General features: G+C 44.4%; 1 protein-coding gene and 3 long non-coding RNA genes across 10 annotated transcripts; 2 read left to right on the top strand and 2 right to left on the bottom strand.

Annotated features, from left to right (window-relative positions):
- Positions 1–5,108: 5,108 nt before the first annotated feature.
- LOC144370838 (uncharacterized) lies at positions 5,109–9,532 on the bottom strand. Its single transcript, XR_013430831.1, has 2 exons — positions 9,303–9,532; positions 5,109–6,904 (listed from the first exon to the last, which is right to left on the bottom strand). It is a non-coding gene; the product is annotated as an uncharacterized LOC144370838 (long non-coding RNA).
- A 4,077-nt stretch (positions 9,533–13,609) lies between these two features.
- Positions 13,610–24,014, top strand: Ccne1 (cyclin E1). Of its 3 annotated transcripts, none has more exons than XM_005330644.5 (12): positions 13,610–13,874; positions 14,354–14,410; positions 14,519–14,606; positions 14,825–14,893; positions 18,357–18,502; positions 18,621–18,756; positions 21,462–21,608; positions 22,182–22,277; positions 22,442–22,576; positions 22,684–22,795; positions 22,893–23,050; positions 23,356–24,014. In XM_005330644.5, the coding sequence occupies exons 2-12, from the start codon at positions 14,388–14,390 to the stop codon at positions 23,476–23,478; spliced, it is 1,233 nt and encodes a 410-aa protein (XP_005330701.1). In that variant the 5' UTR covers positions 13,610–13,874; positions 14,354–14,387; the 3' UTR covers positions 23,479–24,014. The 3 variants fall into 3 exon arrangements, with proteins under 3 accessions (XP_005330701.1, XP_021585750.2, XP_077888358.1); XM_021730075.3 differs by lacking the exon at positions 13,610–13,874 and adding an exon at positions 14,002–14,149 and having other exon boundaries at positions 14,834–14,893; XM_078032232.1 differs by lacking the exon at positions 13,610–13,874 and adding an exon at positions 14,004–14,149.
- Positions 24,015–30,574: 6,560 nt separating this feature from the next.
- On the bottom strand, positions 30,575–66,271 carry LOC110598688 (uncharacterized). 5 transcript variants are annotated; one of them, XR_013430828.1, is made up of 7 exons: positions 64,118–66,269; positions 37,829–38,002; positions 36,555–37,292; positions 33,978–34,069; positions 31,703–32,993; positions 30,823–30,926; positions 30,575–30,732 (listed from the first exon to the last, which is right to left on the bottom strand). It is a non-coding gene; the product is annotated as an uncharacterized LOC110598688 (long non-coding RNA). The 5 variants fall into 5 exon arrangements; XR_013430826.1 differs by having other exon boundaries at positions 31,703–34,069; positions 64,118–66,271; XR_013430829.1 differs by lacking the exon at positions 36,555–37,292 and having other exon boundaries at positions 31,703–31,765; positions 32,175–34,069.
- LOC144370837 (uncharacterized) lies at positions 63,872–66,206 on the top strand. The gene is made up of 2 exons (XR_013430830.1): positions 63,872–64,324; positions 65,572–66,206. It is a non-coding gene; the product is annotated as an uncharacterized LOC144370837 (long non-coding RNA).
- Positions 66,272–70,906: the final 4,635 nt, after the last annotated feature.

Raw genomic sequence — 70,906 nt, 5'->3', positions numbered from 1 at the left:
GCAGTAGATGAAGAGGACCATGGGAGAGAGAGAAGAGAAAGAAAGAAAGAGAGATGAGGAGAAAGAAAAGATGAGGTTAAAGTCTGTACAGACAGGATAATGAGGTTGGGGTCCCTTCAGGCAAACTAAAAGTTCAGTTTAAAAGAGAGCAGCATGCGTCTGGGGTTGAGTGCTTGCATGGCAGGTACAAGATTTTGGGTTCAATTCCCAGCAGCAGAAAGGAAGGAAGGAAGGAATAAATGAAGGAACGAATGAATAAACGAACGAAGGGAAGGACGGAGGCTGGGAGGGAGGGCAGGTCAGAAGGCTCAGCTCTCTCCACCGCTACCTGCAGGTTCTTTTCCTTGGGGTTATTGGTATTTCAATGCGAATTAGGTCTTGAGATGCCCAGTGTGAAATGAGCTATTTCTTGTCTCTCTAGAATGGCCTCTGCTGCCTAAAATCAGAGTCCTGGGGTGGACAGGGACCTTGATATGGAGAGAAACACTCACCCTCTCCCACCCCTGTACCAGCCTCTGGGACTATGACAACTGTCCCAAAGGTGGGTCAAATGGGGACAGTCCTGAAGTTCATTCCCTGAACCGTTATTTACTGGCCCCTTTGGTTGAAGGCACAGTGCCAAGCACTGGGCTGTGGCAGGAACTGAACTCTGCTCTCATGGAGCTGCCAGGGTGGTGGGTGCAGGCTGTTGAGACAAAGCCACAAAGTGAACAAGCAGAGACAATGACAGCCGGGCTAAAACTCATGAAGAAAATAAAACTAGTGATATGAGAAGGTGACTGGGGCGACGTTTCAGAGGGTAATCAGGGAGAGGTACATGGAGGAGGCAACTGAACTGAGAGCCAAAGAGGCCCAGGCAGGAGGGAGGCTTGCAGTTCTGCCTTCCCAGTGCAGGTGGGGCCCACCCAAGGCAAGACCTGGCAACAGACACTGCCCAGGTTCCATCGCTGGGCCTGACACCATCTAAGCAACTGTAAGGTGGACGGGGAAAAGCATGGGTACCTGATGGGCAAACTGGGGCCAGAGAGTATGATCCCCAGAGTGGGCCCAGCTCAGCAGGCCCACCCCCAACAAAGGGTGTCCTTAACTACCCGAGGAGTCTGAGGCCCTCCTGGAGGGCGAGGCTGGAGCAGGCGTTGAAGAGAAGTATGCCAGTTAGACAAGCTGGGAAGGGGCATTCTGGGCCAAGGCACGGGGCAACGTGAGGTGGTTTGGGGAGGCTGGAGCATAGTCCCAGAAGAAAAAAGGAGCAGAGGCTAGAGGTCCTGGAGGAAGAACAAGGCCAGATCGTAAAAAAGAGTAGACTTCATCCAGGGGGCAATGGGGACCCATCAAAGGCTTTGTGCAGGCCATAATCCTCTTATGTTTTAGGAAGCATCACTCCAAGGAAGATGGACAGTGGGGGGTTGGGAGGGTGGCAAGAAAGGATGACCTCTAGACATTAAAGACAGAACGAGAGAGAGAGAGAGAGAGAGAGAGAGAGAGAGAGAGAAAGAGAGAGAGAGAATCTGCAGATCCCTAAACATGGGATCGCAAGGAAGGAAAGAACCAGGAAGGTCCATCTCCAAGGGTTTTGTGGTTTTGCCTGATCAGTGTCCAGGATCTCCCTTGAGAAGCACCTCTTCCCTGACTCTTGGTGAGCATGTGATTTAATCCTGACCAAGCAGAACTGGCTACTCCTAGGGTTAGCATTAAGACAGAGGTAGACACAGGATCCAAGCTGGACTAACGGACATAAAGTCCAGGGCTTCTGTAGGGATAGCAGAGCTGACCATCCATGCCACCACCTGAAGAGGGCCTGTAAGACAGCAGGACCAAGTGCTGGACACGGTCCTGGTGACTGGGGCCCTGGGCCCAGCTATACCTGAAAACCCCAGATGTTCAATATAATGTGCCAGTAAATCCCTTTTTTCTTTAGGCCAGTTTGAGATTCTGTTACTGATCATGAAAACAATTCTGACAAAATCCATAAAGGGGTGAGCAGGATTTGAGTTCTGTCCTTTATGAGAACACTTGTTATCTAGGACTAAAGTTGCAAGTCAGGTCACCTAGACAGAGAGCACTAGGTCAGTGTCTAAGGAAAGTACAGGAGATACGGCCACGACATTCAGAAGAGGGAACAAGAAGGAGGACTCCCTGGAGGAGGTGGGCCTTGAATCTAATGGTGACGGATAAAGATGGACAGATGCACAAGCCAGGAAAGAAAACAGAAAGAAGAAAGAAAGTAGCTAGAGTCTCCAGAGTCAGCTGGCTCCCCAGAAGCATAGGGTAGGTGCAGGGGTGGGCTGGGAGATTGGGGTCCCTGGGCAGAGGGTGGCCACATCCCTGCCAGGATAAACACTTGCTTATTCTAGCTTCACCTGGTCAGGAGCAGAGAACACCCAAGTTCTGAAGCCCTGGAGGAGGATCCAAGATTCAACCCAGAGTCTCTTTGAAGGACCCAAGTCTGCTAGCCACGGGCAGTCTGCCTTCTCTCTATTATAAACCCATCTGTCCCTGTGTCCACCCCACGTGCTGCAACTTGACCTAGCCGCCATCTTGCCTGGCTTGGACCACTGGCCTCCCTGCTTCTAATCTCCCTTGTACCCCACAATCCAAGCTTCCAACAGCAGAGTGACCTTTAAACATGTAAAGCACATGAGTCACTTTCCAACTTAAAAGCCTCCAAGGGCATCTAAAAGCAACAGGCCAAAATTCAAACTCCCTAGGACAGCCCATGAGACCCCACCTGCCCTCTCTCTCTCTTTCTCTCGCCTTCCCTCCCTACTGTCCCTTACTCACTTCAACTCCAGCCTGCCTGCTGTTCCTCTAGTCACTAAAGTAATTCCCACCGCTGGGCCTCTGCATACCCTATTCCCCGCGCCTGGGATATTTCCCCCATAACTCTTCTTGCTGGATTTTTCTCGTGCCTCAGGTTGCAGGTCAGATGTATCCTCTTGTGAAAGGCCTTCCTGAGCCACCTTATCTGAGGCAGTCCGCCCTGGCTTTGTTGACTCTCCATCACGTGGCCCAGCTACTTTCTTGAGGTTTCTTATGACAATAGGAAACATCCCTTTTTCATGGGTTGATTGATCCACTTATGATTTGACGGCTCTCCCGCCCTAGGGACAGGTCTCTGCCTATCTTGGTCCCATTTCTCTCTGGTAGGGGAACAGTCTGAAGGATGTGACAGGAGTTCAGTGAATGAATGAATGAATGAATGAAAAAATGAATGAATGAGCTGATGGAGGTTGGCCAGCCTGGGCCCGGACAGCAGGGTGGGAGGAGCCTGTGGCCCCAGCTCGCTGATGGTGAGGCAGGTTGGTGAGCTTCTGCTGTCTTCCACTTCACGTTCGCACCGTATGGCTGGTGGCAAGATACTCTAACTTGGAGCTTCTTGCTTTTGTGTGTTAATAACATAAAGATGGAACACGGCTTACCACATATTTTGTGTTTGCTAACTCTCTATATGTATATAAAACAGACTTCAGTGTGACTAGCCAACCCACTTGTGAAGTGGAAGGAAAACAGAGCAATTAGAGAGAGAGAGAGAGAGAGAGAGAGAGAGAGAGAGAGTGTGCTGGCTGAGAACTGGCCAAATCTCTGCTCAGGTACAGAGTGTGCTTCCTGGGGAGTAAGCTCCAGACAGGAGGTCATATCCCAGAAGGCAATGGACCTTCTGCCTCGGCTCCCCCAGAAGAGAGTCCAGCTCCTCACAGTTGGAGGGTGGCTCTGGGGCTCCATCAGCCTCAGTCATCTCCCCTCCCACCTCAGGCTGGGACCAGACCCACCTGAGAGCCGTCACCTGCTCTGAGTCTTCTCCCAGGAATGCTCTCTCCACCCACCCCCACCTTGGACCCTGCCCACTCACCCCTCCTGGACTTCGTTCACTTATTTTCCACTCTGAATGTTTGAAATATGGAGTGCCTCCCATATGCTCATGGGCAGCTTCCTTCTGACAGGAAAAGGGCCCCAAACAAGTAAACAAATGTCTAATTACAAAATGTCTCAAGTGCTACGAAGAATAAAAATATGGAGCTTAATTAAAAGAATGAAGCATTTATTCCACCATATGAGCTGTACTTCAAGGCAACCAAAGAGCCTGGAAAATTTCTTTTCCAGAAGACTTTAGTGAATAAAGAGTAGTGTGTCCAGGTGGGGGTGGGAACAGGGGCAGGGAATAGTGTGTCCAGAGGAGAGGAGTGTTTCATGACTAACACGGTTCAGAATCACAAGGACACAGAAACGATAAGAAGCAGAGGACTCTTAGTCCATTTTATGATTGTGTCTAAGTTCTCTACAGACTATGCACCTCGTCCCTTGACTGCATCGGGGTCACCTCCCTTGACTGCTTCAGGGTGACCTTACCCATACACTGTCCCCCCGCCCCCCGGATATGCTTCTAATTTGGAATAAATGAAGGAAACAGAAAATGCACAGTATTTAGAAAATTGTAATCAAATAACTGATTGGAGAAACAATTATCAATGGATAAAACGGTGATGTGTGAAGCTGATGGGGAACTTCACCACGGAGGAGTGAGGCTGTTGCCACCTGACCCCACCAGCCAATCACCATGAGAGCGAGACAGCCAGGCACTAGAGGTGATGATAGAAGAACATGGAGCATCACCCATGGACACGAATCTAACAGAGCTTCCAGAACTTATTCCCCATCTACAGGAAACACAGGGAAGAGAGGAAGGAGTTAAAAAATGACTCCACAAAGAACCCTCAGACAAATCCAGAATGTGAAATGATTCTACAGGAATCTGACCTGGTTTCTACAGCAAAGATGGAAAGGAAGGGGCTCCTACAGGGTGAAAAAGACCAAAGGATACAATAACCAGATGTAGTGTGTGGATACCGTTTGGACTGTGATTCACGCCAACAGCTAAAAAGACCTATTTGAGACCACTGGGAAATTCAATGTTAGTCTGAATATTAAATGACACTAAGAACTATCGTTCATTTTGTTTCGGTGTCTTACTGGTGTTAGGGTGATGTGAGAAAACATTTTTAGCAACGCATGCTCTAGTATGTTAAAGTGAAATGACATCATGTTTGGAATTTGCCTTAAAATATTTCAGCCAAAAGAAAAAAAAAAGCAACAACTCTGGCTCAATGAAGTAGATATGACAAAATGTTTTAATTATTAAATAAACAGGATCAGGACATGAAGATTCATTGTACTATCATCTTTCTACTAGATGTGTATAGGTTTGAATTTTTTTTTTTATCTCATTAAAAGAATCCTAAATGAAACAGGGTGCTGGGAGAAAATTGGTTAAGAGGTGAGATAGAAAATAACAGTCCTGAGACAGAGATGACTAAATTTAGAGAGCGTGGCTGGGAAAGGCCCGCATAGGGAGAGGATATTGACACTGAAGGAGCCAGTCTCTGAGAAAGCTGGAGAAGGAACAAGGGGATGCGGGTGAAGAACAGGTGCAAACACGTCAAAGCAGCAAAAGGCCTGGCGTGTCAGGGAAAGGGGAAGCGAGCCAGAGAGGATGGAACAGAAGGAGCCGAGGGACAGAGGCCCAGGATGAGACGGGCTGGGGCAGGGGCCAAGCCAGGCAGGGCCTTGGACTCCCCACCGAGAGATATGACGTTATTCCATAATCAGTGGGAAGCTGTCCTTTGCCTTTAAGACGGGGCAGATCTGATGCAATTGACTTCTAAAAGAGATGGCTCTATTCAGTGACAAAGGCATTTTAGCAGGGAAGAGGCAGTGCCAGTGGGAGACCCATTCAGGAGAGAGTATGGCATCCAGGCACTGGACAGTGGCTTGGTCTGGGATGGCAGCAGAGAAAGAGGCAAGGAACAGATTGGAAACATTTGGGGGCCCACTGAACACATGAGGGTTTGCTGATCTATGTATTGTAGAGGACAAGGAAAGGGGAAACCATGGATAAATTCCAGGTTTGGGGTTTGAGAGAACAAATGGTGGTGCCATCTCCTGAGATAAGGGAGAAGCAGGTAGTGAATCCAGAGTTCACCCTGGAGCATTTATATTGCAATTGCTTGGCAGGCAAACAAGTGGGATGTCCTATAGGCAGGGCAGAGGTGTGGACTGGGAGTGGCAGGAGCTCCGGGGAGGAAGTTTATGGAGAAGGCTCCCAGTGAGGGGTTTCATCATTTAAATAGACTAGGAGGAGCAAAGACACAGAGAAGAAGCAACCAGGCAGCGGGAAGGAACCAGGAGGGTGTCTTGTCACTGGAACCACAAGCAGCAATGTTCTTTAAAAAAAGGGGGGGGGGAGGCCACGAACCCCAAGCCTGGAAAAAGCCCTTTGGAGTTGGCAAGATGAAGGGCATTGGTGCGGGTCTTAGTCCATCCAGGCTGCTATCACAAAATGCCACAAACTGAATGGCTTATAAACATTAGAAAATGTCATTCTCACAGTTTTTGAGCTGGAACAGTCTACGTTCAAGGTGCTGGAAGGTCTGAGGGGCTGAGCGCTGTCTCAGGCCTCTTTCCTAAGGGCACTAATCACCTCCCAAAGGTCTTCCCTCCTCACATCATCACCTTTGGGGTTTCAAAAACAAATTTTGGGGGGGACACACTCAGCATAGCAGTGACTTTGACAAAGTCAGTTCCAGTGATCACTTCCTGCTCCATTCTGCATCTTGAAGGACCAGGGCCCCTGCTGCTAGGTGCTTCCCTCCTCTGTACTTCTCTGGCTGCTCTGTTCTGACAGGTAGGCTCCTTTGCCCCTGCACCTAGGGAGCGTGATGAGGGCAGCAGGCCTGCCAGCTTTCACGCTTAAAACGGAATTCATCGTGCTTAATGAGCACTGACTGTGTGCAAGGCAGCTGTGGGCTCAGTTCAATGGCACATTCATAACCAGCTCCCCTCTGTTATCCAGCATCAAGAAGGTTGTGAAGACATTTGCAGAAATAAAAGCCATCTGACGCCACTCCCCCTAAAAAAAAAAAAGAGGGTCATGAAGGCAGGAAATGTGATCAACTGTCCCCAAACACAGGAACTGAGCTCACTGATCTTCCCCACCAAAAACTCATCAGAGCAAATCTAGGAAGGAACTCCTTCTGAGAACCAAGGGACAGATCCCCAAAATACAGCCACGCTTTACCCTAGACCAGGAACACTGAACTCACCAATGCTTCCCAGCCTCACACCAGCCTCTTTTTTCTCCTTCTGGCCAGCGGAGATAGATGAGAGGCCCAGAGGTGAATGGATTCCCCAAAGTCACAGAAGACCTATGTGTTCTATGGCCCTTCTCTTCAACACGGCGGGGTTGTTGCTGGGTACATTCCACCCAGGGCCTCTTCCTGAAGGACTCCCTCCCGAAAGTCCTCCCTTCAGACCTGTGATCCCTCCTCTAGCTTTCCCACACCCCTGGCCACTACTGATCTTTTTCCTTACGCCAAACCCATTTTTATACCTCAATTTGAGGTAATATCACATCACACCGTGAGTAGCTAGCTTCTCAATTCTCCTTTAAATATTTAGCTTGATCAAGGAAAAAGCCTATTCGAAGCTAAGAAGTCTTTAAGACCTCTCTGTTTGCTTATCTTTAAAAAAAATCATAAAATATATGGAACATAAAATTTATTATCACCATTTGGTGTTTTTTTGTTATTCTCTGTGTGTGGGGTGGGTGGTACTAACCCAGGGGTCTAATCCAGGATTTTGCCCATGCTAGGTAAGCACTCTGCATTGAGCTACATCCCCAAACCTTTTGTAAAATTTTTATCTTAAGGGTCTTATTAAGTTGCCTAGGCTGGCCTTGAACTTGAGATTCTCCTAACTCAGCCTCCTGAGTATCTGGAATTACAGGTGTGTGCCACCATACCAGGCTCTCTCCACCATATTTAAGTTGTACATTTAGGATGTTCATGATGTTCACCATTTCTATTTATCCAAAGAACTCTTTATCTTGCACAATTGAAACTTGGTAGTCGTTAAATGGTGACTCCCTGCTCTGCCCTCCCCTGCTCCAGGAAACTTACTCAATTTTCTGTCTCCATGAATCTGACTACTGCAGATTCCTTGTATAAGTGGGATCATATAGTCAACTTTTTTTTTTTTTTTTAAACAGGAAGATACCAGGCCTCAGGCTCATGGCTGGGGCAGGCAGCACTCTCTGCCTCACGTTGTTCTGTCTTTAGATATAAACATCTTGATACTTTCCTTCTCCTTGTGGCTAGTAATGCTGGGTTTCCATTTAGGGTAGGGATAGGAGATTTTCCTTTTCAAACAAATGGATAGAAATGGAAAATATAATTTGTAGTGCAAGGTCGAAGGTGGAGAGGCCCTCAGAGCGGATGAGGAGGGGGGGGGTGGTGGTAGGAGGCAGGGAAGCCCCGGCCCTGAGTATGGAATCTCCTTTGTGTCCCTAATATCAGCAAAAGAATGTGCCCTGGGCTCAGCTTCACGTACCCAGACTCCTTGGCTTCCTATCACCACCACCTGGAAAAGGTTTTCTGTAGTTCTCACCCTTGCCCCCTATCCGTTCATCCATCCATTTATTTACTTTGCAAATCTGGCTTTCCAGAACCTGGGCTGGGCTCTGGGAATGCTCAGGCTGCTAGGCCTTGGATACTTCCAATCTGACCCCTTCTCTTGTTTCTTCTGTTCTGACTCTCTCTCATCCAGGACCCTACTTTGCAGGCACTGAGTCAGCCCCGAATTCCCAAGTGGAGTTTCGAGGTCACATTACCACAGTGGCCAAGTTGTTACCTAGTACAGACAAGGGACGAAGCTGCTTCACCCACAGGGCAGCCTCCTGCTGTGGCTGTGCATAGATGTGGGCTCAACTTTGCCAAATTATACTACTGTTCAGTGAGCCAGAAACTCTCCTGTGTACAGGAATTTAAATTTTTGCTAATTCTCCGAGGGCTGCTAGTGTCTGAAACTTCTGCCCAGTAGCATTTTAGGTAAATCCTGCTTGTTTAGTGTTCAATTTGCCCCCAACTAGTATAAAATGTTCCTCAAATTCCCTGTAGGGCAGGACCAGACAGGTCCACCCGATCCACTGGTGCTTAACCCCTGGGAAGCCACATGGTACTCCTCAGGATGCCAGGTCAATTCATAAGTGGATTACTATGTGACTGACACACATGAGTGACTGAGGGCTGCTTCCAGGGAAGTCAGGATTCCTGGGGCATTGAAACAAGGAACCTAATGTTCACTCCCACACCTAGGCTTGGCAACCCTACAACCATGTGTCAGTGGCTTTACAGATCTTGTAGCCAAGGGCCCACGTGGGCCTGGGGGGCCACTAAGAGGCTAACGGGTGAGTACGAATGGGCCTGCCCCAGGCTAGACAAAGTTTGACAGTTTCTCAACTTTTGACTCACCCATGACATCCAGGATTCTTGGTTGCAAATTATGAGAAAAATCCAATCTCATCTGAATAAGCCAGTACATGAAAATAATTCAATGGTTCCAGTATCCAGAAAGTTTCTAGTAATCCAGTCTTAGGCATGATTGGATACAGGGCCTCAATAGATCAGAAGCCTGCCTCCCAGCACCTCTGGCTCTGCTCTCCAGGAAGAACTTCCCTCTAAAGCAGGTCAACTTATGTGGCAAGATGGCCTCATGGCTCCAGGCCCACTTCCAGTCAGCCTAGCAACTCCTGAGGATTGTCATTGGCCTGGCTTGGACCATATGCCTGTGCTTAAACCAATCATATAGCCAGGAATGTGGGGCTCTGATTGGCCAAGTCCCTCTCTCCCATCAAAGTGCAGAGGGTGTTGCTTAGAGAAAAATGTTGATCCCTGACCAGAAGGGAGATGCCAGAGCCTTCTCCCTCCAAGCCCCTCCTCTGTTTTGCAGCTGTGCCTGTCTTCAGAAACCCAAAAGGAGGAGATTTAAATTAGAGCTGGGGATATGGTGGTCGAACAAAAAACAAAGCACTCTTGTGCCTTTGCCCATACTGAGGGAGCAGCTTGTTGCTGCAGATCTGGCCCCATCAATACCCCTGACCTGGTCACACACACCCCTACTTCTAGAAATGTCTTCAAATTAGTCTCTGTTCCAGGCAACCATGAGTTTAGCACAGAATTCATAAATGTCAGCTGCCATTGTTGCTCTATTAAATTCTAAATTTAGAGACCAATTTTAATTTTCACTGGCATTTTTTATTGATTACAGCATTCAGAATAAAGAAAGGTTGACTGAGATTGCTCCCCAGTATGAGAGGAATTTAGGCCTGAGCTATAACCATTCATTGGTCTGCAGTCTTCCTGCCCCGGAGCCCATACATAGCAGTGAGCATGATATAAGCAGTAACCAAGCCCGGGAGAGCACGAATTTGGGCCCTTCGCTCTGGCTGGCCTGTCAGGCTTGTGCAGACAGATTTCCTGGGCTGAGGGAGGACAGGAGCCAAGCCTCTGGGGCTTTCCCACACTCGGGTTCCCCAGAACTGGGCTGCAGCTACTCTGTTTAACAACCTGATCCTGTTTATCCTGCCTGGTCCCCACATGATGGCTCGCACTGGCCCCTCTTTTAGTTTTCCCATGTGTAGCCTCACAAGGTGCCCCTCCTTTGTCTCATTCAGGCTGCCCAAGAGCCAAACCTCTCAGCCCCACTATTAGACACAGTCTTCACCTTTTATGCTCAGCCTTCTCTGCAGCGGAGCTTTTAACTTTCTGTTAAGATGCCCTTGAAGAGCTGGTAAAAGTTATGCAAGTATGCCCAATAACGTGCATACAGGCCCATCGATAGGACTGCATTGTCTGCAGGCAGCTTTCTGGGTCCCTGAAGCACCATGTTAAGGAATCCTATCTGGGAAGAACTTCCCCTTTGAAGTATTCATGCTCTTACTTCTCCAGGACCTTTATATTCAGTCCTTACTTCTTTCCTTATTCCTCCACCATCATCAGGGCTTGGGTCACATATGACGCTAAGTGAAGCCCCCCCACAACTTCCTATGTGAATGGCAATGAACACATATTGAGCATTTAAGTATGTGCCAGATACTGTTGCAAGTGCATTGTGGGTATTAATACATTTACTTTTCACTGTACTAATTAATCTGCATTATCTCACTTAATCTTCATAGTGACTAGGAAGTAACCACCACTCAGATGAAAACATAAAACAGGTTTAGTGCCCAGAAGTTTCCCGTGTGTACCCCCATGTTATTACCACTTTGCTTCAGAAGCAACTACTGTTCCAATGACCAGTCACCCTAATTTTTCTTTTTTTGTTGTTTCTATTTCCTCTCTCTTTCCCATGGTTATGGGACTTGAACCCAGGGCCTTGTGCATGTTAAACATGTGTTCTACCACTGAAACACATTTCCAGCCCAATTTTCCTTTTCATAAACTTCAAATAAACGTAAACTTCATACACACGTGCCTAGCTTCTTGTGCTCAACATTATATGAGATTCATTTGTGTTTCAGTGATTTGTATCTTTTATTGTTGTATAGTATTCCACTAAATGAATACAACAAAATTTATTTATCCACTTTATTATTGATAGAAATGTCAGCTCAGATCTGGGGTATCTGGAACTCTCACTCTTTTCTGATGAGAGTATACATTGCTACAGCTATTAAAGAAGACTCCCTTTTCAATAAGTTACAATAACTCATTTATTGTGGGCCAGGCACTGTGCTTAATTCATCTCACTTAATCCTCATAGTGACTAGGAAGTAGATAGTTGTCATCTGTGAGACGGGAATCAAGGTATCAATGTAATATAATTATTGTGAAGTTTAACTGAGATGACACTTTGAAGGGCTTAATCTAAAGCTGTCATTTTGAAAATGCTACCAATACCTGTTATTGTTACTACCAAGGAGCACAGGGTTGGCAGTTCAGGATCTTGGGTTTCATGCCTATATAAGATGTCTTAAGCAAGTCATCTTTGCAGCCTTGGCCTTAAGCCAATATCCTATTCAGGACCTCTGGGGATGACACAAGCTTCTCTTCAATAAACCCTAGGCAATGACTGTCTTATTCAATGAAGACAGTCATGGAAGGAGACAAGACCAAGACTGTAAATGAGGAGGAGGCTTGGAGGTTTTCAAAGCCCTGTTACATACTTTCTCTAGAAGTTGAGTACAGAAGGTACTTGCAAATGATGATCAATTAATACCTGCTTCTCACTAGCTTGTAAGCTCCACGGAGCATGGTCAGTGTTTTCAGTCACTCATTCACAAATACCAGTGTAGCCAGTTGTGGTGGACTGTTCCATAATCCTGGTGGTTCAGGAGGCTAAGGCAGTAGAATCCCAAGTTCCATACCAGACTCAGCAACTCAGCAAGGACCTAAGCAACTTAAAGACACTCTGTCTCAAAATAAAATACAAAAAGGGTTGGGAATGTGGCTCAGTGGTTAAGCACCCCTGGCTTCACTCGCTGGTACCAAAATAAAAAATACGATCAAAAGTGTTCCCTTTCCTCCTCAGATGTCAAGATCTGAGGAATACAGCAGTGAACTAGACAGGTGAGGCAAGGAGCGAGAGACAAGGAAATAAAGCAAGAAACATGGTGGCAAGTGCTGTGAAGAGGTCAGTGGAGAGGAACTCCAGGGGAGAGTCGTGTTTTAGATGAAGGGGTCACCAAGGACTTTGAAGTTCACAGGATGAGCTACTCAAATGGGTCAAAAAGGAACTGACAAGCTCCAAGGCCCAGAGGTGAGAAACAGAAGGTGGGGGGAGAGAGGGCAGGGTTCAAGACCAGGTCTGAGGCCAGTGAGGCGAGTATCCATGGAGCCTTGTACCCCAGAATGATGCATGTGTATTTGATCTTAAGGTTGATGAGAAACAACTGGGAGGTTTTAAGCGAGAGATGGTTGCACGGGGATCCTAGTGTCAGAAGGGTCTTTTGATGCTTAAGGTGGAGGGGGGGTGGGTTGCGGAAGAGAGACGTGTAAAGGAAGCAGAATGTGAATAGTTTGAATGATGAATGAATGCACTAATAAGATGAATGGACACGCGGCCAGGAATAACACGTGGCCCACAGGAGATCACAGACTCAGCGGCCTGAAGCCCAGGCACCAGGCACTGTGACCTTGGGGACATCCACGCCCCGCACTCAAGGCCCGGAACTCTGCGTCTCAGGGGCGGGGAGGACGTGCTAGGAGGGCAGTGCGCGCGCGCGCGCGCGAGGCAGACGGACGACGGGTTCTCCGCTCCGGGGTTCTCTCGTGCATCAGTCCGGCCAGGACCACCCAGCCGGGTCCCGAACCCTCGCAGGCAGCGGTGTTTACATTCCACCCGCGCCGGCCACGCGGCTCTCAGCAGCCGCAGCACCGGTGGGCTCCGCCCCTCGGCCCGCCCCTCCGTGCAGCTCCCGCCAGACTTCTCCCGCGTCAGGCCCCGGCACGGCCCCGCCTCCGACCGTGCGCGCTGGCCGGCCCGCTCGCTCTCCCGCGTCCCACCCCGCGCACACAGCCTTGTGGTCCCGCCCACCACGTCCCGCGTCCTGTCCCTCCGGCGCGCAGGCCCTGTCATTTAACCCCGCCCCTGCGCGGGTTCCGCCGTAGGACCCGCCCCAGAGACTCCGCCCCTGGTATGGCCCCGCCCCCGATCTGGCCCCGCCCCCAGCGGCCCTGAGCGCCTCGCTGGCCTGCGCCGAGGCGGGGGCGGTCCTGAGGGCGGTGGCTGGGCGGGCCCTGGCCCTGGGGCTGCCGCTGAGGGGCTCCGAGCCCGGGCGGGGCGGGGCAGAGGTAGCTGGGAGGCGCGAGGGCGGGCCGGGGCCGGTTCCGCGCGCAGGGATTTTTAAATGTCCCGCTCTAAGCCGGGCGCAGGAGCAGCCGGCTCGGCAGCCAAAGCGGTGTAGGGGGCAGGCGCGGATCCCGCCACCGCCGCGCGCTCGGCCCGCCGCCGCCTGCCGCCTCCCGCCTCCCGGCTTCCCGCTCGCCTCCGGCCTCCTGCCTCGGCTCGTGCGCGCCTGCCTACCGCGGGGACCGCTTCGGGTAAGGCCCCGCTGCGGACTGCGGAGACTGGCTCTTCGGGCGGAGACTCCCAGAGCACCCGGGTCGGGCCGGGTCGGGCCGGGAGTGGGGGTGGGGCGAGGCCGGGTCGCCGGGTCTTCTGGTCCCGGAGGCGTCAGCGCGGGGTGCCCCGGGTAGGGTGGCTCAGAGACGGGTAGGAGAGGTGTTGAAGGAAAGACTGAGGCAGCCCGGGCCCAAAGGGAGAAGATGGGACTGAAAGGTTTCGGGGGTCGTCTGGACCCCCATCTCCACTACGGGTTCGGACCCGAAATCTCGGGCTGCTGGCGGCGCCGCGGGTGACAGGCCACCCCGGGCCCATCGGCCATTTTCCCGACCGGCCCGGGAGGCTCCCGCCGCCGTCCGCGAGGGAGGGGGGAGGGGTACCCGGGGCAGGCCCGCGGGACCTGGCCCCCTCCGCCCGCCGGTGGTCTTCACCCCGCTGCCCGCTTCGTGCCCCCCAGGTCTGAAGTCGTAGCCAAAGCCAGAGCCTGCGCCATGCCAAGGGAAAGGAAGGAGAGGTGAGTGGCCTGGCTGCAGCGAAGGGTAGGGTGTGCAGCCGTGGGGGAGGGGCTGTTTAAGATTTGGGGAGAACTCATCTCAATTTCTTTGCCACCATGGCTTTGCAGAGATGGGAACGAACGGGACCCTATGAAAGAAGAAGGTGGCACTGACTTCTCTGTTCGCTCCAGGAAAAGGAAGGCAAATGTGGCCGTTGTGAGTACAAAGGGGACAGATTGGAGATTATAACCCCCCCCCATCTTACCTGGGTACCAGACATGGGTCTGCACACATACCTATTGATGGGACTTGGTGCGTGGGGGGGGGGTGTCACTGCCAGAAATGGTACTCATAATCAACCCCCCTCCCCTTCTCTCTTTTTTTGTCTTGGGTTGTTCTGTGTTTCTTGGGGATTGTGGATTGTTTTATGTTAGTTTTTGCAGGATCCAGATGAAGAAATTGCCAAAATTGACAAGACTGTGAGAGACCAGTGTGGCAGTCAGGTAAGTGGCCTCCCATTAGGCCTCATGGAGGGCCTCCAGCTCTCCTGGGTCCATCTGGGTTTTAGACTTTCTTGTCTCCTGTTGAAGATACTGGTTTAGAGTTGGTTTCTCTAATTAGAGCCACAGTCCACATGGTTGAGTACTGTGACTGTCAGTGCACACTGTCCTTTGCTAGCCTTGAGATTCCAGGAAGGGCTTGTGTGTCTTGATGGCTCTCCCTGAGGTTGCAGATATGTGCTAACACCTAAAAGAACCAGAGTGCACATCAAATAACTCCTTTTTCCCATGAGGAAACTGGGATTCAATTAGAGGAAGAAAGCAACCCAGAGTCTGTAAGCAAGTGAGAAGCAGAGTTGGGCCTATAATCTTGTCTCTAATGGCTAGTGAACTGGGTGGGGTAGGGCTCCTGTGTGTTGTCCTCTTCCTCCCCATCCACACCTGTGCAGTTTTGTTTTGCTTTGTTTTTTATTTGTTTTTTGTAATGGTGCTTTAGTACTTCTCATTTCCTTTAAGTCAAGTTTCAAAGTTTTACCCCTTTTGTGGCCCTGAATGTTCCTCCAGCCCATTCAGCAATCACCCCACATGGATCAGTTCTTTTGGGCTTAACCTGGCTTCAGCAAGAGTATTAGTGGAACATTCTGGGTAATGGTCTGTGTGTCAACTCATTTTTTTATTGACTACTCCAATTCTCTTGCCCCTCCTTATGGAGTTCCTGCCAAATTTCCTGTATGCAGTGTGATATCATTGTAAACATCAGAAGTTCCTTGCAGAAAGAGCTTGTATTATCTCTTTACCTCCAGAAATGGCTGGAGTCTGCAGTTAGGGCTCCAATGGGGGAAGCAGACTATCTCCAAACTAGCTAGTCAGGCCTTCTGCCTCTATCACAGATAAAAAGCTGAGCAGGAACAGTACTTGACCTGAGTGTGGCAGTAGTCCCAATAAGGTTTGCAGTAGACACACATCACTTTGTAAAGCAGTGAGCAATAGCCATGGTAGCTGGTCTGAAAGAGCAAAGTGCTTCAAAGTAATGGACCATGTTGTTTGTAATAGCAGTTGTTACTATATATTAATACCCTAGTTAAAAGCATCTCTGGGAAAGACCACTGAATATTGAATAAGGAGTTGATTTTCGTCTCTGTTAAAAGAAATGCTTCTCTGCAGGAAAGGAAGTAAGACAGTCATCCAAAGTCATTTCTTCTTTTTCTCCCCTTAAAAGAGCCTTCAAATCAAGCAGGTTGATTTTTGTGGGTATTATAAAATGAATCCCTGCTTTGTGAAATTCAAGATTATTTCTTTTCTCCAGCTGTGTTTTGAATAGAAATTTCCAAGATGAAGCAAACCCATCCATATATTGACTTGGAGTTTCTGTTCTCATTGGCATTTCTGTTCTCAATATATAACTTGAACATTGTTTAAGTGCCTCAGATAGGACTGTGGCATTGTATCTGGGTGGCTGAGAGGTGATAACTGTGATGCATGAACAGCCATGTCATTTCTCCCAGGAAGGCATTTTCATGGTTGTCCACAAATTAATCAATAGTTTCTACACATCTTAGAGAATAGATGGTATCTTGAAAATTATCCACCTATTTATGGAGCATTTTTGTTTTTTCTCTGTAAAGATTTCATGAAGCTAGAATTGGGGGGTTCAACAGATTTTTTGCCTATTAAGAAGAGTTTTCTCAGCCTACTATAACAAATTTGAGCTAGTAGAAGCCATTGTGCCTTTGTACTTCCTCAAGACCACATGGAAGTTTTGGTGATTCTTACCTTAGGCCATTCTTAATGAACAGAGTGCCCTTTTATCTAAAATCTATTTCACATGTCCATTTTGTTTAATTTTCACATAAGACCCAACTTTTTTGTTTGAAATGGAATCCTGGACTATTAGTTATTTCTCAGAAAATTTTGCAGAAATAAAGTTAAGTAGTTAGCAATAGTCACAGTTGGTCTCTTGCTGTTGTCCTGTTCTTTCCTAACTAAAGTCAGACTGATCTTGCTTCCTTTGAAACTTGGTATACACTGAAGGTGAAGGACATTGATTTAATTATTCTGACTCATCCACTGGCTCTTAAAAAGGCCACCTTTGGAAGCCATTTGTCTGCTTGTGGTACACCTAATTTGTCTATGAACTGCAGGTTGGGAACTGCTACCGGTTAGTTTTATCTGCATAAGCCTGCACTCAGAAGTGCCAGCCATCTGGCCTAGGAGGGTGACACCCAACTTGTGCCTTCAGAACCAGAATTCATTCTTGAACAGTTGTAATGTGAACCTTTAGTCAAGGAAATGCTACCAACATATGATACTAGAACCAAAAGGAAGTTGCCTTTCTTTCGCAGCTGTTGGCAGGAGCTGTCATGGATAATTTGCATGCCCAATTGTTTCTGCATTGAGTGGGGAAGAGCTTTATCCAGCTTTGCCCTTCTCACTAGACAAAGCATTTGGGTTTGCTCTGAAGATGGCCTGTTGCTGTGGCAGCTACTGTATTGAACATGTATTGAACAACTATAATGATAGGACTGTGGCATTATATCTGGGTGGCTGAGAGGTGATAACTCTCAGCCACCCAGATACAACATGGGTTGTCTTCAAGGGAGCACTTAGAGCAGAGTTTCCATGTTCATTATAGTTGTTCCAGGTGTCTATTTTGTTCTCTAGTCAACATAATGATCTCTCTGTTTTAAAAAAATGACAAGTGGCTCAGATAGTACTTCCATGCTAGCAGGATTGTCACCTGCCTAATATCTTCAGTTACAATTTTACAACTTTAAAAATTAAAATAATTCTTTCTATAGTAGGATGGTAAATAGTGACTTAAAAAAGAAAATATTCCAAATGACAAAATGATCTTAGTCTTTTACAAATACTGAAATTTCTGAAATCTTTCAAATAAAAGCATACTGTTTGGGTTCTTAATGATAATTCATTCATCAGATATTTGAGTCTGACTGCAAGGATCTGAGGGTAGGATTCAAAGGTCTAGGTTCTCTCTCCATGGACTTCGTATGACCTGTGACCATTGCTTGATTTGGTTTTAACTAGGTGGCTGATTTTTTTAGTTGGGGAAAACAAAAGGTTTGTCTGATATATTTGGCTAGTCTTTTTTTGTAATGTCAGAGCTATTTGCCTGTATCTTACCTCTTCCATGTCCATTTTGCTGCTCAAGCACCTCAGTTGAGGGGTGATAATGTAGAGGATAAAATGGTACTGATTTCTTAGCTTCCTTAGGAATTCATTGCATGGACTTCTAAGCTAGTGACGGAAATGAAATGAAAGCTGGGAGTCATTACGCTCTTTTACTTGTCCATGCCATATTCATCTTAACTTAGATCAGAATATTTAGTCCTGGATATTATTCTTCAGTGTGGTGATGTTTTCTGAAGTACTGGTTAATCTACAAATCCATGAATGTAAAAACAGCTGGTTTACATCAAACATTTTAAAATGTGTTTTTCAATTACAGCCTTGGGACAATAATACAGTATGTGCAAATCCCTGCTCCTTGATCCCCACACCTGACAAAGAGGAGGATGAGCTGGTATACACAAATTCTACATTTGGGCCTCAGAGATCTACACCGTCCAGAGCCTCACCACTTCCTTTACTGAAGTAAGTGCTGACTTTGCTACATGACTTCCAACCTCTACTCCACTTATTAGTCCTCCTTAGTATGGATGCATACTGACACTTGTGTGGGGTTTTGTTTTGTTTTGTTTTGTTTCTGTAGCTGGGCAAATAGAGAGGAGGTTTGGAAAATCATGCTAAACAAGGAAAAGATGTACTTAAGGGATGAGCACTTTTTGCAGCGACACCCTCTTCTGCAGCCTAAAATGCGAGCAATTCTTCTGGATTGGTTAATGGAGGTGAGCTCAGGTCTTCCCATTCACTGAACTCATTGGCCATTTCTAGATCCTTCTTTGCTATTAAGCTATCTGTGTGTGCTTGATTCCATTGATATATTCGATATCTCAGAAGCTTTCCTGGTATATTTAGTATAGCAGTCTAAACTTTTTACTTGCTTTTTTTTTTTTTTTTTTTTTTTGGTATGGGGGGAGGGGATTGATCCCTACAGCGCTTAACCATTGAGCCACATCCCCAGTCCTTTTTTATATATTATTAGAGACAGGGTCTTGCCGAGTTGCTTAAGGCCTCACTAAGTTGCTGAGGCTAGCTTGGAACTTGAGATCCTCCTGCTTCAGTCTCTTGAGTCTCTGGGATTACAGGCATGAGCCACTGCACCTGGCTTTATTCGCATTCTTATAAGAATTTCTAAGATCTCTTTATCCTGCAGGTATTTTAAAGTTGGCATCAAATTTTATCCATCAAAGTTAAATAGTTGCAAAGACTTTATTTTCCAATAAATTGTAAATATTGATATTTGAGCTCTGTTCATTAAATTGCTTTTAAATGTATCTACTGGAATGCAGGTATCAGCTATTTGATAGCCATTATCATAACTTGTAAAAATATATGAACAAGCTTATCTTTAATAGTCAAATTTCACATTGTTCCCTTTTAAATTCCAGAAGTCCATTTTTCTTTCCTCACAGAACAATTTCCTAACAGACCATACTGTTCTAATTGATCACACTGTCATACTTCTGCAACAACTGGTCAAAACAACAAGTATTACAAATCAACAAGATAATCGTTTAATATAGAAAGTGAAATTTTATTGGCAGTGCATCTCTTACTGGGATGCACTGCAAATAACTTCCTTGCTTAAGGGAGGCTTGATGGCTACTCAAATACTTAGGTAGATGAGAAGTGTTTTTCTTCTGAGAAATGGGAGGACCCTCTCAGGCACATCTACTTTATGAAAGAGAACATGTAGAAGTTGAGTGTCTGACTATTCCCTATAAATGTGTTAACACTGTCATACTGTATATCCTGTAGAAGGTCAGCATTCTCCAGGGTATGCAAACCACAGTTGTGTTAGTCCTAGAATGAAATTCCCTGCTGCCACTTACCATCTAGGTGCTTAAGTCCAGCAAGTCACCCGAGTCTCAGTTTTCTCATCTGTAATATTTTCTAGCAATATTTTCTTGCAGAGTTTGTGCAGATTAGAAATGATATACATAAAGGGTTTTTTTAATCATTCTTAATTTGTATTCTTCATTGGCCCCTAAGAATGTCAACATTTTTTTTTTTTTTTTGTAGTAGATTCTTTAGAAGGCCTACTTTTTTAAAGTACAGATCTTGCAGCTGCCCACTATGGACTTACCATGTCACAATGACCTTCTGTGCCCTTTATAACATTTTATAATTTCTGGAAGTGTTGAATATAATAAGTGTGAATCTTTTAGGCTGTAATTTATTATAAAAGTGTTGAAATTGAGGACTGGGGAAGTAGCTCAGTGGTGGAGTTCTTGCCTGGCATGTGTGAAGCCCTGGATTCGGTCCCCATCACCATGACAAAAAATTTGACTGAGAGGTTCTCTTTTAAAATGTAATTAATGCCATTATGTTTTGAAGGACAGATTTTATAAATAGCTATATATGGCTTAATCTGAACTTTAGAAATCATCTATGGTGATTGATAGAATTTTCTAGCAGAATTTTGTGTGTTTTTCTCTGGTACCTTTCTACATGTTAACCCCAACAGTTGCAGTTACAGGAGATAGCCTGTTGGTGAGTGGCAGTGGTGGTGTTGGAGTTACACGTGCATAATCATACTTTTGGTGTTGGTACTGAGTTGAAGACTAATATTTTCTTGGTTCCTTTTTAATTCCATCTTGTGTACTGTTTTACCAGATACTCAATTCTGAGAGGTAGGCAGAACAGGTATTGTCCTAATTTTATAGTGAAATAAATGTGTTTGTTTAAGGTAGAGCCTAAATTATAACCTAGGTCTCTGAATCTTTTTAATGCTTTTAACAAAGTTTTTGCCTCTTATGATTTATAGTGTTTGGGGCATGTTGTAGTCTTTAAATAAATTTGAGTTCCAACTTTTAAACTTTTTTATTGGTATCATTTAGTTATAAAGAACTATTGCAGTTCTTTCCTTAAATTGACTTATCATGAAACTTATAAAGGGGGACAACATTTTTGAGAAAATTCATAAATTTGATTTTTTTATCTTATTTCATGAGAATTCTGCTTTCAGCCAGGTGTAGTCGTACACACCTGTAATCCCAGTGACTCAGGAGGCTTTGAGACAGGAGGATTGCAAGCTCAAGGCCAACTGGCCAACTAAGTGAGACCCTCTCTTTAAAAAGGGCTGGGGATGTGGCTCAGTGGTAGGACACCCTTGGGTTCAATCCCTAGTACTACAAAAAGAAAAAAGAAGAAATGCCTGCCCTCACCAGGCTTTAAACCTGTCTTCCTTCTCTGGCCTCCAAACACTTGCTTTTACTACTACATAGATCACAGAAACTTAATCCTTATATCTGCGCCCAAGTTTGTCTTTGTACTTGTGCTTAGGCACAAACAAGGTAACAGTCCTCTCAGAAAAGCAAAGTTATTCTTATCGCTCTTGGTCTGATTATGTTGTCTTTTACCAAAACTCAGGGCAAGATTTTTTTTTCCCTTGAGTAACTGTTATAAAATTTACTAAATATTTTTTCAGGTGTGTGAAGTCTATAAACTTCACAGGGAGACGTTTTACTTGGCACAAGATTTCTTTGATCGGTATATGGCAACGCAAGAAAATATTGTAAAAACACTTTTACAGCTTATTGGGATTTCAGCTTTATTTATTGCTGCCAAACTTGAGGTAAATAATTTCAAATATTTTATATAATATTTCATTTCTTGAGTTCCTCCTAAGATTAGGAGAAGAGGTCAGTTATTTGTCTGTAATGTATAGCCTAAGTTTTTCTAATTTGAAGTCTTCTAAAGTTAAGACAAAAAGATATACAGAAAGACTGAGGACTAATGAAGAGAGGAGAGGAATTAATGTATAAAATGTTTGGTTAATTTAGTTACTTTAAGCAAAAAAATTGAACCTTGAACTAAGAAGATAAAAATTTTGGTGTGACAATAGAAGAATGTTTGAGCCCAACTTCCAGACATGTTAAAGATATTGAGAAGGTGAAAATTTTAAAAATACATTGAGTAAAGTTCTATTAATCACCATATGTATTCATTCATTTATTTAGTGGAGGTTGGAGTTTCATTTTTTTTACAATTAACACATACTGAACTGTTAAAGTAGCTCCTTTAGTAATCACATCAGCGTATCATTTTTCCATGCCAGGGTACTAAAAAATAATTTCAGATGCACATTATAAGGTGAAATTATTATGATACCGGATGTTTGCTAATGATATCTTTTATTTGCTTTTAGGAAATCTATCCTCCAAAGTTGCACCAATTTGCTTATGTTACAGATGGTGCTTGTTCAGGAGATGAAATTCTTACTATGGAATTAGTGATAATGAAGGTAGGTTACAAGTTATTTCCAGTCATTTTTAAAACACATAAGTATTTCTCACATGAAGTTTGAGCACATCTGGTAGGTCTTTAGATGGGCACATTGTGGTGTGGAAAATGGCTACATCTTGAACTTCTTTTTACAACCATCGGTCTCTTTCCTGTTTTCCTTAGGCCCTTAAGTGGCGTTTAAGTCCCTTGACCATTGTGTCCTGGCTGAATGTATACATGCAGGTTGCATATCTAAATGACGTATATGAAGTGCTACTGCCGCAATATCCCCAGCAAATCTTTATACAGATTGCAGAGGTAAGTAGCTCCATTGCCTCTAGGGGCTCCTAACCCCACAGCTAGAGTGAAGAACTCTAGAAGTGATGTGTGTGCCCCTCTGTTTCAGCGTTCTTTTCTTCTCATAGCTTTTAGATCTCTGTGTCCTTGATGTTGGCTGCTTAGAATTTCCCTACGGTGTACTTGCTGCTTCTGCCTTGTATCATTTCTCTTCATCTGAATTGATGCAAAAGGTTTCAGGTACGTTAGTTTTCTGGTGAATTACAAAACAAAGTGTATTAAACTTAGACACCAATTGTCAACATCTGGTTGAGCCTATGGTTTCTTTTCATCACAGGGTACCAGTGGTGTGATATAGAGAAGTGTGTCAAGTGGATGGTTCCATTTGCCATGATTATAAGAGAGACAGGAAGTTCCAAACTAAAGCACTTCAGGGGGGTTCCTGCTGAAGATGCTCATAACATACAGACCCACGTCAACAGCTTGGATTTGCTGGTTAGTAATGTTTTTGCTCCAATCCTTCTTGACCAGAGAGAACCTTAAAGCTGCCTGGATAACCTATTCACTTCACTTTATGCAGCCTTCAGACATCCTAGAAAAATTCCCAATTCTCTTATTTCCTTGAAGAAAGTTTCTGGTTTATAGAGACTGTATGTCAGTTATCATGTAGACCATAGACTTTTAGGTGTTTTTTTGCTGTTTTTCCCTTTCACTCACCACCTTACCAATAACGTATAGTAAGTGAAACAAAGGATATGTTCTTCCACCTTAACAGTTTTCCCTTTTCTTCTTATCAATAGGACAAAGCCCAAGCAAAGAAAGCCATATTGTCTGAACAAAACAGGATTTCTCCTCCCCCCTCAGGGGTCCTCACCCCACCACAGAGCAGTAAGAAGCAGAGCAGTGAGCAGGAAACAGTGTGACCACCCCAGCATTCTCCACCAAAGACAGTTGTGCGGAAGTGCCTGCTCATAGTTCTCTCCTGTCTACTGCAGTGGAGGCGTATACTAGCTTTTACAGATATTTAAGTGAAGAGTATCTCTCTTCTGCAACAGAAGTATTTCTGTGATTGGCATTGGACAGGGAGAAGTGTTTTTTATTGAATACTTAGATTTTTTTAAATAAGTGGGTCAAGTACACCAGCCACCTCCAGAACACCAATGAGTGCTCCAGATGCTGCTAAGGAGGGTGATACTTGACTTGATTGACTGTTCACACAAATAACAAAGGCTTGAAGTTGAGGAGTGCCGCTGTTGCTGTTGGTCTCCCCTCGGGTGTTCTGGGTTGCCTCGTGTTCGGTGGAACAGGTGGTTGTGAGCAAGCATTGTGATGCACAGCCTCAACCAGCAGGGCCTGCCCTTTACACATCAGTTGACAGTGTACCATGCCTCTTATGAACTTTTGTTTTGTAAGTGCTGCTATGTCTATCCGTTTTTAATAAAGATAATACTGTCTTTGAGACAGCTGGTTTTATGAGCAGTGTCTGGTAATTAGAAGTTAGAAGTCAACTCAGTGTGGCTATGTCAAGTTCTCTTTTTACTTAATGCTTCTTGAAGCTTGAATCTTTCTAGAGAAAACATTTAAAATAGGGAGTAAGCTTCAAACACAGCCTTGTCTACCTCTTGAGGCCCTTGGAGCTGGGAGTGAGACTTTTGATTTGGCACTTCTGCAGTTTCCTGCACAGGTGGCCACTCACATCAGGTTCATTTGCCATCAGTGGCAATGGTGCTAAAGTCATTTCCACATCTAGAAGGATTCATAAGTATAATTTCCTCCCTGGGGCTGTTTGAAGGTTGTAAAGAAATCTGTAATTAATACTATACCCTTACCCAGATCTTAACCGAAAGAATAAATGAATTTTATTTGGAGAACTTAACATAGTAGCCTGAAACTGTACTTCTAAGAAGAAAATGCAAAGTATAATATATGGCTGAAGGTCAGGATATAAAATTGCTCCTTGACTGAGGAACTGACCAAGTGCTTTGCTGATGGTCACGGTCCACCTGAAGGCCTGATGTGTGCTGCCCACATCACTTGTTGATATTCTCAGTCTTGTTTCACTTTCTAACTATGCTTCGATGTGTTGGGGGAAGGGGCATGCACTCAAGGAAAGGTGAATGAGCAAATAAATACTACTTATTTTCAGCCGGTTTTATCTTATTTTGCAAAAATTTAATGTAGAAAGAAAACCAGCCATTTTAAATCTTCAATTTATTCCAAGTTGGAAGGAGACCTTACTTTTTTACATTGATGTGGTTCTGGCAAATTTTAATACAGTTTTCCTAATAAGCACATTAGAAATCCATATATAATGGTATCTAGTCAAACGATGACCATCTACCCCTTGCTAGTTATTTCTTCATCTCAGGTGCTTTTGTCTTAAAAGAAGTGAGCTTTGAACGGTGACCATTTGTGACTAGTTGGCAAAATCCTAAAAGTGGTTACTTAGTTTGGCATTTATCTGTAAAATTGGCACTGAAATACATTTCTATTTGCAAAGTTTTATTATAAAATTGAGAGCTTGACAAGTGTGAGGTAACATGGATTTGAAAGCATATCTGAGGTAAATTTTAATTCATAGCTCATAAAGCAAGCCCTTAAATTACAAAGGATATTATTGAAAACACTGAAATGAGAATGCCTTATATATAAATGGTGCTCTTCTGGAAATCGGGATTTTTTTCAAATTGCAACATTGCCACAGGGAGCTCTTAATCATCTGTGCTAACAAAGGGTAAATAAAATCCACAGTGATCAATTTCTGTGGCTGTGTCAGAAACCCTAAGAGCCACCAGTAAGTAAAAATCAAGTCTCCCCTCTTGAGAGGAGCTTCCATTTGCTGGTAATCAGTTGGTGGCTACTTTGAGCTTTCTCTGATTGGCTCTATATACTTATTTGCCAGATCATTTCTGCTATTCAACTAAAACCAACTGAGGTGAGGGAATGCCAACTACACATCAGAGGTGAAATGGTAGGCCAACCCAAGGAAGCAGATGCTATGAGGCCAAGATGTGGCTGGCACAGGAAGGACCAAAGAGATGATGTAGGGCCCTTGGTCTGACTTTACAGTTTGGGGCTTACCTGTCCCTCAGAAGCTCATGGGTCAAAGGCTTGGTCCCCAGTGTGACAGTGTTCAGAGATGGAGCCTTGGGGAAGTGATGGGTCACAAGAACTGACAGCATGAATGGATTCATCCTTTTATGGATTCATGCTTTAAAGGGTTTTGAGGGAGAGGCTCTGTTATAAAAGTGAGTTCTCTCTGCCTCACCACAGGACCACAGCAATGGAGCCAAGCAACTGTGTATTGGAACCTCTGAAAAACAGCCAAAATAAATCTTTCCTCCTTATAAATTAATTATCTCAGGTATTTTGTCACAGTGACAGAAAGTTAGCTCTGTGTTGGAGAAACCAACCTATTGACCAACCTTGAAGACTGGATTGTGGCACAAAATACCACACTCTCATATTTTTCCCCTGCTCACTTGCTATATCTCAGAGTTGCTATCATTTCTCTGCCCACTGTGCCTGAGGAAAAAGACAACAGGTTCCTGTATGGGGGGTTTTGAAGGTTTTCCAGTGTCATCTTCCCCGCATGAAACTTGGACAGCTTATTGTTTCATGGAGGTAAATCAATGGTGCTAATATTCACATGGACGGCAAGTACCTGCAGCAGACAGGGAAAGCTGGGAGCTGTCGAAGATTTGCAGATAGCGCCTGATACACCTCTATCCTCTAACTCCAACACAAACAAGATTGGAGTTTATTCCGGCAAAATTAGGCTCTAGCTCAGAGCAGGGACGGAAAGAGAAATCAAATCTGATAATGTCTAGTCATATTTACCCAACCGTGCATTTTCCTACCACATGTTCAGCATTTTGAAATTCAAATCACATTTATACCTTGGACATTGTTAGAAGACTATTTTTATCCCTGCTGTAATCATCTAATTTGCTGATTACAGGTCTCAAATTGCCACAGAGAACTCAATTTTTGAAAGAATTGTCCTATTTGATCAAATATGTTATTCAAGCAATGCAGTCATTTGTTCCACAAGGTTACCTGCCAGGCAGAGTTAACCAGGAGTAATAGCATTAGAAGCCTATACTTAAAATCAAGCATTAGCTAATCTGCCTGTGACAATAGAGTCTTAAATATAATTTGCTGCAGATACTTCAGTTCCTGCACTGACAGACAATTGCATTTTGTATTCAATGAGCATAGATTTTCCCTACCTCGTCCTAATTCCAAATTTAACTCCAGAAGACTCTAATGTGCTCAGTTTCACTGGCTTACCAGGTACTATTTCCCAAGAGCCTCAGATGGAAGTGCAATGTTATTCTTTATTAAATAAACCTTCCCCACCCGTTCTCCCCCTCTTTAAATCACTGTCCTGATCAAAGCCAATTCCAAAAGCTGTAGCATCTTTATCCAAAAAGTTAAGTCTAATGCTTTTTCCAGCGTGATGTGTGAGATGTCCTCCTATTGATCCCCTATTGTGTGCTAAGCACTATCAATATGGGAGACAAAGATACAGACAGTGTGGCCAAGGGACTCAGGTGGGCCTGCAGGTGAGACATATAAACAACTGTTATCTCATGAGGGTCCTAGTTTGAGCAGGTAGCCTCTGGGAGCAGAGGGCAGGAATAGCATTTCCGCTCTGCTTTAGAAGTGCAGCTGTTGAACACTCCTCAGCAGTTTGCAAAAAAGTGCTCACAATTGGGCACAAGTAGGAGTCAGAGGATAGAGGTGTATCAGGAGGAAGGAGAAGATGAGGCAGAAGAGATGACAGAGAACATGTCACGAGGAGCTTTTGTACATCAAATAGAAGATGGGTGTAGTCTCCCCAGCACAGGAAGTTGGGTTTGATAAAGAGGAAAATGGTGACAGTGACCTGTTCAGAGCCAGTCTGGAGGCAGAGGATGAGGAAACAACCCAGAGTTAGGCCTCTCTGCACCATAAGAAAGAGACTGTGCTGCATACGGGGGACAAGCAGGAAGGCAATGGAATGTCTGTAAAAATCAGCTACACCAACACTAATTTCTAAACGGCCTTGCCTGGATGACTGCCTCCATCTCCCTCAAGTTTCTGGCCCTGTACCTTTGTGCAGGCATTTGCCTGCCAACCTGCCCAATGCCAGCTTGAATCTCACTTCCTGAATGAGTCTGTCCCTGTCTTCGGCCCACACTGGTGTCATTTCTTCATTGGACTCTGCAGGCATTCACCTTGAAATGGGACTCAGCTTTGCCACTTCCTAGTGTGATCTGGGCTTAACTTCTCCAAGCTCAGTGTCCCTCAGTTATGAAATAAGGATTAAGGATGACAACAATGTTTTTTATCCCATAGAACTGAGGGGAAATGAAATGAGAAAAAATGCACAGGAAATGTTTATCCCAGTGCTTCGCACATTAAAAAAAATAATAAAAAATGGTGGTCACCATCCCTGAATCTACCACTGCTGGATATGGTGATGTGATAGGATCTCTGATTCATAAACAACTCCTGTGAGTGGTTTAGAGCTGAGGACATGTCTTCACCCTGCATCTCTGGGGGACAGTGCTGAGGGTGAGACTGGCTGGATTCCCTGTGTGCCCCACACAGCTCACCTGAGAGCAGGGGGGACCCCAGGAGCACTTAGCAGTTTGCTCTGGTGTGCTCTCCTCCCTCCAGCCTGCTTCCTCTTCCCCAGTCATGAACCCCATCTTCCTCCCTTCCTAAGAAGCCCCTTTGAAAGTGTTATCTATACCACCGTCACTTCTGCAGCACCCTCCAGCTGGGCATATATGCAGGCCATCTAAGACACCTGCTCTACTTTGGATCTGGAAGGTCCCCAAAGGCTCATGTGTTAAAGGTTTGGCCCTCAGTGTGACACTATTGGGAGGATAGAGCCCAGTGTGGGGTTTTGAGTCATGAGGAGCATGCCTGTGAAGAGGACAGTGGGACCCTAGCCCCTTCCTCTGCCTTTCCTTTACTACCTGGCCATGAGGGCAGCAGTTGTGCTCCACAAATTGCTGCCACAGTGTGCTACCCCTCCTACCAGAGGCCTAAAAGCAATGTGCCCATCCAAGCATGGGCCAGAAACTCCAAAACTGTGAATCAAACCAAACCTTTCCTCTGCATATATTGATTATTTCAGGGATTTGTTATAGTAATGGAAAGCTGACTAACACAATCTCCAGGTGACAAATCTCACAGTGCTCTCCAGCCTCATCCCTGCCACATTTAGCTTTGCTAGCTCCACCTGCCCTCTAGACACGTTCCATCGTCCCTCAGCTTCTGTGGCTGCACACCTCCCAATTACATGCCTGATATCATTCCTCCCAAGTCCCTCCTCCTCTCTGTTCCAACAAAAGTTGAAGGAGTCATAGGGCCCTTCAGGGCCACCCACCACTGCCCCTTGACATTCTGTCCCTGGGCAAGTTCATTACTCCAAAACTTATGACACCTCCTGGTTGCATCTCTACCCCAGTCAGCCTCCACCCGACTTAAACCTGAATGGTCACCTGCCCAAAGGGTACTTCCACCTTCCCTCTCACCACTGCAAAACTCACTTCACCGTTCACCATTAATACAGGTGTCAAAAATGGGAACTGGCAATACACAATAAGCCCAAGAAAACTATTCAAAGCACAAATCATCAGAGAAATGCAAAATAAAACAACAAGATCAGTTTACACCACAGGTTGACAAAGATTTTAAAGTGCAGAGAATAACACAAATGACATCTGTGGACCCATCACCCAGGTTTGCCATATTAGCTGCTCCTTCTCCTTCTCCTTTTTTTTTTTTTAAGGTAGTGGTATGTTTAATATAGGGGTACTTTACCACTGAACTATATCCTCAGCCCTTTTTATTCTTTATTTTGAGACAAGGTCTCACGAAGTTGCCCAGAATGGCCGCAAAATTATGATTCTTTTATCTTAACATCCTAAGCAGCTGTGACTGCAGGCATGTGCCACTATGTGGGCCACATACTTTTTAAAATAAAGAAATACAATATGACAGGCACAAGTGAAGTTCCCTAGAGTCCCTTCCCAATCTCATGGTTCTTTTCTCCTCAGAGGAAACAACTACCAGGGGTAGAGTGTATGATTACTCCATTTATGTTTAGACTTTTATCATTTACATGTGGCTCCATTAGCAATAAATATAGCAAACATCACTCTGGGTTTTTTTTAAATTACATCAACGTCACCAAACCTTTTATATCATGTCACTTGCTATTTTCTTTCCACGTTACTTTTAAGTTTGTCCATGTTGATGCCAGTAGTCACATTCATTCATTTTTAATTGTGGTATATATTTATATTCCCTCCCACCCTGGTGCACAAATAGATTTCCAATTTCTTTTTTCACCATCACAAATGGTGCTGTAATTGACATCTTGCACACATGTGTATCACCCATGCGAACTCCTGCAGGGCACATTGCTAGACGTGGAAATGCCATGTCAAAGGGCATGCGCCTTTGCATCTTTCTAAGGGTAATCATCTCCTCTCCCAAATTGCACCAATTTACACTCCCAGCCAGGGAGGATGAAGAGTTCCCACCTCCTCACATCTGTTCCAGTACTCAGTATTGCTGAATTTTCTTTCTATTAAAATTGCTATTATTTAACTTTACTAGTTTTACTCTAGTTATGAAAGTAGAGCTTTTTGGGTATAATAAGTTAGAATACTTCAAAATCACACAACATAGTAAGCAAAAATCCCTCAGAGATCTATTCTTAACAATATTGGTATTAATAACGTGTACCTTGCTCCAGAATTTTTATTACACTTTCATATAAATAAATGAAAATATTTGCTTTTTTCCCCCCTATAGGTCTATTTCTTTTCATTGTATTATCTCTAAGTAGTTTAGGGTTAGGGTTAGGGTATGGAACAGAGCATCTGTAGTCCCAGCTACTTGGAAGAAGCTGAGGGAGGAGGATCACCTGAGCCCAGACAATCAAGGCTATCCTGGACAATAGAGATCCCATCTGGAAAAAAAAAATCAAGTAAAATAAAATATGCACACAAAGTCTTTTTGTTTTTTTTTATTTTCAAGTGATTACCTACCAAATGATTTCATTGACTTGCATGGGGCCTGGCACAAAACAGGTGTTCATTAAATACTTGCTCCAAGAATGAATGAATGGATTCTTACATAGTCACTATCCTCTACTTCCAAAGTTTCCTCTGGAAGAAAATAAGATTGAAAAGCAAGACATTAACAGGAATGAATCAAGTCCCTGCCCCAGTCCTATTCTGAGCAAAGGAGCCACATACCAGTGCCTTCCAGTTCCTGGGCGAGCTGCAAGGATGAGGTGACATACGGGAACCCAGCTTCATTTGTGGAAAGAATGGTGATGAACCCTCCCAGTGATACCATCCTTTTAAAAGAAACAAAGTCCAAAGTTAAATCTATTCCAGCAGGCACAACTTGAGCCTTCAAGAACCTTCTCTGCATCCCTCTTGCTAAGCACCTAACCAATGGTTCTCTTGTTATAGACAAGAGACGAGTACTCAATCTCTGCAAAGATGGTGACTTGATCTGAAGCACTCCTCTGACATTCTTGATCCTCTATTCCTCCTCCAGACTGGGAGGCCAAAGCAGAGGCTAATGCAGAGGCTGCGCATGAGGACCTGTAGTCAGGTGCAGCCATGAGTTCTTTTTGTGTTTAGGCTGCTAAGAGGTTTTAAATCACCTTTCAACCAACATTTAAAACTCAGGAGCATTCCCATTCAGATAGGGCTCCCCAGCTCTCGGCTGTCCTACAGGCAGAGTAAAGTCTATCTGCAATGTGCCCAAATCCTTACCAATCCCTATAGTACCTCATGCTGATGTCTCTGACTCCATAGCTGTTTATCTTTACATACACACTGCACATCTTCTTGGAACAGACAAATATCTCTTGTATCTGTAGCCATCGAATGGGAGAAAACAGTATAGATCAAGAAGGTAGAGTACTTCAAGAAAAAAATGGCAAAGAAAGCATATTTCTCCTTGGAAGACCAGACTATTTGGCCATGGTTAACTTTCAGTACAAAATGTCTCAGTGTCCAGAAACATATTCTTTCACCTGCCTGGTTTCCAAAGACATCTGAGTTCATGATTCCTATAGTTACTGGAGTGTCTTGGCTCTAACAACATTAGCTCGTTACTTACCTACTCTGGGCCTCTGTTTCCTCCTGGGCCCAAGGGACAGTGCAAGCCCTCCAGCCAGCAGGCCTGTTCAGAAGCAAGGAGGCAACAGGATGTTCTCTCAGTGACTAAGTAAGTGCAGCCTCTCAGGGGTTAAAAGTTGCTTTCTGTTTCTCCTCAAACTCTTGTCTTCCAGATGGTGATGCAAGACTAGTTTTGTGTTTTCAGGTTTGCAGTCACACTTCAGAGACCTCCCCTGCTTCCTTTCATGCAAAGGTTTCAGTTTTTTTTTTTTTTCTAGATATTACAGTGGGGTGGAGGTGAGGGTGACTGGTACACAGGGCAGAAGTCAAACTGGTAAGAAAGTGGGCCCCCAAATCCCCTGGCCTCTCAGAGATATCCAGGGTGACCTTTAGCCCTCATTCCATCTAAGGCCTGTCAAGGCCAGAGGTGAGGCAGGTGAGATTCCAAGGCTGTGGTATGGGAATCTCCATACCTATCAAGGACTGATGCCCAAAAGGTCACTGGCTGCCCTGCGGGGTGGCCCTGAAGAAAAAATCCTAGGTGGGAGGAAACTTGGGGCTCCTCTGCCACGGCCGCAGGCTTTGTTCCTCCTAGAATGGAACCTGAACTGGGCTGCTGGGAAACCCTCTCTTGCTTCAGCCTCTTTGATGGAGAAAACTGTTCGAGAAGACAAACTGCCTCTGAGAAAGATGGGCTGACGGATCCCAGGAGTGATTTTCGGCACTGTTCATTTTAGCGATGTCCAGGCCAGCTGAAAGGGATGGCTCATCTGTGGGATGAGATAGATGCAGATGTCAATACTGAATTCGTGGAAGCATAAAAGACGGGCAGGGTGGGGTTTATTAATTATATTCTTTTATCCTCATAACAATGGCATGTCAGTAATCTACACTGAATGTGCCCAATTGATGCTAATGATTTCATCCTTTTGTTTCTGTGGGGAAAAAACAAAACAAAACAAAACAAAAAAAACCCAAAAAACATAGCAGTCTGTCCGCCCAAGCTAGTCAGCCTCAGCACAGCCTGGAGTCCAGCAAGGCCTTGGAAGCCCTTATCTGAGCTCCTTGTCAGTTTTGAACCTTACTCTCCCTGGTAAAGTGGTCCTGCCTGACAGTGTCTGTCATTATGTTCCTAGTCCCTGTCTCATCTTCCTCTACTCTGCTTTGCTATGATCCCACACATGGGGATGGGGTTCTCTCTGGGTGCAATGACAGTGTTTTGGGGGCAGTATTTTTGAGCTGAAGACTCCTCTTGGTGTACTTTAAATCCCATTCTTCATTGAAGGATTCTTCTGGAAGAAAAAAAAAAGTGAATAGTTAATGGATTACTTTTGGCTACAGCCCCTGCCTATTATTAGATTGAATTATTTGGGATAAAATAGAAAAAGGCAGGACTGTTAAGGGGCACAGCAATGACTGGATGAGTCACAAGTCATTTGCCCTCTTCTCTCACCACCCTACCACCCCCAGGACCTGGAACAAGTTATCAGGAACAGCATCGAAGAGTTTCTAAATTTATATGTGCTAAATCTCATGTCCTCTCCCCTTCGTCCTGGTAGATACCTTAAGAAGGACATGTGACACACCTGGCCCAGGAGAGAAGTGCCAAGGAAAGCATCCAGCCTACATCCAATGTTTTGTGCTACAAATTAGAGACAAGTTTTCACAGATAACACCTATGTTATTATTTGAATGCAAACTTCATCAGCATGTGATGTGTGGGTTGGTACCCAGACAGTAGCAGCAGCTGTTACAAGGAGGGCCCTATATAGGACTCTCACTGATGATGTCATAAGGAGATTGGATGGCCTTTCCCGACCCCACATTACAGCGTCCTCCCTTCCCCCAGGAAGCCTGGTTTGTGAGAAGATGCTAGAGGGGTCTCCAACTTGGACATCTCCACCTTCAGCTCAAACAGGGCAGTAACTGAATTTCCATGCAGGGAGCAAGAGGGTGACCTATAATTGAAAACGGGGGCAATGGCCATATCCTAGGCATGGGTCTACAATTGCATGCTTATTGAGGTAGTTTTGGAGGGACCCACAGCAATAATGGAGGGTGTCAGAGCCTCCCTAACCCTTATCTCTAGAAACTGCCAACCTCCTCTCCCCACTGGATTTTCTGTTCTCCAGACCTCCTCCTTCCAGGCAGTTGGGGTCAGTTTACACAGCTGGTGGTTCAGTTCCATCCTGGCATCCTTGGTGGAGCCAACACTGAGAAGACCATTACTGAGGCATTGACAGCACTCTGGTAGAAGGCCCTGTGTGCACACTTACCCTGAACAGCTGCTGGACTCTGGCATGCTCTGCTGCTATAAAAATATCAGCACTGCCACCCCAGCTCCTGGAGAAAGTCTCAGCATGACAGCCTGCAAAGAAATCCTGCATTTGAATTTCATCTACAAATCCTGGTTTCCTCCAGACAAGCTCAAACCTGCACAGATGGCCCCTCGCACCAAAAAGTAAAAATAACAAAGCTTGTGATTCTGGGCCTCCCTTTTTCTCTAGGCAGATGTGCCGACTGCACATTTTGGGAGGCGCACAGTCTGGGTCCCAGCAGCAACCTCTCTCCTCCTGTGCGGTTTTCATGCCCCCCTTCTGGCTTCCTGGTGGGTAGCAGCTGTGGTCTTTTGGAGTGTGTTCTTGGAAGTGTCCAGAGTACCCAAGCCTTTAGAGTGTGGTAGGGCAATCCAGAGGGGTATGTTAATGTTGAAAACTCATTCCTCACTCTACTGGCCATACCGTCATCCGTGAGATGGCTCAAGGTAAGAGTTGAATACTTGTGAGTGAGTAAAGTGATCAGCAGAAGTGGGAGGCAAGGGGATGGGATACTAGGGCCAGCACGTACCAAGGGCAGGTGGCGGGGTGGGGGAGGGAAGCAGCACTAGGGGATCCTGATTTTTTTGAACCCCTCACAAATCCCAACCAGCCACAGAAGCCTCAATGTCTCATGAACTCTTTCCACTAATGTTTGCTGAGAACCTCTATTTCAGGTCCTAAGGATATAGTTATGGACAAGTCTGACCCAGAAAGCAGATGCCCAAAGAACACACAATCAAGGCTAATAGTTTGGATGGCCACCAACTCAATGGTCAGGAGGCAAGAGCAGTTCCAGGGGATAAGCCAGAGCAGGCCAAAGCCCCTGACAGGGGCACTTACAGGTAAGTTCCACTTCTGATGTGACATGAAGCCCCAACTCTCAATCAAATATTGTGATTTATGGTCTTTGGTACAACAGAGGGTCAGATACGAAAAAGTTCAGTTGAAAGAGAAATATGATTCAAATTGCCAAGAGAAAAAAAAAAGAATTTATGGATTCATATGAGCTTATGGATTCAGACAAATAATCAAGGTGTAGATCTAGCTAGATTTCAGGCATGGCTGGATCTAGGTGTTTACATGCTACCCTCAGGAATCTGGCTCTTGACTTTGCTCAACTCTGCTTTGTCTGTCATGTGCTGACGTCATGTAGTATACTTGCTAGTATCTCCAGGCTGACATTTCTGCCAGCAAATACCTCTTTCTCAGGACCTCTAGCAAAAGTTCTGGGGATGATTCTCATTGGTCCAGTCTGGATCACTAATTGCTGTGGCCAGAGGAATGTAGAACTCTGACTGGTTAGGCACGTGGCATGTGTCAGTCTCTAGGCAGGACTGCAGTCAGACCATGTGAACTACCTGGCTCCACCACAAAAAGAAAGGGATACTGGTTTGTCAAAAGCAGTAAATACAGAAACAACAACAAAGACCCTCCTAAATAATGAGTGACAGCAGAGATGTGAGCATGCTCTGAAACAGCTGCAAACACTCTGCTTCCAACAGCAGGATTCCTCTTGCTGCAGTTGTGTGACGATTGTCATTTAACCTCTTGAATTTCCTAATTCCACAGTAAGGTCTCTATGCCAGGCATGGGATATAAGGAAGATTCTGGACATCCCTGTGGAGAAGCCTGACCACCATCTGACTTCAGGAGAGAGCTCATCCTAACAGGGAATGACCACAATTGAGGTCTCCCTGATCCCTAAGTTCCTCAATTTTCCTTTCTGGCATACCCTAGGTCTCTGTGCTTCCACCTTCCTTTTCCTTGGGACAATACCCAAAAGAACCCCCAACCTGATCTGCAAGAGAGAAACAGCAGGGTCTTCATTAACCAAAGCCTCAGGCAGGGCTTTTCATGCTTCTGTCTGCCACCCAGAAACCCACGCCGGGTAGTCTTGCCCCCTTGAAGCAGAGGGAGTGTGCCTAGCCCAATATTACATTGTAGTTCAGGAAGGTATGGTACAGAATAGTCAGTCAAACAGGTAGCTGATGGTCCTGGGGATGCAAGGGGTGGGGGTGAGCAAAGAAAGGAGCATTATCAGAGAGGGCCATGCTGAGGCTAGCCAGTATTTAAGTGAACTGGCAGGAGGCAAGTGGGGGATTCAGCTTGTGGGTCACTATGCAATCTTATGTCACTGTTCTGATGTGTCACAGTGACTGCATTAGCAAGCTGCTGTGTGAAGAAGTTTGTATGGGAAGTTTCATAAATGAATTAGGACCAGGGGACTTGGATTGAGACAGCAGGAAAGTACACAGTTCCCATCCACACGGGACTCCTCCCTAGTAATGAGTGCTCCTCAAAGGGCAGGGCACTGCTGTGAAGGCTTGACTCCTGTTTACTCGTTTAATTCTCCTGCAATTCTATGGGGTGGGTATAACATTAGCCCTGTTAAAAAAAAAAAAAAAAAAAAACAAAAAAAAAACGGTGGGGGAGGCTGAGACACGAAGAGATTTTCAGGGTCCCCGGCCAACTGCACTCTTGGGAAGCTTGGGCTGGTTTAAGGAGACATCCAATTAACCAGCTCATAGGTATCACCTTTGGGTAGGGGATCCCTATGGTGGCTCTGGCTGCTGGGCCTGGAAAGGTGTTCTGAACTCCCCTGGAGGCTGCAGCTCAGCTCTTCTGCCTGGAACATTTTCTTCTTTCCAATCCTGAGCACTCCTGTCCCCCTCCGAGGCCTCCAGCAACCCCGCCAATCTGGGCTGACAGCTTGGCTGGGCCCCAGGCCGGGCCGACTCCGTGTGCTGCGCCTTCCCCTGGTCACGCGGAGAGGACGGTGGAGGAGGAGGAGGGGAGAGAAAGGAGGCCGGCTTGGGTAGAAGTCAGCTTTCAGGGAAGGAGCCTCTGTGCCATGGGTGCTGCCCCTGCAGAGGGCGCTGCCTCTGCTCGGATTCAGAAGAAGACAGCGTGGAGGGAATGCGCTGGAGGAGGGGCTGTCCAGCGAGAGGCAATGTGGGGCCAGAGGTCCCGGCCGACTCTGTCCCCGCCACACCCGAAAGGAAACTATCGCGACGGTTTGGAGAGAGCCTCCTCTAAGTCTCTTCTGGAACGGGTATCTTTGTTACCTCATTGCACAAACAGGAAAACAGGCCTCACCAAGGGACCCAGACTACGCTCGGTCCCGAAGGGCCAGCGCAAAATGCTTGAAGTAGGACCCAGAAGTCCTATAATGTAAGGCACAGTCCAAGCTCTAAAGGTGCCGGCTGCCCGAGGTCGGATCTTGGTTGCCCCACTTGCTAGCCACGTGGCTTTGGGCAAGTTTCTTTTCCCCATCTGTGAAATGGGAAAGCGCATACTTTATACGGTTATCCCCAGTTCATTAAGTTCCCTAGGGTAGGACCTGGCCCGACTTAGCCAAAGTCAGTATTTGCCATGTTTTCAGCAAACTTGAGGCTCGGACCAGAGCCTGACCGCCCCCGCTCAGCCGCCTGCCCGGGGCCTCCCAGCGCTGGCGCACTCCGCAGCCGGCCCGCCTCCTCCCCAAAGCCACCAGCCAGCTCCGCCCTCGTCGCTCAGGCTGCCCTCCACGTGCGGTGTGTTTACCCACGTGACACGGACCCGCCCACAATCCCCGCCTCCATGTAGGTCCCGCCCCCGTCCCGCCCCACGTCGGCTGCGGCTGCGCAGTTGCGAGCTGGCCGTCCCGGTTGTACAGCGGTGGCGTACGGAGTACGGAATTGTGCCACCCAGACGCCTGCCGGGTACACTGGAGCTGGTCGCTTACTTCCCGGGCAAGTTGGTCGGGGGCACTCCGTAGTGCTGGGATAGGACCAGCTGGTCAGTGTGCAAAGAGTCTGCGCGATGCTCACCGTGAATGGGCGTGGCCGGAGCGGTAGGGGCGGAGTCATGCCTTATTCACGGCCTCTTCGGGTTGCGCACCGCGAAGGGGCGGGGCCGGGCGTGCGCAGGCGCTCCGGTGTCTTTGAGGTCTGTCGCGTCCCGAAGTAGCTCTAGGTGCGCGGGTTTCCTGAGCTGGCTCTGCCCTGAGGAGACAGAACTATATAAAACTCGGAAGGATGCATTGACTCCCACATTTCATATTGTTCGTGGTGAAGCGCAGCCACGCGCTCCTCCTTGGTATTCGTTCTTTGGCTTCTCGGCACCCACCCTTCCTGCTATTTTTCTTCTGCCCAGCCTGGGCTATGCTTTATGCCTCGTCAACTTTGACTTCTGGGCTGTTTCTGGAAGGTCTCCATTCTTGTTTTAACTCTGTGTGCGAATAAACTTGGTATTCTAACAGCAGCTAGCCCATGTATCTTCATGCCAGGCACTTTTCCAAATGCTTTGTGAACATTAACCGATATCATCTGGACTCATCACACCTAATCTCCATCCTCTCACCCAGACCCCCTGCTCTTAACTCCATGTTCTTCCATCCATACTACTACTAGATTCCTCACTGGATGTTCCACAGCTTCTCTAGGCCAACGTATGTGAAATTCGGAACCCCCATTCCTTCCCCTAAAACTGTTTCTCCCTTGATCTCTTCAGTGAATAGCATTGCCATCCACGTAGCCAACCAAGCAGCCAAGCCTCAAACGGAGCACCAATCTTAACTCACTTTTGGGAATCTGATCTGTCCCCAAATCACACATCATTTTCTCCCTCAACCCCCAATTCTCTGCTGAACTCATGATGAGCTACGCTCATCTCCCTGACACCCAATTCTCTGCTACCGTAATATCTATTACACTACATTATGTTTCATGCATCATGTTTTACCTGAACTAGTAGAAGAGCCATTTCAACCCAGTGTCTTACTCTCAAATCCAGCCTACATTGTCCAATTTCAGGGATTTTTCTCAAAGATTAGCAGATATCTGAATGCTTGCATTCATTTTTTTTATAAGAACTAGGCCAAAATTCAAACTTTTTCATCCTTTTAAGTCAGAAGGAAGATAAAGATGCCCTCTGACTCGGCCTCTAGCCATGATGGTACAATCATTTCTTGGTATCCTTGAGTCCAGGATCCTCCCAAAGTGACCAAAATCTGAAAATACTCAAGTCCTTTATAGAGAATGGCATATTATTTACTTATAACCTATGAACATCCTCCTCCTTACTTTAATCTCTATATTACCAATACAATGTAAATGTTATGTAGTTATTTTACTATATCATGCATGTGTTGTTTAATACCTATGAAATTGCCTGGGTTTTTTTCCCCCCCTGAAGTACTTTTGAATTGAGGTTGGTTGAACCCCCAGATGTGAAGCCTGCAAGTATGGAGGGACAATCATTTGGAAGTCCTGACCAATGCAAGAAGGTGAGAAAATTGAGTGATGTGAAGATTGGAAGCAAAAAGTCAACATCATTATTATTGTCTAGTGTTCCTCATTATAGAAAACAAGATAATTGACAAATTAAGTAACCTGATAAGAGAGTTGTCCTCTGCAATAATAATACATTTCTTGAAAATTTATACAATAAGCCATCTTATACAATGATGAGGTGTTCATGGATTCAACTAACAAAAATGCATAAGATCTTTAAGGATAAAAATCTAGAACTCTTATGTGTAGACCTCAAAAGACTTGAATACACAATTAATGGGATAATATCTTAACTTTGAAAGAATATAACTTTTCCACCAAATGGTCTGTGTATTCAATGCAATTCCAGTAAAAATTCCAGCTCAATTGTACTGGAACTTGAGAAACTGGTTCTACAATTTTTATCGAAGAATAAATATCTACAGTCTTTTAAGATAATTTTGAAAAAGAAGAACAAAGGGGATGTCTTACTCTACCAGCATAAAAGCAAATTTCAAAAGCATAGTAATTAAAATAATATGATATTGATATAGAAACAGATAAGTGGAATAGTTTGGAGAATCCAGAAACAACTCAATTATGTATGTGACATTATAAAATATTGTGATGTGAGATAAAATCATATATCATTAGAGAAAGCCCGGATTATTTAGTAAGTGGCACTGGGAGTGTTGACTTTCTGTAATGGATAAAAAGTAAAATTGGATTCCTACCTCATACCATGTACTTCAAGTAGATTAAATATATAGTTATTAAAGGTGAAAGTATAAAGCTGATAAATTAGCAGAGATAATAATACATCTGCGATAGGAAAGGATTTCTCATCACCTCCAAAGCATAATCCACAAGATGAGAAATGATGAGGGGTTTTTTATACCTTTATTTTATTTATTATTTTTTATGTAGTGCTGAGGATTGAACCTGGTGCCTTGCCTTACATGTGTTAGGGGAGTGCTCTACTGCTGAGCCATAACCCCAGCCCCAGAGAAATGATGAAATGAAAAATGTCTACTATAGACAAAATTAACAAATAAGCAATAAACTGAATTTTTTTCTATATCTTAAAACAACAGGCTATATCTAGAAAAATCAAGGAACTGCTGAAATCAGCTCAAAAAAAGAAAGGAAATCTAATTTAAAAATTAATGATAAAGGGCTGGGGTTGTAGCTTAGTGGAAGAGTGCTTGCCTAGCATGTGCGAGACACTGGGTTCCATTTTCAGCACCACATATAAGAAAATAAAGGTGCACTGACTATTAAAAAATTTTAAAAAATTAATGATAAAGGCCATTTACAGAAAGAGAAATAAGAACTGCCAAGTTGTGCAGTTTGGAGAATTTTTCACTGGTGGTCAGAGATATATATTATATAAGTCCTTCATCAGATACACACACACACATACACACACACACACACACACACACACACACACACACATTATTTTCTTTGCACCATGGTTTGCCTGTTCATTTTTTTTAACCATAGGTTTTGAAGAGCAGTTTTAATTTTGACATCCAAATTGATCATTTTTTTCTTTAATTTAATGGTTTGATTTTTGTGACCTATTTTAAAAATATTGTGCACTCCAAAGTCTTAGGTATGTTTTTCTAGTAGTTTTATGGTTTTTTTTTTAAAAAATAAGTTTAAGTCTATGAACTACTTTAAGGTAAATTTCTGTATGGTTTGAATTAAGAGTCAGAGTTCAGTGTTTTCCCACCTGGATCTTCAACTGTTTCAACACCATTTTTTAAAGAGACTGTCTGTTCCCCTTTGAATACCTTGGCATATTTATTAAAAATAAATTGACCATGTTTGTGTGGGCTTTTTTTTTACTCTCTTCTGTTCTATTAATCTTACATGCATCCATCTACCAATACCATACTATTTTGATTACTATAGCTTTATAACAAGTCTTGAAATTAGGTAGTAAAATTCTCCAAAAAGTTTCACATCTTCAAAGAAAAAGGCTAGTTTCATGCACTTAAATAAATTACCTGTTTTATGTTTTATTTATTTTCACTCGTTATTTTACTTGCATTAGGTTAAAATTTCTCTTATTTTTCTAACCTCTTGGAATAGCAACTTTTAGAATTGATTTTAGACCTTTATTTTCTTCTGTGAGTATTCAAAACCAAAAGTTTCTTTGGAAGTACTGATTTAGCTACATCCCACTAATTTTGATATGTTCTTTTTTCCTTTCCATTCATTTCAAAATATTTTTTCAGTATCCTTTATCATTTCATATTGATCTATTAGAAGTCTATTTAATTAGAAGTATGTCACTTAACTTTCAATATTTGGAGATTTTCTAGTTATGTTTTTGTTACTGATTTCTAAATTAATTTCATTATAGTTAGCTAGTATATTCTTTTAATTTCAACCCTCTTAAGTTCATTGAGCCTTGGTTTATGGCCTATCACATTGACTTATTACACATTCCATATACAACTGAAAGAAATGTGTTATTCTGTTGTTACTCAGTGTAGTGTTCTATAAATGTCAGTTAACTTGAGTTATTTGGTGATTTTGTTTAAGTGCTCTGTATTCTTACTTTCTGCGTGTTCTATTAATTACTGAGAGAGGAACATTGAAATCCCCAACTATAAATATGTATTTTTATGTTTTGCTTTTTAGTTTTTTGGTCCTGATGGTTTCATGTATTTTGACATTTCTTTTGAATGTGTAAGCACTAATAATTTTGTATCGTCTCGATCACATGATCCTTTTATGATAAGCAAGTGTACCTCCGTACCCCCATAGTACTGGGGATTGAACCCAGGGGCTTGTGCACACTAGGCAAACACTCTACCATTGATATATATCCCCATTCCCCCCCCCCACCTTTTGTTTTTCTTTTGTGGTAGTAGAAATTGAACTCAGGAATGCTCTACCACTTAGCTACATTCCCAGTCCTTTTTATTTTGAGACAGGGTCTCACTAAGTTGCCCAGGCTGGCCTCAAACTTGTGATCCCTCTATCTTAACCTCTCGGGTAGCTGAGATTACAGGCATGCATCACCATACCCAGCCCAAGTGTATCTTTTTTCACTGGCACTGTTACTTATCCCGAGTTTCCAGCTTGATGTTTGTTTGTTTATTAATTTATTTTCGTAAAACTGGATAATGGTCCCAGGGGCTTCCACATACAAGGAAAGCCCTCTATCACAGAGCTACATCCCAGCCCTTTGTATTTTTTTATTTTGCAGTAGTATCATTGTTTTGTTTAGGCTGGCTTTGAACCTGTTATCCTCCTCCCTCAACCTGCCTAGTAGCTGGAATTACAGGTGTACACTAACCATTTTTCTTATTATTAGTGTTTATGTGGTATGTATTTTTTAATTCTTATACTTTTTTTAAAAAAGTATGATTGATATAAATTTTTTCTAGGTAGCATTTATTTGGATCTTGCCTTCCTTTTTTTAATTGTTTATTTTTTAGTTGTAGTTGGACACAATACCTTTATTTCACTTATTTATTTTTATGTAGTGCTGAGGATCGAACCCAGGGTCTCGCATGTCAGAGGTGAGAACTCCACTGCTGAGCTACAACCCCAGCTCTGGATTTTGCCTTTCTATTCAGTATGACAATCTCTGCTCTTTAATGGGAGAGTTTAGATTATTTTATGTAGTATAACTCCTGACGAGTGTGAGTTAAAATTTACTATCTTGCTGTTTGTTTTGTTTGTCCCATGCATTTTTGGTTCCTCTTTTATCTTTTTCTTCTTTTCTTGCTTTAAGTATTTAAAAATATTTAATTTATAAAAATAAAAAAACTGTTGGCTTATTGTTTTTAGTGATTGTTCCATGGATTACAGTACATATTTTCACAATCTACTTTCAGAGAATATTGTATTCTTGGCAAATAATGTAACAACCTTAGAACAAGAGGTTTTCTCTTTCCCCTCCCATTCTTTTGCTGTTTTTCTCAGTTTTATTTTTGTCTTAGTTACCACTTAAATTTTTTAAAATAAAATGTTTATTATAGTTACCCACATACTTACCATTTTTTGACTTTCTCAGTATCCACCTGATGATATATTTTTTTACTTGAATAGCTTTCTTTAATACTTCTTATAGTGTAAGTATGCTGGTAATACATTCTCTCAGGCTTTGTTTGTCTCAAAAATCTTCATCTCATTTTTATTTTTTGAAGGATCTTTTTGCTAGGTATAAAATTCTAGGTTGCCAGTTACTGTTTTCTTTCATTACTGTAGTTTTTTTTTTATTGTCTTCTGAGACATCATGTTTCTGACAGAATGTTAACTCTCATTCCTACTTTTTTTTTTCTGTATGTACTACATATTTTTCTTGGATGCTTTAAAGATTTTTTGCTTATTTACTTGTGGCTGATCATAATTAAAATGTTTCCCAGCCTGGTGCCAGCTACAACATTGATCATATTCTAGCTTCCAGCCCCCTTCTCCTTTTAGCCTGACCTTGTAGAGCTTCACTCTTGGCAGGCACAACTTAATATTAAACAAGTGACATGTGAGGACTCCTAAGCAGATTGCTGGAGCTCCTCTCTGTACCTCTCCTTCTTCTGTGGTTTTCTATCTTGAAAATTCCAGCTGTTCCAGGCTTCCTGAACCCTGATCCCTTTTTCCTCAAATCAGTAGGTCTGCTGTTCTTTTTTATAAATATTTTTTAGTTGTTGATGGACCTTTATTTTATTTATTTGTATGTGGTGCAAAGAATCAAACCCAGTGCCGCACGCATGCTAGGCAAGTGCTCTACCACTGGGCCTCAGCCCCAGCCCCGGCTGTTCTCTCCTTAGTCCCTGCTTTATAGTCTAGAAAGTCCAGTATTCCTGAGGCTCATTTTCTCTTTCACCCTTCTCTTGGAGGTCAGTCCTTTGATGTCTATTATCGGTATGAAAAGCATTGTTTCATATGTTTTGTCCAAATTTCTAGTTGTTAATGTTTATTCCATTATGAATGGAAATAGAGGTCTTTATTCGTCAGAAAGAACTTATGGAAATTAAGCTGAACAGTTCTAACAAAGCTCTTTTATAAGACCTACATTTTCTTAGAACCTTGGGCTGTGTGGTTGTGTTTCATTGCTGTGATCAAAATGCCTGACAAGAGCTGCCTCAGAGGAGAAAAAGGTTATTTAGGGCTTATAGTTTCAGAGGGTTAGTCCATTATTGGCTGACTCCATTGCTTGGGCCCCAGGTAAGGAAGAACATCGTGTGGAAGGGCATGTCATAGGAAAGCTTTTAGCTCATGGCAGCTAGGAAGGAGAGAGAGAGAGAGAGAGAGAGAGAGAGAGAGAGAGAGAGAGAGAGAGAATGAATTCTGGAGGGGAGAGAGAGAGAGAGAGAATTCTGGAGGAGCCAGGGACAAGACATAATCCCCAAGAGCATGTCCCCAATGTCCTACTTTCTACAGCCATGCCTCGTTTGCCTGTGGTGGTCCATTCAAATTGTTAATCCATCAGTGGCCTAATTCACTGGTGATGTTATAGCTCTCAGACACATTTTTACATTTGAAATTTGGGGGGACATTGAAGATCCCAAACATAACAGTGGTGTTGAAAGATTCAGTCCAGAGGAAGTTTCCCTTGTCACTGTGTCATGGTTGCAATCGAGTGGACATTGTATGTAGGGTTCTAGCTGAAGAAGCTCTGGGTTTTTTTTCTTTGGCCTCAGGTTTTGGGGGCAGCAGTCACATTTTCCTGAGCCTAAAAGAGAGTTAAGGTGTTTCTCAAGAGAAGATTTGTAGATTGTTTGGTGCCTCCTATTCTGAAAGAAGAGACTGAACAGGGAGTAGTATGGTCTAAGCCAGATAACTCTGAGCTGGATGGAGAAATCTTTCTTCTTTCTTAGAAGCTGATATCTGCAAGTGTCTCAGCAACAACCAGTGGATTTCACTAGGAGAGTGACATCATTGTGCAATTGCCTATCATTTCTACTTCTCTGAGAACATTTATCTTTAAAATTATAACGATCAGATTTTTCCTTTATGTTCATATGCATACTTATACAGATGGAACACGCCGAACCTGAAATCTGAAATGCTCCAATATCTGAAATATTGAGCAGTGACATGATGCGACAAGTGAAAAGTTCCACACCTGACCACATGTGAGAGTTGGCAGAAAGAACACAGACCTTAAAAATATCATGTACAGTTACCTTCAGGCTGTATTTATAAGGTATGTGAAACACAAATGAATTTTGTGTTCAGACTTGGGAATTTTGTGTTCAGCCTCAAGAACACTGGACTTTCTAGACTATAATGCAGGGACTAAGGAGAGAATATATCTCCAAGATATCTTCATTATATATATGCAAATAATTTTAAAAATTCCAAACATATCTGACCCCAAGTATTTCAGATAAGGGGTATTTAACCTGAATGGCTGCCTCAAAATGATTGTTGGATACTTCCAAACTCTAAAGTCATTTTATGTTTGTAGCCATTGAGTGTTTTCTCTCTAGAGTTTGGGTTGTGTTTTTCTTTTTACACATGTCAGGTTATTTGGGATTTTATCCTAGATGTTGTGATAATATGTTATAGAGACACTGGTGTTTTAGTTAGCTTTCTCACTGCTGTGACTAAAAGACCTAACCAGAACAACTGTAGAAGAAGAAAAGTTTATTTGAGGGCTCACAGTTTCATAGGACACAATCCATGCAGAGCAGTTTCTATTCCTCAGGGCTCCAGATGAGGCAGAACATCATGGTGGAGAGAATGGTAGAGGCAAGTAATTCACAGGATGATCAGAAAGCAAAGAGAGATGACACTCACCAGAGAGCCAATATATACCACAAAGCCATGCCACCTCCTCCAGCCACACCCTACCCACCTTTGATCACCACTCACTTAATCCCATCAGGGGATTGATTCACTGATTGGGTTAAGGCTGTCATAACCCCATCATTTCTTCTCTAAACCTTGTATTGTCAAACATGAGCTTTTTGGGTCACCTCTCATCCAAACCACAACAACTGGATTTTTTTTTTTTTTTTTTTGGTATCAGAGATTGAACCCAATCACTGAACCACATCCCTAACCCTTTTTATAATTTATTTAGAGATAGTGTCTCACTGAATTGCTTAGGGCCGTCCCTGAATTGCTGAGGTTGTCTTTGAACTTGTGATCTTCCTGCTTCAACCTCCTGAGCTGCTGGGACTAAAGGTATGTATCACCATGCCTGGCTGACACTGGATTCTTTATATTCCTTTTAAGAGTACTGATTTCCCTCCCCCAGCTTTATTAAGATATAATTGAGAAAAATTATATTTATTTACAATGAATAAAACAATGTTTTGGTATATGTATACTTTATGAAGCGATTAAATCAAGCTAATCAATGTATGATTGCCTCTATACTTATTGTATGTCTATGTTAAGAACGCTTAAGATGTCGTCTTTTAGAAATTTGCAAGTATGAAGAGTATTGGTTTTTATTTAAGTATATAATAAACTCAGATGAACTCAAAACTGTAGAATCTGTCTCCCCTGCAGAGTATTGTAGTTGAAATTTCAATTAAATTATTTTAGCTTTAGCTGCACTGCTTGGTGATTGCCTCACTCATGCAAGATTCTGAGGTCAGCCAGAGATTTCAGCATTTTTATACACAGGTTTTAGGACTCCTCTTCTATGTCTTTCTCTCTTTTTGCATTTCTCCAGTCACTTTTCAGTTGCTACAATTACCCTGACCTCAGTTCTTCAAACTACTAAGACTTTTCTACTTAACGTTTTCTGCCTAAGAAGACTTTACTTTCAGGAATCATTTCTATAGTTCATTACTAAGGTTTTCTGTCAGGGTTCTCTGTGGAGCAGACTGGAACCTGCTCTCAGGCTTAAGCCCATAAAAAGGGAAACTGCCCTAGTGTTCTTTTCCTTAAAGTTATTGACTGTCCTCCAGAATCTTCCTTTCAGCCACTGTTAGGTGCCTTCTTGGTGATAGAATTCATGATTGTCTACAGAAGAGTTGATCAGGTGTGAGTTACTTGGCCATACCTAGAGCAGGATCTCCAAGGAGTGACACTGGATGACCAAGAACAACTTCCCTGTGCCAGTGTCACCAATGCCTCTCAAACACAGAAGGAATAAGGGGAGTAAAGGAAATTCTGAACTGACTGAGCTTAAATCTGACATACCTGAACAAAGTGCAAAGTGTCGGAGAAAACCTGGAACTGATTAGGTTAACTTCTGCCACCATATAAAATGGAGGTTCAACTTTTATTTGTAGCATAATAAAGAAAATTTCATTTTCCATCTATATATTGTGTTCTGAACATACTTTCTCTCCTCCAACATAGGAAGGCAAAGAAGATGGTAAGTGTAGGGTTCAGGAGAGACTTTTACCACTGTTTTTTTTTTTTTTTCTCCCTTCAGTAGAATTATGGGAGGAGGGAAGATCTGGAAAATTTCAAAGTTCAAGCTCTGACACCTGTGCTATGTCTTTTTTGGCTTGTTTTTGTTTGTTTGTTACTGGGGATTCAACCCAGGAGTGCTTTACCACTGAGCCATATACCCAACCCTTTTTATTTTTTAAGATAGGGTCTCACTAAATTGGAGAGGTTGGCCTCCATCACAGTCCTCCTGCCCCAGTCTTTTGAGTTGCTGGGATGACCGACAAGCTCTACCATGCCTGACATGTCTGCCTTTTTATAAAGTTGGAAAATAACTCCAGAAACAAAAGTGAAAGTTCTGCTGAGTCCCTTTATAATTTTTCCCCCTCTACTGGGGTTGAGCCCCCGGGGTGCTCTACAACTAAGTTACATCCCCAGCCCTTTTTATTGATTTATTTATTTTTTTGAGACAGGGTCTTGCTAAATTTTCCAAGTCTGGCTTTGAACTTGTGATCCTCCTGTCTGGCCTCCTGAATCGCTGGGATTACAGGCATGTGCAATTGTGCCCAGCTACTGTGTGCTTTTAATGAACTTCGGAGGCCACAAACTCTGCCTTGGCAGAGTGAAAAGGGGTGTGTATCTGGAAGTCCACAGCCTGAAATTCCATCCTAAACTGTACACCCCTCCTCAGGCGCCTGCTCCTCAGGCGCCTGCCTCTCTCAGGTCTCAGGTCCCATTCGCCTCTTCCCCATCAGAGTCATTTTTGGGGTTTGCAGGCAGAATCCTGGCTGTGGAGGGTAGAGCAGCTTGGTGCTCCGCAGAGGATTGGAGCAGCCTGTGACTTTGTTAGAAGAAAACTTCAGTCCTGGGCTGTTGAACCTGACCGGCTTGCCTACCCTACCTTATTTTTTTTCCTTTAAAATTTCTGTCCTAGATTCTCCTACCAATACTTTTTTTTTCCCCCCCTCTGGACTAGGATAGCATTGAGTTCTAAACTTCCAGTTTAGCAAGTCTGTTGGGGAAAGGGAACCTGTTTCTCAATTCTAGTGAGAGTCTCAGCACTGAGCCTCTTTGGTCTGACTTGAATCATGAGCTCACCCCTGAACCAATCAGGGAGATGCAGGGCTCTGGCGGGCCTACTCTGGTCATAGCTTCCCTCTTAGGGAATGGAGTTGTTTCCAACTTATCGCTTGGACAGAAAGGGACTTCGTCAAGGACAGTGGTGGGGCTCTTGTAATCAAGAGAAGGGAGAGAGAACACAACCATCAGACTCTGACATTTTAGACATGGGCCGGTCAGACACTGCTCTCGGCACCTTTATACGTAGTTCTAATTTTATTCTCACAAGAACCCTGTGAGATCAGTGTTGCGTAAGATAAGGGCATTGAGGTTCAGAGAGATTCGTATCTAGTCATGAGTCTGGCGGTCCTGGTTTTGAACTCCCTGCCTCCTGAAGAAAGGGCCTGACCTAGCCCATGACTTCTTTTAGGGTCCCCCACCCGCCACCCCCACTTCTTTCCCTCTGCCTTCCGTGCTGACACTAGCAGACTGCTGGTGTTTCAAAAAAGAGGAAAAATTGGCAATAGCCGTGAGTTGAGACGACTTGATAAAATATTTCTTGTTTTCTCAAGTTTACATAGACCAAGTTTTCACTGTTGCTATGGGGTGGGTTGGCAGAGAGATGAAAATAAATCTGTGTAATTTATTTTTTCCATGCGTCAAATATATTTCCGCTCGCTTCACACACACACACACACACACACACACGCACACACACGCACATGCATGCACACACACACACACACACCCACAAACGCACACACACATGCCCGCACATATAAGCTTTAATAAAATACTTAAACCCCTTTAATGCTCTCTGTGGAAGGAATAAATATGTACTGTACTTTCAACTTCTGTTCTTTGAAATACCATATGGTCTGCACTGTGAGCTTAAAATACTCTGGTGAGCGGATGCTTTCATGCAGTAGATAGCCAGGTGGAGTTTTTCCCCGCCAATCTCACAAGGTTAATTAATCCTTTAAAATAGAGCGCGGAGGGGTCCCAGCGTCAGGAACGCGCGCTGTCAGAGGGAGGCGGCCCGTTGGCCTGCGCTGGGGCTGAGAAGAGAGTACAAAGGCAGGCGGCGGGCAAGGTGGGCTGGGCTGGGAGCAGCCCTGCTGCCCGGTGGCGCCTTTGATGAGCGCGCTCAGTCACTCAGATACTCACAGTTTGCATCCTGCATAATCAGGGATAACAGGCTGATGGTTTGCATGAATAACTAAGTTTGTCATTGTGCCTAATTTTCCCTCAAAAAGAGTCCTCCCCCCATCTCTCAGACCCAATGCATATTTATAAAGGGCAGGGAAACGAGGCAGAGGACACTGGATGGTGAAGCGCCTGGGGAGGTGGGCAGCGTGGCCAGACCCCCGGATCCTGGAAAGTCATGTTTGTGCCGGGGCTGCAAGCTCAGAGTCGGGTGCAGAGTTCTGTGGAGCCTGGAAAGAACTGCTGGGGTGGGGGGCAGGCTGCTCTGCGAGCCCCCATTTGGGCTAGAATGTACTAGGAGTCTCCCTGTTCTGAGCCTTGGTTTTCAAATCTGCACAAGGAGCATGTGGACTCAGGTTTCAGGGTCCCCAAAGGGACTGCCAGCTCCAAATGGAGTTACACATTGTCAGAGGAAAAGGAGGGAGAGAAGCTGGCATCCATCCAATTACTTTAGAGGTGTGACTGCCTTTCCAGAACACCTGTACTGGTTCATGAGCAAATATTTCTTAGATTAAATCCTTCATTTATTTAGTGAAAATCCTACTTGCATTGTGCTGTATATATTTTGGTGTAAAAACTGTTAAATTTTCCATTTTAAATAGGCTATGGTTTTTGTGACCCTGTTTTGGCACCCCCTCCGCCCCCACTCTTTTTACATATCCTGGAGACCTCAGTGTAGATGGGCTTCTCCTTTCCCATGCCCCTGGGGGATCCAGGGATTATTTAGGTCGGCTGTTTCCGGAGCACTTTCAGACCCTTTCTCTCAGTGGCCAGTAGGTGGCAGTTCTGAGCTTTCCACTTGGCCACCCTTCTTTCACTGAAGTCACCCATGCCCTCAAGTCACTGCCACTGAGTCTCAGGTGCTTGCCGGGAAGCTCCTGACATCCAGTCCCTGAGATGTGTCTGGAAACTATTGGCCATCTATCAGCCCCTTCTCTAGACTGTTTTCCCTACCCCTCCCGTCCCTGTTTCCATGCTAAAGGCAATTTCCTGGAGAAATTGACATCTTACATCTGTACAAGGAGCATGTGGACCCAGGTTTCAGGGTCCCTTCAGTGTTCCATCTTAAGCGAGACCTGAAAGACGACAAAGTATTTCAGTCAAAGGGAACAGAATATACTAGGATCCAGAGAACCCAGACCCTGGTTCTTTCCAGAATTGACATGGTGCTACTGTGTCTGGAATGTAGAATATTGGGATAGGAGAGGGACTAGGAGTCAAGATGATACTTGATGCTCCTAGGAGCAGCTGGACCAGGGCCACCTCCGTGGAGTCTGGACTTTGTCTTAAGGGCAGTATCTTTTTACTCTTTGGAAAGATCACTGACCTGTCATCTCATTATCCCCCCATCCTCCACCCACTGACACATCCATGCCTCCTCCCACCTCACATGGGCAGAGAGGAGCTGCATGTCCTTCAGTTCCAAGGAGAGCAAAATATAGATAACTTTGCCATTCCCAAGGAAGTTTCCAGAAGAGACTGCAGAACCACTCCCATTGCTTTGGTGGGTGGTCATAGGTACCTCAGAGGATCCTGGATCATTATACAAAGGGGAAATTGAAGACTTCTCACTTCATCCTGGGCCACGTGGAGGGAGCATGTTCCCCCACATGGGGGCAGCATTTCCTCTTTTGTGACTATTAAGGAGCCCACAGTCCCTCCTTAGTAGGTGGCAGGTCAAGGGAAGGGGACATGGCCTGGAACCAAGGAAACAGTCTGTACTTGGCGAATCTGGATGGATGAGGGGACAGATGTAGGTGTAAATTGGCCATAGATTTTTCTGCCCAGAGGCATAGGCTCATTTGCCACCCATAGGCTCCTGGCCTATTCCACCTTCCTGTATCTGGCCCTGAGACCCAACAGGAGAGGCCCTTGCCTGTGTGACACATGATATTCTAAAAACAGCAGAGCCCAGTGCAGTCGCAATCATTAATTAATTAATGATGCTCCCCAGGTGTCTCCCGGAGTCCTTCTTCATGCAGGAGAGGGAGGCTAAGGCCACGGAGGCTCCATTCAGAGAGCTGTTGAATGACTAATGGCTATTGAGATATAATGTCCACTAAGTCACATCCGATTCTGTATTTAATGTTTAAATATTTAATTAATTAAATGTGCCAAATATTTAATTAAACACCATCAAAGCTACCATGACACTCCACTTTGCATAATTCAAAGGCAAGCCAGCCTTCTCTCTATGCTCCTAACCCTCCTCCTAACAGTACTATCAGTCCTCCTGGCTGGCAAGAAGGAAACTCACTCTGAATTCTGAGATTCAGGATATCCCATGTCCTGGACACTGTTGTTTGATTAGAAGTCAGACTGACTGTGCTGTAGACAGAGTTCCCTCCGTGACCACCCAAAGAGCTCTCCTGTCTTTTTTTTTTTTTCTCTTTCCCTCTCCTCTTCAAGTTGACACAAGCAAGACTTGCTGCTGGGCCCCCTTGGAGGCCAGATCTGCACCAGTCTTCCTGCCTGTGATGACATATTTTGGCCCTAGCTACACAGGTAGATAGGTGACCCAGTCTGGGCCAATCAGAAACCTTCCCTAGGATTTTTGTAACTGAAGTTAGAGGGGTAGCCATCAGCTCTGATTGTTCTCTCTGGCTCTGTTTGAGGAAGTATGCTAAGACTGCCTGAGGCCATGTTCCCTGCCACTAAGAGAAACGAGTCTTAAAATATAGTGAATCTGACATGCAAAGAGAAAAGAGAAAGCTCAAGACAGTCCCACAGTGCTCTGATCTCTGCATCTAGCTGTTCCCAAAGACAGAACTACCCTGTTTTTTTTCTGTGTTAGGATAGGTGAGTCAATAAGTTCCCTGTGTGTTTACACCAATTGGAATCAGTTTCCTGTCACTTGCAACCAAAGAGGTTTGATCAATACACACACCCCGATTGCGATCATCTGGCTTATATGCTGATAAAAATAACTTAATTATTTAACTGGACACGATACTTGTGAGTAGCTTAGAGACTTGCCAGCCAACTATGTTTAGGTTCCTTGAATATGCCCTCTGTCTTTCGGAATGAAAGAAGGCATCTGAGCCTGAAAGAATGAGTCCCTCTGACATCTCTTACTCCTGCTGATGAGATCTGCATGCTCCTGGAACTGCTGGATCCAGGGGCCCAAATGATGTCACTGTTTGAACTTTGGCTCTGCTTTTTCTCTGTTGATTTCATTCCCCCAACAAAGCTTCCTTTTGTTGCAGCCCCAGTGGCTTCAAGTTTACATTATCCTTATAAAAAAGATATTCCCGTGGAAGAAGGAAGTTTTCTTCCTATTGGAAGCACAGAAGTTCTAGCATCAGCTCTGATTGGATGAGCTTTAGTTATGTGCTGTTCCTGAACCAATCACTGGCAGTGGTTGGAATACATACATAGGCTCAGTTGAGGCGTGTGTTCTCGGGATGAAGGATGTGAAGTAAGTTGCACTGGGTAGAGGAAGTTTCCCCAACCAAGGCCACAGTGTTCTTTTCACAGGGATATTGAGTGGATGGGAGCAGAAAGGAGAAGCAAGTGACCGTAGTGACACACTGCCTAAAAACCTTCCCACCCTGGAAGTTTTACCCAGAGGGCACCCTCGAAGTGAGGGAAGTAGGGGTGAGGCTGCCTCAGGAAGGGAGAAAGCTTGGGCAAATTATGTGTTCCACACTAGAGAAACATTGGGATGTGGTCATTTCTTTCTTTCCTTGTTGGTAGACGCTTCTATCAGGGCGGTTATATGATGTGGACTGAGAGGAGGCAATAGGGGTTTCTGACCGAACCAGCTCAATTTATTGAGAAAGCACGTACGGTTTACCAGGCAGACACTCTTGTGAGATTTGGGGGAGACCCCCTGGGCTGACTATTCATCTACCTGACCATGCCCCGCCAAAAGGAGATTTGTGAGGAAGGTTCTGAGTATAGGGATGTCTACCTCAAAGAGAAGGGAAGGAAAATATTCATGGATCTCAAGCCAAAGAATTGGGAGTCACTGATAATTGATAACAAATCAAATGGGTTATAGTAAATAACACCTACTATGCTTTTTATTGTCTGAATATCCTAATGTTTCAGTTTTCTATTGGTGCAACCATCCCATAAGTTAGTAGCTTCAAGCAACGGTGATTTATTATTTCTAATGATTCTGTGGGTGGCTGGGCTTCCCTGGGCAGTTCTATTCCACATAATGTCGGCTGGGGTCACTCAGATGGCTGCGTTCAACCTGGGGCTTGGCTGAGCTGGAATATCATGTTCATATTACTATCGTGTCAGTGCCTCTGCTGGGGAGGAGGCTGACTGGTTGTAGGTCTCTTTCTGGGCAGGTTTTGTACTTCTCATATTGTAGTGTGGTCTTCAAGACAGAGACCCAAATCAAAAGCTGCCAGTTCTCTCCAGGGCTAGGCCCCAAACTGGCTCAGTCTCACTTCTGTAATATTCTATTAATCAAAATCAGCTCATATTCAAAGGGAGGGAAATTAGACTTCACCTTTTGATGGAAGGAGCATCATATACAGGCGGGTGTGGTAGAGTTGTTGGCTGCCATCTTTGGAGACCATCTACCGCACCGTACTGGCACGTGCAACCCCATGAGGGTAAGGATTTTTATTCTTCTTCTTTATTCATTGATGTATCACAAAAGAAAAAGGAAAAAAGGAGGGAAAAAAAGAACCTATCAAGGAAAAACAATAATTGATACTGGAACAGTTTCTGGCACATAGCATACATTTGATAAATATTTGTTGAATAGATGAGGCTGATTTTGCCAATATTCAGTTTATATTTAGACTCATTCCTGGAACACAGGCATGAAACTGAATTTGTACAGAGGGAAAGCAAAGTGGTAACTATATTTCCCAAGCTCTCCACACATATACACAGCCTTCTAGAGAACATGAAAGAAACCAAAAATAAGAGAAGCAGAGATGGGCTTCCTGGAGACCTCTCAGCCTGGATGCTGTGCTGTGGGAATTCTGCTTCTCCCTTGGCCTTAATTTTTCTAACTGTAAACTTTTTACATGGGTCTCATTGACTGAACGGGCTGGAAGGGCCTTTTTAGTGATTTAGTTTTACAGTCATGTTAAGTTACAGATTTAGTCATTGATTTTTACATTTGATGCCATGTGCCAGGCACTGTGCCAGGTTCTGGGACACAGGAAGAAATAGTACCTTTGCAGCTACATACATAAACAGGTGGCTTAGTCCATTTTCTGTTGCTATTAACAGAATGCCTGAAACTGAGTCACTTAAAAAAAAAAAAGGCTTATATGGTTCATGGTTCTGAAGGCTTGTAAAGTCCAAGTTCAGTTGCCTCCGATTGGCTTCTGGTGAAAGCTGCTCCATGCATGGCAGAAAAGTGGAAGGGCCAACGGGCGTGTGCAGAAGAGCCAAAGCATAAGGGGTACTCTTGCTTCACAAGAATCTGCTCTTGAGGTAACCATTCCAGTTCTACAAAGCAGGATATCTCTCCCACCAGAGGAATTTAATCTAGTAATGAGGATTTCATCTCCTGACCAGAACACCTTCCGTGATACTCCACATTCTAACCCCGCTGCATTGAGGAATTAAGTCTCAACATGAGTTTTTGGTGGAGGCAAACCATCTTAAAACCATGGCAACAGGTAAATGCAATCAGCACATTGGGAGTGGGTGGAACACGCCACCTTCAAGATTTAGGCAAGACTGATTCAAACAATCTCAGACCAGTGGTTCTAGCCTGGCTGTCCAGTAGAATCCACCTGCTATAGAGCTTTTAAAATGCTGATGCTGAAGCGCCCATCTCTAGAGATTCCGATTTAATTGGTCTGGAATGTGGCCTGTGTTTAATCTATTTTAGAAGCTTGCAGGCAATTCTAATATGCCCCAAGCCTTCTGGTTTATATTTCCAGCCCCTGAAGAATTCCTGGTCTTCTCTTGGTTCCACCCCCCGCCCCGCATACCCTGAAATGCAGAGTGCAGCCTTTCTCCTTGATTTCCTCTCCTAAATGCCCCTCTGCCTGCAAAGTGCAGTGAGGCCAACTTGCCGTGGAGGGCTGGAGAAGAAGCAGGATTTCCTCCTACCATAAAGGGACCTCTCTCTGTCCTGTGTCTTTCACCACTGGAAAAAGGAATTTGGCAGTCAGTGGATCACTGCTGGCCTCAGGAAATCTCAGGATACCACCAGCCCTCAGCAGAAGGGGGACATGTACCAGTTTGCTCATTGCTCAGATAAGGGTTCAAACTGCCTGAAACTGCATGCTGGTCTGTTGCTGCCCAGAGAATACCTGCAGCCTAACGTGCATGGGTGTCAAGGTACCCACAGCTAGGTAAACTAGCATCCGATCTGAGAATCCAGGAACCCGAGGGAGGAAGTCCAAACTGACAAACCAGAAGAGTGGGCACTACTGAGGAAGGAAGAGAACCATAGCAAAAAAAAAAAAAAAAATTATCAGGGAGATGAACTGATGGTGGGAGAGGATTGTCAGGACCTGAGAAATCTTTTCTCAGTTTAAAAATTCAGCCAATGAACTCAAAGAAAATGATCACTGCAGAAATAAGTCAATGTCCTGAGAGTTAAAGTGCATGAAAAATCTCACCACAGTGCAAAACCAGAAAGAGATTTGGAGGACAAATCCGGGGATCTAACATTCAAAGGAGAGGGGCTTTTAGAAAAAGAAAAAAGGAGGGGAAAAAAAAGAACATATAAAGGAAAAACAATAATTGAACAATTAATTAAGGAACATTTTCTGAGCTGAAGAAAGCCTTGATTAAAGAGGCTGATAGAGTTCCAGGAAGGATTAATTAAAAAAAGACATAGACAGACCCTGGTGTAATTCCGGAATTATAAACTTCCAGACAAAAAGGAGGATTCCTTACAAAGGGGAAAAAAACCAGGTTAATATAGGCTTTCTTAACTGCTGCCTTGGAAAATGGAAGACCTGAGAGTGGGCACTGATTTCACTCTTGAAGGACAAGGACAGTGACCCAAGAATCTTATTTCCACGTAAGGTATCATCTACATATCAGGGCAATGGCAAGGGATTGCAGAGCAGGCCAAGTCTTGTACCCTGTCTAAGGAAAAAACTGGAGAAATGCCATACCCCCAAATCAGATGAATTGGGGCACAATAAGAGAAACCAAGTAATGACCTGGAAGTGGAATTTGGAATGAGGCTAGACACTGGGATGAAGGAGAGGTGGAGCTTGGTATAGAGGAAAGAGCAAGGTAGGGCTTCTTTCTATCTTAATGAACCACAAGAAAAACATCTAGATGGGAGGGTGGTTATTTGAAATCAGTATATCTATGTGATAGCTTAGGAAATATGTTCACAAATTCTTTGATGATCTTCTCTTCAAGAGATGGAGCTTAATTTCTCTTTCTTAGGAATTTGGGGGTACCTAGGTACCCACTTTAACCAAGAGAACCTAAAACAGTAATTAAGTGTGAACAAGAGTAGGCGTAAAAGTCACCAATACCTCTCTCTTTGTCTCTCTCACACATCACTTGATCCATGTTGTGAGCAGCCCCATGGAGGGAGGTCCTTGAGACAAGGAACTGTAGCCTCTTGCCAACCGCCACATGAGTGAGCTTGGAAAGGACCCTCTAGTCCCAGTCAAGCCCAGATGACTGCATCCTTGGTGGACACTTGATTGAGGCTAATGAAAGACCCTGAGCCAGGACTCTTCAGCTGAGCTGCTCCAGGACTCCTGAAATTATCAGGTAACTAATGACTGCTATTTTAAGCTGCTACATTTTGGAGTACTTTGTTACACAGAAATACATAAAATATACTCAGCCATAAAGAAGTATGAAATTATAGCATTTACTGGTAAATGGATGGAATTGGAGACTATCACGCTAAGTGAAATAAGCCAACCCTCAAAATCCAAAGGCCAATCCCAAAGCCGAAATTTCTCTTTGATATACAGATACTGACTCACAGTAAGGGTGTCAGGGGTGGAGGGAAGAAGAGAAGTTCTTTGGATGAAACAAAGGGGAATGAAGGGAAGACAATAACTTTCCTGTGTTCATATATGAATATACAAACTGTATAGCTCCACATCATGTACAACCACAAGAATGGGAAGCTATACTCCATTTATGTATAATATGATGAAATACTTTCTATTGTCATGTATAACTAAAAAGAACAAATAAACAATTAAAAAAGAAATATAATAATATCTTTAAATAAATAGAGCTTTCTACAATTGTTAGGGAGAGAAAGGTAACTGTTCTGGGGGTGAAAGTATTATGGGATTTTTTAAAAGAGTGGTGATAAACCTGAGGCAGCCAGCAGAAGATGGTAAAGAGGAAAGAGGAAAAATAACAATAAGTTGGTAAGCATAATATAGAAAGTATATACTAAAATTAGTAAACATAAAATTAAATTCAGGTAGTTTAACATAATATATATCATCTACCATAATAAATTGGGAATTTTCTGACTGGTATTGTGGCATATGCCAGTAACATAGTAACTCTGGAGGCTGAGGTAGGAGGATTGGAAATTCGAGACCAGCCCCAGCAACTTAGTGAAACCCTGTCCCAAAATAAAAAAATAAAAAGGGTTGTAGCTCAATGGTAGAGTGCATCTGGGTTTAATCTCCAGTAGTGAAATAAATAAATAAATAAAATTACAAATTTTCCTATGAAATTAGAAAAAAAAGAAATTCAAGTAGATTCTATTTACAGAAGATGCATCAAAAATAAAGATACAAATTAATTGTTGAGCAAAGAGATACCAGAAAAAATCAGACAAAAAGCAAGTAAGGTGACACATCGATTATCCATCAATATGGAATTCAACGGGTAAAGTATTGAACACGACAGAGAAGGAAATTGTGAAACTTGGAAGGACTATTCACTGAGAAACTAAAAACCTTCATAAACACATATGTACCAAACAATTTGGTAAGCAAACACATAAAGCATAGGACTCTTCAGGTAAAATACAATTACAATAGGATGTTTTGATACAAAGGGCAAATGATATGACATTCTGTTATTCAAGTCTCTTCAGTTAAGAGGTTGCTTTGGGAAACAAGAGTACTTCTAGTACAATAACAATGACAATGATGATGATAATAAAAAATAACACACACTGAGCACTTAATATGTGCTTGTCAGATTCTAAGCACTTTACAGGTCTTAATTCTTGCAGTCCTTCCCACAAACTGTGTGTCATGATTATTACCTTCTCTTTGACAAAAGTGACTGTAATCATCATTCTTTCCACCTTTGTACACACAACCTTTGCAATATGACTTTACTGTTTCTCCTCTTAAGCAGAGAAATCTATTTTTTTTTTCGCCCCGTGAATCTGGTCTGGCTTTGTGACTTGCTTTGATGATGGAATGTAGTATAAGTTACTTTTTGTGACTTCTGAGCTAGGTCTCAAGAGACTTTGCATCTTGCATTCTTGCTTAGAACACTTAAACATTTCCACCATCATGTTAAAAAGGTGAGTTCAGCCTTTTGAAGACTTATGATCCAACACCAATCACCAGAGGTGTGAGTGAGCTGTCTTAGATCAGCCAACCCTGGTTGAGTTCCAGATGACCGTGGCTGCATGAAGACCAGCAGAGCCTAGTCCAAATTGTTAATTCATAGAATCATGAGAAAATAAAATGGTGGTTGTTTAAAGTTTTGGGAGTGATTTCTTTTGCAGAAGTAGATGACTGATAAACCCTCCCCATTTTGCAAATAAAAAAAAAGATAGACATAGAGGGGTTGAAAAAGTTGCCCAAATTTTCATAGCTGATTCACAGTTTGAATTCAGGTACCAATAAACTGAACTTTTACAAAATTATTGTCTGCTCAAACATCCCTCCAGGTTACTTGTCTATCCCAAGCAAATGTATCAATACTTTTGATGATCAGCCTCTCAATGATTGTAGAAATAACCACATAATACATAATTATCCAAGTTAATTGCAAATGAGACCATGAGTTTTGAAAATAGTAGTGTATTAGGATGTTTTAAGAAGATATATTAGAGAATTGCTAGGTTACATGCAAAACCACTGACCAACAGAGATTAGTAAGCAACAGGGAAGTCTTACCAGAAATATAAAGGAAATATTTTTAAATGGTTTTATTATTATGACAAAAGTTGTAATTGCTATCCAAAATTCATTCTCTCTTTCTGACTGGAACCCATTTTTGCTCAGAGTGATGATGTGCTCAGTTAAAAATTCTCACCTCCCATACTCTTTTGCAGTTAGGATAACCATGGGATCATGTTTTGGCCAATGAGTCTGCTTGTGGGGCTTCTGTGAAACTTTTCCTGATAAGTAAGGAGGAGACGAAGCAAACATTTTTCCCCCCTCAGGTCCTGCCTGCTTCTTTGAATCAGAATGTGGGTATGATGTCTGGAGGTGTAGCAGCCACCATAAGAAGGCAAGGAGAAAGAAGCAACTTAAAGAGAGTAGAGCCAGGACCTAGAGGAACTGAATTTGCAGTTCTTTCCATAAGCGACAGCACTGGCTCAACTGTTTGACTTTGGATTTTTTTTTTTTTTTTGTCATATGAGAAAAATAAGTGCCTATTTTGTTTAAGTTTCTAAATTGGGTTTCTGTAGAGTGCAATCCTGACTGCAAAGAATTGAGAGGCCCTTAGGACAATAGCTAAAACCATAAATTCCCTTTTGCAAAACATAATAGTATTGCCAAAGTCAAATGTGAACCGGGGGTTGTCTTGTCATGTTATCACACGATTTTATAAGATACATTATACTTCAGAAAGTCATTATGAGGTTTATTGTTTTGTTGTTGTTGTTTTGATACTGGAGATCGAAGCCAGGGGTGCATAACCACTGACACACATCTTCGACCCTTTTTATTTTTACTTTGAGACAGGGTCTCCCTACATTGTTTAGGGCCTCACTGAATTACTGAGGTTGGCCTCGAACTTGTGATCCTCCTGCCTCAGGCTCCTGAGTTGCTGAGCTTACCGATGTGTGCCACTGTTTTCAGCTGAGGTTTATTGCTTTTATGCAAAGCAAAAACTTAAAAATAAGAAGTATAACAAGTATAGCATACATATGGGAAAGTATACTGAATTTATATTTATTTTAAAAATTGTTACATTTTTACATTTTAACCTAAGTTTCAGTAATATTGGATAATTACTTTTTATAATATTTAGTTTTACTTCTCAGTATATAATAGCAGTAAAGTCTTTTTGCCTTATGAATGAAATTTTGCCCTTCCTTCAGTAGATTCACTATAAAATGTTTTCTTCTAGTACAAGTGTTCTTGGATAATGATGATGTCCTATGTCTTCCAGAAAACAGAAGATCTTAGTAGACAAGATTTGAACAGTTGAGTTAGGAGCTTAGTTTAATTGTTATAGGTTTTACTCTGTAAGCAGAGAATATCCCTTCTTCTCTTATGTTCCCCGACATCAAGCATGTTCTTGTCCACAAGCAAAACTTTAGACAGTCTCAGTAAAATCAAGATTCTACATGTCATAGTCTCTGATCATGTCTCAGCAAAAACAGAAGGCAAGAGTTTAAAAAAAAAATGATCTTCCCCCCAAATCATTAAGGAATCACAAAGGAACTACATCAAAACCTAAGGGACACAGATAAAGCTGCAATCAGAGGAAAATTTACAGTACATAAATTATTTGTCATTAAAAATAAAATGAGAAAATTCCATTTATGTGTTTAACTTAGGAAATTAAAATAATACAAAAGGACACACAGTAGGAGGGAATTAATAAAAGTAAATGTTGAATATAATGAGACAGAAAACAAAATAATATAAATAAACCCAAATATGATGCTTTATTAAAAAAACAATTAATTACATGGACTCCCCTCAAGGGAGTCCTTTCTTTTTCAAAGGAAAGGAAAAAAGCAAAAACATTATGAGAAATAAGAAAGTAGTTACAGGGGCTAGGAGTATAGATCAGTGAAAGAGCGTATGGGAAGTGATCAGTGAAAGAGCGTATGGGAAGTGCACGACCATGGTTCAATCCTCAGAACCAAAAAATAAAAAGAATAATTTCTAGAAAAACATACATTATCCAGGTTGGCTCAATAGGTAGAAACGTGTTAGCAGATAAAGAACCATAAAAGAGTTGAAATGGCAATAGATGATCTGCCCTCAGAAGGACAGCTTATTCCACATTGTTTCAGAGAACCTGCCAATGCAATAAGAGAAGAAAATGAAACAAGTGGCTTATGTGAAAAAGGAGACCAATACAATTCCAATCACTCAGGTCCTCAAAAATGCCCAGGCATTGTGGCATAGTGAGAATGTGTGTTTCTCTGTCATTGGTTCTTGGGGCTTCAGCAGTGCAGCCAGCTCCTTGGCACTTCAGCCTTGGCTCTGTGTGATTGGGGATAGAGAGGTTTGGGAGTGGGTTGGGGAGATGGTCAGAGGTCTTCTTGCCACCCCACAGCCACAGTCCAGCATTTCTAGGAGAAGGGATGCCTACTACAGGAAGGCATGGGCACCCAGAATCCCTTCCCTGTCCTCTCCAGGCCAGTGTCATGGCCCCTGACATATCTTATGACATATTCCTCTCCCCCTGCAGGCCACTCATGTAGACCCCCAACTCAGGGAAATCTCTGAAGGGTGGGAAGGAGCTTCCTTCCTCAACCCATTTTCTCTCTTAAGGGATTGTATTTTCCAAAGCTGGAAAAATACTTGCAGCCTTCTCTCTCTGGCTTCTTTACTGAGATGATAATGATCAAGGAATGGCCTAGCTGCCCGCATTGGGGGAGGGTAGGAGAGGATGGGGATGGGAAAATGACAGGTGGAGGGAAAAACATGGGTTAGTATGTAAAACTCTCCTGCCACAGTTTTAATTGTAATAAATAATGTTCAGTTACTCTGCAAAATATGTAGCAATTTATCCTCCCATCAACAGTGACTGGGGTAGGTGTCTACTGCCCCATATCCCCACTAGCTCCGAATGTTGCTGCTCTTTTGAATTTTTATTATAGTCATGGATGCTGTCTTCATTTGAATATTCCCAGCACAGGTTTTTTCACATACTTATAAGACATTTGCAGCTCACCTTGTATGAATTTCTGGTCCTATCTAGGTCCATTTTTTTTTCTATTAGGGTTTTGCATGTTTGTTTTCAATTTGTAGGTGGCCCGGTAAAGAGGTCAAGAAGGCCTGGTAAGTGAGGCTGAGCAAATGAATAGGACAGATCACAAAGGGCTGAGCTTTTGAGTTCTTCCTGAAGCAAGGGGCAGATCAGATTGACTGAAAGACCCAAGGACTCAGGATCCCACAACCTGAGGATGGTTCAAGATTTGGGGATGGGAGAGAGGAGAACTATGCAAGATGGGGGGGCAGATCAGCATTATGGTTGGGTGCTCAGAAAAAGAAAGTAAACAATGAAATAAGTGCAATAAAATATAATAAAAAGTAAAATGCTAATGAATTGAGAAAATATAAGACAAAGGCACCATGTCCTGGGGTAAGACATTTCATGTTTCCACACCCTGTCCTGTGCTTCCTCCCTTTCCAGGCCCACAGCAGTCCTGTGAGTGTGCATTAATATTCCTGTTTAACCAGTGGTCCAGGGAAACCTAGAGACGCAAAGTTACCCAGTGCAGAAGGAGGAGTGACAGAGCCAGGAATGACTCCACGTCACTGTCTTTTGTATTGTTTTCCTTCATTATACAGTGGTATAATGTGGAGGGTTGGTTCCAGGACCATCCTGGGGTATCAAAATCCCTTAAATACCCCCCCCCCCCAAATTCCTTATATAATGGTGCAGTATCTGCATATAACTTTTGTATCTCCTCCCCATACTTTAAATCATCTCTAGATTACTTCTGATACCTAATACAATGCAAATGCAAAGTAAATGGTTGCTGTATTATATTTTTTTGGGGGGGGGATGTCAAGGAAAAGAGTATATGTTCAGTGCAGATGAAGTGGGGGCAGGAGTATTTCCCATCTGCAGTTGGTTGAATCCACGGATGAACTAAAAGATACTGGGAGCCCAAAGCATGGTTTTACTTCATTGTTGATTCTTTCCTAAGCGCTAGAGAATAAATGTGTTCAACTGCAGATTTCACACAATAGGTTCCCTGTATGGGCTACCAGTGAAGCCCTAGCTTCTGATCCTAGGCCTTTGGGCCTGGCTGACACGCCCTGAAGTCTGGTGGCATGTGGCAGCCCCTGGAGCTGCACATGCAGCTGTGGGGTCCTCCAACCTATCCCTGTGTTGGCTGCAGGCTGAGGGAGGCAAGGACTGGGCACAAGTGCACAAGGCCAGGTGGGCTTTCTATGGCATTATCGGTTTTTGTACCGCTAACCTTGAGGTACTTACGCTTTAGCTCCTTAAAGGCTACAGCAGGAACCGCCCTCCTCACTTTCTCTGGCTCTCTTCCTCCATCTTCCGCTTGGACTCCTGGAGTGCCTGTGACTCCTCGGGGCTTCAGTTTCCCGGTCTGGAGTCAGGCTAGAGGGTCCCAGGCACCCCTGACTTCTCGGCCCCAGTTTCCTGTTGCAAAGGATCGTTTCCCCTTAGCCCCAGGTAAGTTCTGGCCCCGGCAGTGCATTGCTCTGGATAGCAAATGGCCTGACGAGGCCTCCAGCTGCCCGAGGTGAAAGCCTGGCTCTCCGTTCCTTTCTCTGCATCCCAGACTTCCACAGAATCCACCCCAAGTTAGCTCAGACTGTGCCCGTGGCTGCATGAGGCCTGCACCCACTCTTAGCCAAGCGCATCATTTCCAGCACTCCCGGCCGGGTCTGGGCGCCATCGGGTATGGGGTTTGGTGGGGGCCCAACTTGAGCCTTGGAGCTGGGAGACCTCAGGCAGGGTCGCGCTCTGCCATCTGCCACTCGTCTGAGCCAATTTCCTTGGAGGTCGAGTGAGGTGACAGATCCCCCGCCCTCCCTCTCAGGCGTGAAACTAGAGGTGTATGAGCTGGGCTGGCCAGGGGGTCGGCGCTCCCAGGGCGGCTGGCGGGCAGGCGAGCCTCTCCTCCCTCTCCGGGGGGGGGGGGGGGCTGCCCCGCGCCCGGTCCCCGCGGGGGTTGATTGCTCGTCGGGCTCCCCCGGCTTCAGCCCAAGCCAATCAGCATGCTAGCGCCGGGAACAGCATGAGGCGGCGGGCCCCAGGAAGCGGCGGGGGCTTCTGGGCCGACTCTGGGGTCCAGAGTTCCAGGCTGCAGGCACCTCAGGTCCTGTAGGCGGCAATCCTGCTCCCAGGGACGCGCCGCGGGTGGCCTCCACAGGCCGGTGCCCTGGCCTGGCTCCCTCCCAGAGGCCCGATCGCAGGGCGTCTGCTGCCATCTGGTGGCGGCTCTCGAGCAGCTGCGGCACAGCGCGGGGAGGCCCAGGGCCTGGACCAGGGTTTGCGGATCCCCCACCTAGAGCCTCGCAGACCCGAGCGACAGGAAGCTCAGCGCCTCCACCTCCGGTGCTGTTCGGGATTTTCCAGGGAGAACGCGAGTAATACACGTCGCCAAGGAACATACACAGTGGTTAGCGCTTGGGTCAGGCTCGCCACACCCCACTTGGGTGGTTTGCGTCAGGGCCTTTTACTTTTCGGAATCCCATTTTTCTCATCTGTAAAGTGGGGTTAGTGGAAGTGCATTCCTGGAGGCTTTGCAATGATTGCCTGGGCGTATGCATGCGAAGCTCAAAGCACATGGCAAGACCATGTCTAATACTTAGCTGTTGCTCCCCTAAAACCCCATGGGGACCACCTCAGACTCACCAGGGCAAAATGCGGGCGATATCATGGATTTTCTTTCTGTTTTCCCGTCTGTAAATTAGGGGATGCCAATGGGCTTGCCTCTACTCCCAGAAGAGGTAAACAGATGACTCAGCCACTCTGTGGACAAATCTACCTGGCGTCGTGGGTCTCCTGGGCCTTCCACCCGCAGGCTCCCAGAAGATGCCCTTCTGCAAAGACTCTCAGCTGAGCCCAAACCTGGAAGCTGTCCCCCTGGCCTCAAGTTTTATGGGCAAGGCTCACCTTCTGGGTTACAGGGGCCTGAGTAGCTTTTTTGGGAAACTTCTCTACAGAGTCACAGACTAAAAATCCCATTTCAGGAATTGTTTCTCTGACACTTTTCAAACAGAGATCCTATCCCTTTTATAAGATGATGGTAGATTTAAGGAAAATAAACACCCCTTTAAAAAGAAGAATTTATTTGGATCTACTGTCCCTGAGACCCAGAATGGCTCTTAATTTTAGGAGGCATGCAACTTTAATTACCTCTGAGTATGCAGCAAGAGGTGGCCCACAGAACTGGGTGTGACAGCCAGGTACATTCGAGGAAGCGAGATGTCTCAAGCAGCTGCTGACGCTGCTCTGCCTGTGAAAAACGTAGGCTCCAATTCAAAGGTATCAAATATTTGCCTAGCTGTTCAACATTTCTTCAAATAATATACTCACTACTAATTCATATCTAGACTCGACGTCTTCATCTCTCTCAGGCCTCCCTCCTGGATTAGCTGTCTTGTCTATTCTGGGAGAAACTTGTCCTACATTCTAAAAATAGGCTGTGAAGCCCGGACACTGGCATGTACAGTCAGCAAAGGCTTTATTTATTTATCTTGAGAGCCGTCCTCTGGGGACAGCTGCAATGGAGCCTGGAGACACACTCATCAAACAGCCAGTTGTGGGTGTTCAGGTGCATAGAGGAAGCTGGGAAGTCTGTGCTGGCTGCTGCATTCCAAAAGAGAACATGGCTGGGTGGAGTGCGCATGCTTGTAATCCCAGCAATTGGGGAGGCTGAGGCAGGAGGATCGAAAGTTCAACGCCAGCTTCAGTAACTTAGTGACCAAGACCCCAGCAAGTAAACAAGATCTTGTCTCAAAACTAAAACTGTGAAAGAGCTGGGGAAGCTGTGCTCTGCTCCCAAGTGTGCCCTTTGAGCTTTGAGCTTATAGTATACAGGTAAAGGCCTCTCTTCTCCACCTATGGATCCTTTTCCCCTCAGCATTAGAAGCCTAGGAAATTCCTGTATTATCTAGGTTCTAGCAGGATTTAAGGGATTATTTACAAAGAGGGACCTTGGGAGGAAGGGCAGAATCTCTAGGTCTAGAAGCAGTAGGGCTGTTCTCATTCTGGGGCTGCAGACCAGGTGAGGCATGGTTACCTGAATCTGTAGGTCTTAGGTGGCTGCAGAGGAACAGTGACCTTTGGATAGGGACCTGGGATTTGGCCACCCCAACTACACTCCTGTTTCCCTATCCCATCTCCTGTCAGGGTCAACCCACTCACAGAGCAGAATGAAACTTCCACATGGGGAATATCTTTTCTGTCGGGGGAAGGTACACAGAGCAGGTGGAGAAGGATACAGGGGGGTGTACAGGGTGGAGGGGAGATGGACAGCTCCTTCTCTCAGCTCCTCCCCACTACCGTCGACTCCTCTGTCTCTGAGCCCTCACTGTTCTCTCCCTGTCTCCCCATCTCTGTCTCTCACTGCCTCACTTCCCTTTTTCTCTCTAGTGACCTCCTTCCCACTTCTCTGTGCTACAAAGGAGCTGGGGGTGGGTGTCATCCCCCTTTCCCAGGTGACCTGGTCACACTGGAGCTCAAAAGGACTCTCTGGTGTTGCCTGCCACTGCCAGAAGAGGGGGGGCTGTGAAGCCCTGAGGATGACTTCATTTGATTCTCGGCTTTTCAGTCTCTCAGCTGCTCTAAATGAAGCCAATCAGGATTACTTTCTTTTCATTACTTCAAGGACTTCCTTATCCACCTCCTTTCATCCCTAACCCTGCTTTGGCCTGGAATTAACAAGGAGGAGTTAGTTCCCTGCTCCTGGCAGCTCCTCTGGCCACTGTCAAGCCCTTATCCAGAGCTCCTACTGTGTGCCCAGCCGCAGAAATGATTTAAGGGTGCTAGCACACAGTCAAGATGGAGACAGGAGGGGTGTGCCCACAATCCATTCACTCAGTAACCAATTCATTCAGTCCCCTATTCAATCAGTTGTTGGACGGGCTTCATGCAGGGTCTCATGCCAATCAGGACATAACCAGGTATGTTTGTAGCAATGAAGGGCCCAGTCTCATCTCATGACAAAACAGACAGGAAGGCTATGTTACCTAGGGGAGAAACCCATTTGAGTGGATAAGCCTCAATTTCCCCTTTCATTACACAGAGATGGCAATTCATATCTCACATGATTGCATAAGGATAATAAAGCTCACAGAGCATTGCTGATATTATTAAGTGACATGGACTTTGGCCCTTCCTCCTTACCCAACATACACAAAAGGTCTAACTTTTTGAGGGTGGAGTGAGAAGGCAACACAGAGAAGGGGTGAGGGTATAAACTGGAGACACCAGGAGGGGCTCAGGCACCTCCTCTGGAACAGACGTGGGCTTGGACCTCCAGCTTCAGCTCTAGTTTGAAAATTGAATAAGATAATCCACAGAATGAATATCTCTTCTGTGAAGAGCGTCCATTTGTGAGGGAACCCTTAGTAACAGATCTCATCATGGTACAAAGAAAATCCTGCTCTCTTAATCTTGGAATGATATATACAGCCAGTTAATGCAAAATGAATTTTCATGTTATTTTTGCTTATTTTTAAGTCCATTGGGTGCAACGTGGCTGATCGCTGTTCTGACATTTTTCTTCCCTCATTAAGAAAGATGCCCCTGGTGTGTTACCTGTGCTGGGCCCAGAGCAGAAAATAAATATCGCTGGCATCCACTTTCCTATGCTCTCTGGGTGTAATTAAGAAAAAGGCACCTGCCAAAGAGCAAAAGAATAGAGTAGAAAACGAGCGAGTGGTACCATTCATAAGAACTAAGTCTTTAAAACCATCCAGATGTCACCCCTTTGGTGACATCCTTCCAGATCAGTTGGTGAAGGATCCATCTTTGAACTTTAACACTTCCCTTCTGATACTTCCTTTCTATTGCAATTTTGATTTTCTCCCTTGTACGTCTCTCCTCCTTGCTATACTGGATGGTCTTGTTCTTTCCTTTTCCCACCACACCTGTTTTTCCTTTGGGGGACTCACCGTTCAGTGGCAAACCAAGTGATTTGGATAGAGGTACCCTGTGCCTCAGTGGAGGAGGGGGCATGTGACTGGCCAATGAGAGGCGAGAACCGTGGGCTGACCCACCCTGATTGGCTCTGGACTGGGCAGTAGGATAAGCTGAACGAATCCGAATGGGTCTCAGCGTGTGAAGGGAACTACTTCATGAGGAGCTCTCCTTGTGGGAAGTCTTTCTCAAGCCTGGAGCTACCGTCATCTTGACACAACTGGGGAAAAATTGGGAAAGAAACCAAATTTGAGGACAACCGAGTCGATCATGACAGTGAGTTTTAATGTCACGGTTGGAGTCTCTGGGTCCACTTCTCTGCTGACCTAAGTCACCCCCCTAAGGAGCTGTGGAACCTTCCGCTCACTCCGTTTCTAAGCCCTGCACTGCCTCTGGCTGAGGAAGCTCCAGAAAAGACAACGGTCCCCTTACCCTGGGTACAGGGGTCCGCAGTCTGCTTGGTTTTCAATTCCCAGGGACTGGTGTCACAGAATCCCAGGGGGATTCTGCTAGAGGCAGATGGGCCAATTTGGCCCTTTCATCGTTTTAATGCCCCAATTTCCTATTTTTTTTTTTGGCCCTTTCGTCATTTTAATGTCCTAATTCCCTATTTTATAGGTGGAAATGGGCCATACATGGTACAAGAGGCTTCAGTGAACTAAAGCCCATGGTACTTCTTCCTGGAAGAACTGACCCACTCTTACCTATCCCTGGAAACCCTGTGTGCCTACATCACTTCATAATTGGGTTGGCCCACTTGATTTAGGACATATTTGTCATCTTCTCACTAGACATTTGTCCTTCACCTTTGGAAAATGTAAAACCCTTTTCGGTCTGAATCTCTCATCTCCACTTTGACCCTCTTTTTCCTTTCTTCATCTTCCCCTTTTTCCTTCCACGACTTTCAAACTGTTCATCAGACAGTGAACATCTATTAGGCCCTGAGCATATACACACTCCCTGTCAGGCTTCCCTGACATCCACTTCCTGTGCAACTTTAGTTTCCATGGGTTCTCAGGGTGCACTGTTCTTCTCCTTCTAGCAGTTCTCATGGTTTATCATTGCTAAGTGTTTGTTTGTTTGCTAGATTCGCTGCTGTCTCTTTACAGTCACTATCACACTCTTCACACCATCAGCTCTAAAAAGACACATACTTTGACTGTGAACATCTATTAGTCCCTGGGCATGTACACCCTGAGTAGCAAATTCCACGCCAGCCCATTTAACTGCGCTAGAATGTAACTCAGAGTTTGGCACCCAGTTACCCTTCAAGAAGCATCTATGGAATGACTGACTGGGTGGGTGTAAGTGTGCCAAGCCCGGGCCCCAGGACACTGAAGGAGAACCAAGCACAACCTGCTCTGGAAACTTCTCCCAGGAGGCTCAAACTCTAGTGGAGTGAAATGGGATGGGGGTGGGAAGCCAGACCTCCAGAGCGCTGTGGTGTGAAATGTCCCATGTGCAGATCAGAGACATAGCCCAGAGCTCTGAGAGGCAGGCATCAAGCCTGCCTGCCAGGACTGTTCCTTGGGTAGATGCTGGTGGCTGAAACACAGTGAGTTCAGCACAACTTAGAAATGAGAGGACAAGAAATTCTCTCCAGTGCTTGAACATGTTCATCATCTCCTGCTTTGTTCTCTCGTCCTGAATTTCCAAGTTGAATTTGAGCTCCCTGGGGCAGGGATGGGCTGTGGTTTCTCATCTGCCACACATCATTTGGCACAGGATTGGGCTACGGGCAGGCATGTAATAAATGCTCACTGTCATCCATAAGAAATGGCTTACATCTCCACCGTGTCACAGTGTCCCATATGCAATGTCCAATTTCAGATTTGGGGTGGGTGGGGGATGGGCAGGGTAGCCCCGTGGACTATTTCACATCAACCCAGCTCCATACACAACAAAGGAGTGACATTTTCATGCCAAGAGTTCATTTCAGTTGTCCCTGTGTTATTTACAGAGACTCCTGGTCTTTGGGTTCCCAAACATGGGCCTGGCGACAGAGGAGTGGTATAGGGCTTTAGTTATGGGTTATAATTCCAGCTTTACTACTTTTTAGTGAATGGCATGAGTAAATCCCTTAACCTTTCCCAAGCTTTCTTC

This window comes from Ictidomys tridecemlineatus, chromosome 15 (genome assembly GCF_052094955.1).
Source record: "Ictidomys tridecemlineatus isolate mIctTri1 chromosome 15, mIctTri1.hap1, whole genome shotgun sequence".
NCBI classification, from domain to species: Eukaryota; Metazoa; Chordata; class Mammalia; order Rodentia; family Sciuridae; genus Ictidomys; species Ictidomys tridecemlineatus.
Note: the sequence above shows the minus strand (reverse complement) of the source record. Positions and strands in the feature narration are given on the sequence as shown.

Excerpts from the sequence above, each read along its gene's own strand:
- Ccne1 (XM_078032232.1), top strand. The coding sequence starts at position 14,100 with ATGGGACTGAAAGGTTTCGGGGGTCGTCTGGACCCCCATCTCCACTAC. Across the intron at positions 14,150-14,353 it reads GACCCCCATCTCCACTACGG|GTCTGAAGTCGTAGCCAAAG; the intron begins GTTCGGACCCGA and ends CGTGCCCCCCAG. Across the intron at positions 14,607-14,824 it reads GGAAGGCAAATGTGGCCGTT|TTTTTGCAGGATCCAGATGA; the intron begins GTGAGTACAAAG and ends GTTTTATGTTAG.